Consider the following 61,685-nt stretch of genomic DNA (forward strand, 5'->3'; position numbering starts at 1 on the left):
TAGGAAACGAACCGTGGTGGTACGTACTTCAGGAATTCCCCGAGGCTCTAGCCTGGGGCCAGCACTTTTTATTCTCTTCATTAATGATTCGCCAAGAGTGGCTAACGATATCAATATTTCATTGTTTGCAGATATCTTGAAATTGTACCTTCTAGTCAGGAATGAGAGTGACTGTATAATGCTTCAAGAAAATTTGGATAGAATTCTGGAATGGTCTGACAGAAATAAATTGAAATTTAATATTTCTAAGTCCTGTGTTTTAAGTTTTAATAGGAAAAAGAATTTGACAATCCTAAAATTTTCTCATCTTAATTAAAAAATGCTTGTCCCGAGCATACTTTTCTTATGACGGTCAAATTTTTGCCCAAACTAAAACCAAAATTATGAAAATGCTACGTTGATATTACTTTGGTTATTTGGTCTCATGGTCCAGAATCCTTCCAGGATTTTCCTAGCCATTTAAACTCTGTAATATAAGCAACCATCATAATCTTGACAGCTTCTCAGGTCTTTACCATTCACCATCATGTCTTTAGTTATATAGTTACCTCCCTATCTTCTTCTCATCTTCTTCTAGCTTCATTTTCAGTTTATCCAAGATATGAACAACTTCGCTTCGACAAAGATGACATACTTTCGTTCTTATTAGGTCCTGATCACTATTGTCTATACGGTAAGTTTAAAAATCACTACGTTGATTCATTTGCTTCAATTGTCCACTATTAATAATATCCATTATCGATGATGTTGACGTTTTTGTAAGTAGACAGTATTCTTTTAAAGCATTTTGCTCTACTGATTAAAGTTTCATACTCATATTTCACAACCTGGTTTGCATCAAGCGACAAATATAAAACTACTTGTTCGAAACGCAGAGTAAAAACGATTATTCAACCGATCAGCTCTGGAGAAGCCAACAAATCATCTAAAAAAATATAAAAAACTCTGGAGATAGTAACAGTGACTTGATGTTCCTTCGAAATATTCATGAACAGTGTTTCGAGTTACTTCGCAGTCGTTTGCAACTATCCTGGCGCCTATAGACGAAGATCGACTCGCACATAGGCCAAGACACAATCATTTTCTCTAGTATTTACCGCAGTTTAGAGCCGTATGGTAATAATAATAATAATAATAAATAGCCTTTATTATAACAAAAAAAAACAATATACAATATTAATATTTTTCAAAACAAAGTAAACAGATAGCTCAAAAGCGGCGCAGTCTAGCTTTAAATAGCTACTCTACTGAACCGCTAAAGAACTATTTATATAATTAATAAATTGCACACTATTTATTAAAAGAAAATGGATGAACCACAAATAAAATATGAAAAATACCTGCAAAATCAGAAGATAATGAGTGTTTGATAACTCAATATAATCCCTTGCTAATAACATAATTAACAACACATTATTAGGAAAACTGTATTCGTAACAAATGATCTTTGTACCTTTTTTTAAATGAATATAAATTTAAGTTACTGAATTCCTGTGACAAAGAATTAGAAACGTGAATTGCGTTGAATGTGAAAGATCTACGAAACAAACGATCTGATGTGCCATCGTGCCATATGCCTGAACTTTGCAAAAATTTAAAGATTTTAAAATGTCAGAAGTGTAAATAAAAGAAAAATAACCGCCCCGAAATGGAACCTTGCGGCACCCCAGGGAAAATATATTATCGAATATGTGCCTGTGAAGACCGAGCACCGAGGTTTGCGATACTCTACGCACGTACTGAATCCGTTAAACCATTTTGCCGTCACGCTATCATATTTATATCGTTACGAGTGATCTAGTTGTCGAGCGAGTTTGATAAAAAAAATCTTTGAATTATTCTGTTGCGCTTGTGTATACGTCTCGACCTCACTTTGCCGGGCAGTAGCCGCCCCGTGTTTTATCTTCGTACTTTTCGATTCTGTGCTGTGCGCGGTATTTTTTATGCTGTTTCTTCCGTTAGACTCTCGAACTGAATATGGAACGCTTTGCGAATGTTCGCTTTCAACGGTTCTTGATTATGTCGTGTACCGCGATCGAAAGATGTTTATTGAAGCTTCGTGGAAACGGAGAATTCGGGGTGTTATACGGGGTCCATTTAAAAAAAAAAAATTTCATATGTACGTATGTGCTAAAAGTGAAACTTTTGAGATACACTGTAATATGACTTTAGATATTTTAATGAAATAGATAAAATAATAATTATTCTTACAATCTGCAACCATTACTGAAGAAATTTAATTTCCTGACAGCATGCATGCGAAATACGTAAACTTTGAGGTCTCTTCAAGAATTATTTGAAAACTCCCTATAGCGAAACTCTGTATGGCGTAAAACTCTGTATTACGAACAAAATTGTTGTACTATTATTCATACAAAGCTATGCATTAATCCACTCTGTATGACGGATTTAGTCACTCCCTATACCGAATGAAAAAAGGGCACATTAGGTAACAAAGTAAGGAATGTAATTAATAGAGTCTCTTCCCTTCTCAGAATTCCTTACCCTAATAATCTAATTTATCGGTATGTTTAAAAGCACACCATTGGAAACTTGGAAAGAGGTGGCAGCAGAAACAATTCAATACTCCTATCGTCATGCAGGACTTATAACCGAGACAGAATGAGAACAGGAGTTGGAAGATGATCAGCCACTACGCGAATGGATAAAGCAGTTTCAAACAACAATTACGTTTACAAGTGAGGAGTTGCAAGATTTTATGGCGATAGATCAGGATTTGCCTACAACAGCAGACTTGACAGAGGACGCCATATTACAACAAGCAAGAAAAGGTGAAGAAAAGTCAAGCCAAAGTACGAGAAACGAAAAAAAAGCAGTCCCTTCAATTTCGCTATATAGAGTTTCGACTGTATTTATAAGGTTGTTCGGAAAGTCATTTCGTTTTTTCCCGTCAGAGGACTTAATTACGTTTTTTCGAAACCAACTTCACACTTAAGCCGCATAACCATTATATGTCTTGAGAGCTGATATTGCAAGGCTTGTGTGTGAAAAAGTTCTATTAATTCTACGCAGTAGTTTTTGGTTGGTGCCCTTTTAGATATGGAGAGCAATAAGCAGCATTTTCGTCATATTTTACTTTTTTACTTCAGAAAAGGTAAAAATGCTGTCCAAGCGAGAAAAAAATTGACGGATGTGTATGGAGAAGGCGTGTTAACAGTACGCCAGTGCCAGAACTGGTTTGCACAATTTCGATCCGGCAATTTTGATGTCGAAGATGCACCACGGTCTGGAAGGCCGGTCGAAGCTGACAAAGATGCGATAAAGGCATTAGTTGATGCAAATCGGCGAATAACCACACGAGAGATCGGTGAGAGATTAAATTTGTTGAATTCGACTGTTTATGGCCATTTCAAAGGCATGGGCTTAATCTCGAAGCTCGATGTGTGGGTGCCCCATGTCCTTACGGAGCGAAATTTGTGTCGTCGCGTTGACGTATGTGATTCGCTCCTCAAACGTCAAGAAAATGATCCATTTTTGAAGCGGATTATTACTGGGGACGAAAAATGGGTTGTATACAACAATGTTAAATGCAAGAGGTCATGGAGCAAAAAGATGAACCGGCTCAAAGCGTGTCAAAAGCCAACATTCACCAAAAAAAGGTGATGCTCTCCGTTTGGTGGGATGTCAAAGGAATCGTTTTTTTTTTGAGCTTTTGCCGGACAATACAACGATTAATTCAGAAGTCTATTGTTACCAACTGGACAAATTGAATGATTCACTTAAAGAGAAGAGGCCCGAATTAATCAACAGGAAGGGTGTAGTGTTCCACCAGGATAATGCGAGACCTCACACAAGTTTGGTCACTCGCCAAAAACTTTTACAGCTTGAATGGGACGTACCGCAACATCCACCATATTCTCCAGATCTGGCGCCTTCCGACTACTATTTGTTCCGGTCCCTGCAAAATTTTTTGGATGGCAAAACCTTTACCTCAAATGAAGATGTCAAAAACCACCTGAACCAGTTTTTTGCCAGCAAGGACGAAAACTTTTATGAGAGGGGAATTATGTTACTGCCAGAAAGATGGCAAAAGGTGTTGGACCAGAATGGCCAATATATAATTTAATAAAATATTTATTCATTATACGAAAACTGTCTTTCATGTTCCCCAAAAAAAACGAAATGACTTTCCGAACAACCCAATAATATCAAGGCGGTTGTTTGCTTAATTTCAGTTCTTGGCGTCTTATTCATTTACTGTTTAAGATATTCGAGAATTGTTATTTTAAAAAAGAATGCTCGAATTTGCTAAATATTTTTAATTTTTACTAAGGTAGGCGATTATATCAAGAGAGCTTTCCTAATAGAGTCATACCATACAAATGTGAGTTCAATTTATCTTGATAACATTTTAATTGGCTATAACTTTTTCTAACTGTTTCTAGACATATCAAGGAAAACTAAAAAAGAAGATGTCGATTTTTTCAGATTGACGTATAAAACAAAACACTATCAATTTTCTGACATAAAAGCCTACATCACGTTTTTTCAAATAGAACACCTTGTATACTAAATATAATTTTTATCTTTCACAACATTGTGAGAAGGGGCACTGTCTTGCTGCCATATAATCAGCACTGATATATTTAGGGATCAATCTTCTAAAATATGATTAAATATACAGTGGTAAGGTGGAAGCCTTAAAACTGTATGCCCTTGATTTTTTGCACAATTATCAAAGACGTATTCCGGCTGACTTCCCATAGATCGTTAACAAAAAAAACAGTTATAGGACCGTAGTCATTTGAATAATAGAGAAGGGATACAAGCAGGTGCTGCTCAAGGATATACGGGAGAATGAAATTAGGCACAGAGTTTCTCTTAACACAACTTTTATTTCACCAGTTTCTGCGATAACAGGTACCGTTTACAAAAAAAATGCAAACAATCGATTTTCTTTGACCTTTGACCTTGAATAACTTTTTTAGCAGGTATGGGATCAATGGGGACTTTTGATATATTATTTATAATGATGAACTTAAGCGCTGGACCAATTTTCAGCTCTATGCGAATTATTGCAAACCTAGCCCGATTTTTTGGTCTGTTTCTACCGGACTATAAATATTCCAGTCGCCATTTCCGAATTCTAAAAGATTCCATTAAAACTTGCTTTTTGTTAATTTTTTCAAATCTAAAACCTATGTGTTGAATACACTTCCATAATGTAGTTCTGCCACATTTAACACCCCCTTCGTCTTTTTCCAGCCTCCTAATTAAGATATCTAATGTAGTCACGCTTGATCACTTTTATCTACACTCGAGAAAATGTCAGCATCGCTTCTTTTTTCCTCGCTGAAATGGGAATTCACAATTTTTCATACAGTTGATGTTGGAATTTTCGTCAATGTGGCCGTTTCTTCTAAAGATGCTTGCTTGCTGGCACCACGTTCAATGAGCGTCAAATAAATATTGTTTATAAATTCCTTAGTCTCAATAGAATAGTGTTTTTTACATTTGGGCGGGGACATCTCTTGAGCACATATTTTGCATAATTCGCACACGATTCAACACACGCTGTGTTACACACGAAATAAGAATGATTACTAATAAACTTAAACTAAGTAGTATAATCTTGTTGCATTGTATGGTAATGGATCCCATTCAAGAGCAATTGGTCACTTTCTTATATCTATGAACAGACCATACCACTTTCATTAAGAAATTTTATTATATTCGTCGTTTTTAAACCAAAACCATTTCGAAAATTTCCTTTTTTATTAAAAACATAACCCAGATAAAAATTTAAAGCCCTGTATGTCGGTGGGTATTTTAAAAGAACCTTTCGCCTTACGATGCTCAATATTTCACACTTAGTAGATTACGCCCCGTATATGGACGGGTTTTTCCCATTTTCCGTGATAAACATCGCTCGGTTATTTTTAACGTTAATGATACATAAAAACTTATGAGCGTATGAGCCGGGTCATATATGACTGGTACGAAATTAGCATATGGGGTCACTGATTTTAGCGGTCTAGTGCAAGGTCAGTAACGACGACATCGCCTGCCTCGATCTGCAAGCTGCCAATTGGAAAACGCCGATTTTGCGTTGCAGAACATTTGAATGCTTCTTTTCCGTCACATTTTACATAACTTTTGAAAAGGAGTTCGTTAAGAACACCGAAACTGGAATAGGTAGTAAACCTAGCATCGATTTTCAGGCAAATTTCGTTTATAGAGACAGGGTAGTAATGGATATATATATATATATATCTTTTGATAATACTAATGGCTGATGCGCTTACTTCTCGATTTCCGAACTGTAACAAAACTTCTGAAACCCATTTTAGCATTATACGAGAGCTGACTTTTATAATTCGGGATTTTCTTAAACTAGTCCTTCCATCTAACGTTTTTATCAGGAAGTTTGACATTTTGAGGTTAGGTTTACTCGGTTAAGCGAACGAGTGTATTGTTTGTGTTTTTTGTGATAAATTAAAAGAATTGTGAAGGTTAAAAATGGAACTTAATGGAAACATTTCCGTGCAATATTTTTTTACAACTTCAGGCGTGGACTAACTCAACGATAATGCATCGAGGAACTCAGTTCAGCTTTGGGAATTAAAGCACCATCTAGGACTACTGTTTAACGCTGGTTTTCGGCCTTCGGTAGTGGTCGTAGGTTCCTTAACCCATTTTGTCCCAGTGGTGCGTTAATGCAACACCTATTCTATGCTTTTTTTGCACATCCATTTAGAAATTTTATTATAATCACTACTAAAGGACATAGAACCCTAGAAATCGCTAATTTAGGTGCTTTCTGGATCTTATATATGACTTCGAAAGTTAACAAAAGCGGTACATAAATTTGTATCACATTTTCAAGTAAATCCAAAATATTTTGGATTTGTATTGCCATTTTTGTTAAGTTTATAGCATGTAGATTACATCTCAGAAAACATACATTGGAAAAACTAGATTTATTATACTTCATTTTTTAAAAATATTTACTGGTGCGTGAATGCACCACTGGTTTTATCTGTGAAACAAAACTTTGTTATTGCAAGTCTAGACAAGTCCGCGCGTGTAGAATTAACATCCAACAATTAGCGTGTTACAATGAACGTTACGGTTCGTAAAATATGGCATTTCCGACGTATTTGACTCAAAAGGAATTAGAGGCGGCCATGGAGGAGATCGTGATGGATGAGGACAATTACAATGAAAGTCGTAAGTATTCTTTGGATTTACGTATTCTTATGTATTGTAGCATTCCATTCCCTGTAAATTTATGCTAAAAATAACGTGAAAAAATATTTACAGAACATATTGACGCGGTTTGAGGAACCAACTGATAGAGTTGGAACTTTCGAGTTACATACACCGAATGATATAGCTGTCCTTCATGAATGGGACTCATCAGATGATGAAACTCTGGAAATCAAAAAAAGACTTCTTCTTTCTGCAAATGCCAGGCTTGGTTCTACTGTCACATGGAAGAAAGGTCAGATTGAGTACACTCACACACCTATATCCGATGAATTTAGATCATGTGAGGAATTCAAAAATAGGCTTTCTGGAAATACTCCGCTTAAAATATTTTTTACGTTTTTTGATGACGAAGTGATTGATTTGATTTTAAACCTTATATTGCTTTGCTGCTTTTAAAAACTGATAAAACAATTACTCACAGAAATCTTGAACCTGCCATAGATTAAGTGCGTTATGATAATCAAGGTCACCTCATAATTGTTTATGCTAATAAAGCCCGAAGGAGATGTAGAATCTGCCACAGCCACACAATTAACCTTTGTAATAAGTGTAATGTGCATTTACATACTTCATGCTTTGTACAATGTCACCCAAAATGAAACCGGATGTTACCAGTGGTGGGCTAAGGCACCATAAAATATTATGGGTTTTTTTGTATCAAATCAGGTTCTATTTGGAAAACTTTTAGTTGTTTTCTGTGGAATTTGAACTTTCTTTTGTATATTATATTATTTAATGTTTTTTCCCATTGGTTCGTTTACGCACCAGTATTTTTTTGTATGTTTCGAGTATTTATTTTTTTTGACACATGTAATGCATTCTTAGCTTTTCTTTATTTTTCTTTGTGCTTGGGATAATATGGGTTAAGGATGAATTTCGTGAAACATTGATGCAGTGCGGAAACTAATTTTGCAGGATCGTCAAGTGACTTGCCATGAGATTGAGGTATCTTTGGGCATTAGTGGGACCAGCATACGCCACGTCGCTACTGTTTCTTTGGTGAAAGGTAAAACATTCAATTCTGAATGGTACACAACCATTTGTTTGCCGAAAGTCTTCGTAGACATTAGAAAATCCAACCGCCGAAGACGACAATGTTAGCTCTCTCCGATCAGTGCAAACAAAGAACATTTTGAGCATTAAAAACCTAGATTTGATGAGCAATCCACCATATACTCCTGATTTAGCACCCGACAACTTCTTTTTATTCCCATGCATTAAGAATAAATGACGTGGGCAACGATTTTTGACACCAGAAGAAGCGATTGTTCGTAGCTTATAGTTTTTATTACAAATCCCGAAATATAAAAGGTAGCCCTCGTATAATGTGATGTACTGAATTTTCTCAATTGGTATGTTATTAATTACTTTTTTTTATCAAATTTATAACACTGGGACATAAAGTAGGAGTAACATTTTCTGCTCCGACCTTTGATTTTACTCGCTTCCATAAATGCTCTATATAGTTAAACATGCAATGATATAGAGGAAGACGTAAAACGCAAACTATGGCATACAAATTGTTTTTTAATTACATAAGCATCTAAGAATTTCGAAAGTTGCGCTTTTTTGTAACTGAATTCAAGATAAACCTCATTTTCTCACACACCCAATAACAATTCGTAGTAACATCATTAATTTTTTATTGGGGAGGATCCGTCGAAAGATGAAGATTGAAAGAGACTATTTACACTGTGCTACTATTTTTGTATTAAAAATTGTTTTCAGAACATCTGAATGATTATGTCCTAAATTTCAAAGCCGTCTTTTATATTAATTTGAACGAAATTCTGCGAGACTATTTCCGAATTTCAACCATAGTCCGACAACGTACGTCATTCAAAAAATTATTTTTTCTTGTAAATTTTTGGTTTTTGCAATGGATTGTCTACTCAAGACTGTTGAGTTTCCTTATGTAATCCAATAGTCTCGAACCTGGATCAGAATAATAAAACATTACGTATGTTCTTTGACTTCAAGCGAGCTTTTGATGTGCTTGATGTTATTTTGTTGTTGCGGTATACGGGGAACGTTACGCCTGGATTGAGTCGTTTTTGAAGGGTCGTGACTAAAGAGTTGTGCTTAGAAGTGATACTTCTGTGACTAGATCCTCATCTAAAGAACTCACCAGCGGCGTCCCACAGGGAAGCATACTGGGACCTTTATTATTTATAATATTTATTAATGACACATCTGATTTCTTTCCCAGACAATTATGTTTCCTTATATGCAGTGGCAGCGTCATCTAGGAGTCTGGAAGATCTCACGTTCTTGGCCACTAGGGCAGTAAGTGGTATGACCCGATATTGTGAGCGTAACGGTATTTGTTTGAACGGGGCAGAGGTGTGTTTATACGTATCTGTTTGTATTTTGTATTTTAGCGCTGTAATGTATTTTTTTTTACTTGTTGACATCCGATATTTTTGTTAAAAGTCAATGGAAATGAACATTAATATTATTATTAATAAATTTGCTCATTTTTCAAATCCACCTTAAAATTCGCATCAAAATGAATCACCGCACCACAAAACACGAGTTCGTAAACCCCCGTTTTATTATCCGTTTATTCATGAGATTATTTTCGTGTTTAAAGGCTGTCTATGATTCGTTCGTGTTTTCAAATTAATTACAAGCGAACTGGCAGTGGCTTTGTACGAACGTAGGAGTTATTTATAGACGTAATTTGTGTAAAAGTCGAAAACAACATATCCCTCAATTTAAATTTATTGGATAACAACCTTGCTTTAAAATACCCACAACTAACGAGATTATTTTGCGGTGCCCATACTTAACGTTTTTAATGTAAACCACGAGCTTCATGGAACTTTAAAGTTCGTTTATATCGCTTTTTTTTGTCTATGTTAATTGTTTTTCGCATGAATTGAGAAAATTTTGAAATCTCTTGTGACACAAGAGAAATCGTAAAGGCGTAACCTAATCTTTAAAGGTGCTACATTTTAGAGATGGCACAAACATGAAGGGAAAATGTCGCATGTCGAGGTAGTCGCTATATTAAAAATTTACTTTATTTTTTCTTATGAACACCATATTTAAGTTTTGCAGTTTACATTTGCAAGTACAAGTGGACATTATCAGAATAATGATAAAAAAATTATGGCCTCATAAATTTGCTGATTGTAAATAAGTAAACATGATATATATTTATACTGGGTGACACAAGAAAGTGGGAACCTATATTTTTCGCATTTTTGGATTCAAGGGATCATTCTAAGTTCTTTTTTTTTTTTTTAATTTTTCAAAATTGTGTCTAGGCGGCTATTTACCGGATCAGCTGGTCACGCAAAAAATTGAAAATAAAACTTTTCTTTACTTGTGTAACGACACACACAGCATTTAATGTAATCAACTATCATTTTTTTAAGATGACCTAGTTTTTTTCAAATCGCACCCTAGGAACAAAAACTTTTTAAAACCGGTACTTTTTTTTGCAAGATTTTGACAACAAAATTATTATTCTCGTCATGTTTATCTAACAGCTAATTTTCCTAATTTCTTCGAAGACTTTCGGCTAGCAAAGGGTTCAGAATTGACTGTTTAACTTTCACCAGAGACATCACTGCAATGTGGCCAGTTTTCCCGAAAAAACAGGCTACCACACAGTGGGCTGCTGCTTACTTTGAGATTCATATGCTTAGATCCATGATTCACGACCTGTCACGATATCATAGATGTGTTCGGAAGTACCACGATCGTATTTTTTTAGCACGAGCTGATGTCAATTTGTGCTTTAACTCCAAAAGTTGTAAAAAAATGTTGCACGGAAACGCTCCCGATTAAGTAGCGTTTTTAACAGTCACAATTTTTTTTTAATTTATCACAAAAAACACAAGCAACACTCTTTCCCTTAACTGAGTAAACCTAACCCCAAAATGTCAAACTTCCCGATAAAAACGTCAGTCGCCAGATGGCAGAACTCTTATATTTTTATTACACATTTAAGTTTAAGATTCCGGAAGAAAATTTCACTGCTCGTCGCTAGTTTAAAAAAAATGAATTTATTTATGACAGCGAGCCGCGCTGCCGAGCGTCTCGAACCGCGTTGAAGGTTTTATCAGTGATAATTTAAAATAATAATACAAAATTTTGTTATAAAACAAATTTATTAATTAAATTATTAATAAAATTTTATTTTTTTAACATTGTTATAAAAAATACTACCAATTTTTTTAATTATTTTTACCGAACAGCGTAAATTTAGAAAAAAAAATCAACTTTAAATTTTTGAAACTGTTATGGTCTATATTTATTTTTTCTAGGTAATTTAGTAAATTGTTATTTTTAAATTTACTAGTAAACACTCCATCTCTATTTAACAAAAGAAAAACCGCACCGTTACGGTTTTCATTTGTTTTTCGCGTATCCTAGTAAGTCATTCCTGTCTATTCGTGACATAGGTTTATACGCAAAGCAGGAAACAATTATTAGTGTTGTTGGGTTTTTTTAGTTAATATTTTAGTATTATAATTTTTAATTGTAATTTAAACACAATATTTTTTTAAATAAAAATAAATGACAAATTCACAATTTAATTATTTAAGCTTGTTTGTTCTATTCAGTATGTTATGATTGTTGATATTGTTAAAAAAAATAAAATTTTATTAATAATAATTATAACAAAATAACTTAAATAATAATAAAACTTGTTTTATAATAATATTTTGTATTATTATTTTAAATTATCACTGATAAAATCTTCAATGCAGTTTGCGCTCGGCGCCCGGCGCCCTGTCATAAATAAATTCATTTTGTTTAAACCAATCACGAGCAGTGAAATTTTCTTCCAAAAAATCAGTTAAATTTTCATTTGTTAACTTAAAAGTTAGTTAACAATATATAAAAAAAATGTTAAAATCAAAATTTAAAAAAATCGTTTTGGGGATCAATTTTCCACAATAAGTACTCATAAAAAATATATATAGATTAATTTTTTATGATCAAGTGGTAAACGGGGGGTCCACTTGACGTGATCTTACTCTTATACAAAACGACACACAGAACACAGAACACAGAATTAGATTTAGACATTTCGAATAAAAATATAATTATGTATAGAAATTTATTAAATATTATTTATTAAATATTATTACCTTAAAATTAATATTATCTTTTTAATAATACCCACAATAATTTATGGAGCCACCTTTAAGAACGATGTTTTTTGAGCTTCAACAACAAACATTGTTTATGAATCAGTCTTGACAAGTTATCAATGTCACTACCTTAGGGCTTCCCTATAGTGATACATCTCCCCAACGTGAACTATAATCACAGAGCTGTTGACTTTTAGTTGAATCGATCCCTTACACATTTTCAACAAATAATGCAGCATGGAATAGAACGGATCGGACAGTTTTAACGCGCAAATTATATCTAGGGTATATCCCTGCCGTTCCTTGATCCTTTGGAGCGATTTATTTACGTGCAAAGTGAAACCCTAGGTGGTCCGGCGGAGGTATGCGTGGCGGAATGTGCGCGATTCCTGCTAAATTCATTTAACCGGCAATTTGTATTCCAACAATCGGACACACGCGAAATATGTAACGACGTTAAATGCAGAACAAATACTCCCAACCTTCGAATACCGAGATTCGCAGTCTATAGAAAAGCAAATGTCGCTCAAACGTAAGACGACTCAAAAAAACGAATTTTCTAGAATACCCAAAAAAAAAACTGCTTTCTAATAAATATAACAGTAATATATAAAAATGTTCAGATTTTCACACTTATTTATTAATTTATAAAAGGTGTTTCGACAACACCGTGCCTATATCAAATACAAAAAAATGACCATATTATAATATTATGTACTACTACTTGTATTTGATAAAGGCACGGAGTTGCCGAAACAGCTGTCATATATCATTAAAAACTGTAAAAATCTAAACGTTTTTTGTGCTAATTTACTATAAAATTATTTTACGACATTTCTATCAAAACAATTATAATAACATTTGAAATGATATAAATTAAATATAAATTAAATGAATTATATGCCTGAGCTAACTGAATATCGAAAGTTGATACCAAATTACCCTGGGATCTAATATTTTTTATTTTTATCTGTCTGCGGGCTTGTCACATAAAAGCCGTGCGAATCGGTCTATCATTAATACCCAAGGTTGCTTTAAAATATGATTTACACTACCCAATGCTTTCGTGTGTCACTGACAAAAGCTTTTTTGTTTATAAAATGGTTTATGAAAAAATTAGACAAATTTGAGAAATGTGACGTGACATACAATCACGTGTTATAAATTAGAATAAAAATAAACAAGTTCTACATTAAACAATTAAACATGTAAGTAAAGTTTAACCAATATTTCATCAAAACTGTCGGGACTCCAAATAATGTTTAATTGATTTTCACTGTTTTGACGCATCTCTAAAAGACCATTTCGGCCTGTCTCGCGACATCTAGCGGACAATCCATAAGTTAAGTTATACGGTTTTGTTAAGAATCCAAGCATTTTTTTTCTCTATACGCATCAGCTCACAAACAGGATCTTTTGAGTAGTGTCACTTTTTTTTTTGTTTTACAACGGGATTTTTTAAAAACCTGCTTCTCGTGCTTTTATTACATCAACAGTACATTGATATAAAAAAAAATCTCAAAATGGCCGTCAATTTTTGCAAGTCTTTTTTAGCCCTTTCAGATTTTCAGTTGAATTTGATCTTGTAACATATAATCAAAAAAGTATTTTTAAATCAAAAAGTAACCGTAATCCCAGTTAAAAACTGTTATGCAAATTTCAAATGTCAATTTTATAACAATAACCTCACTTTTCACTCACCTCACTTGTTGTTTTGTTGTTTATTTATTTCCGTTTGAATTAAGTGCGATTTGGCTTATCGCTTATTAAACCCATGCAAATATCCGTTACCTTATAATAAAACCTTAAGCTGCTCAAAAATATTGGTTTAGTTGCGTGCCTAATAAAAAGTTATTTTCAAAATCGTGCGAAGGTGCATTGACGATCGAATAATAAAAAACATTTCCGACCCATTAAATTTCGACGAGGAATATACCGTTACACTTTATTTAAAAATAATTTAAATTTAAAACGAACGTCGGTCGGGAATTATTTATACATTCTAGAGGCTAGCGACGCGTCCAAAGTCGTCCTACTAAATTTCGCAGATTCTTTCTTTCGCAGATTATTTATTGCCTGAGCAGACGCAAACAGTTACTAGAAAAAGTTTGCGGTGGATTATTTCACAGAAACGGGAACCCAAATATTTTATTGCAAGTGTGCCACATCATTTGGCAAGTAAGATAAGGGGGAAAACCTAACTACAGTGCCTGGCCCTGTTTCATTTATCCTTTTGCATCATTAAACTTTCTGGTCATCCCCCAAGAATCGTAAACCTAATAGGATTGCCTAATCACGTGGTCGCTTGTGACGTAAGCGAAGCCCTCTAACGGTTTTTGTGTATTCTGTCAATGCATTTGAAGGCGTAATTAACCGTTGTATTTTGTGTAAGCTCAAAATATTATACATAATATACCTAGGTAAAGGTAAGAAATACATTTCTTTTACCTTTTTCAGTGGGATAACTTACATAAAAAAAATAGTTAGGTATGCCTGGAACGAGATGTGCCATGTATGGGTGCAACAACAACTATTTTCATGAAAAAGCAAGTTCCCGAAAACGTAGTTTTCATCGCCTTCCCAAAGGAACTATTCGGAACAAACTTAATCCAATTCATTTTACTGAAAATGATTACGAAAGAGACTTACAAAATGAGTTATTAGGTATTATTTTGTCTTGAGTAACACATTAAATTCACCATAAAATTTAAATTGTAGGTTTACCTTTAAAAAAGATTCTAAAAAAAAACTGCAGTCCCCACCCTATTATTATTTAACCAGAAGCAACCAACACGCCTGTTTACAATTTACATAATGAGTTCCAAAGCAGCGCATCGTTTTCATCAGTTTTCTCAAGTGGATCTAAGGATCGATTTGATTTTAATCAGGGTGCTAAGGAAACTATTGAAGATGTACATTGCGGGCTACTTAGGCAAAAAAAAAAACAAAACAGGTATCCCCAATGTAGGTAAAATTACCACAGATCGTCATTACAGCATTCCCTCTTGGGTACGACAGAACATTTTTATTTTGAACCCCATTATGGTCATCCGTTTCGAAAAGGGTAAGGGGTGCTAAAAAACTTAGCAAAAAAATATTTAAAACAGAAAGAGAATTACCATTTAGTTTAGTTTGAGATTTTTGTAAGCTGAGAACAATAATTCGTATGAACTTCAGAAATTTAAAAGCAAAATATAATGTTTGAAAATCTTTGCAAGATGATACCCGCAGAAAAAAATTTAGAAAGTATGGTAAAATTGTAAAATAAAGAATTAAGTATATGTAGTAATATGTATTTTTTATGTTATGTACATGCGAGGGTACATATAAATACTTATTATTATTCTTTCTTTCGTTCTTTAATATATCCAAAAATAGGGATTTCTAGTATATAAGTATTTGTTGATTTTTGTATATTTAAAATGGTAGAATGCCGTAAAACACAAAGTTTTACAAGTAAATCGTTTTGTTTGCTAGTTTTATGTATTTATGTGTAACTAGGTTTATCAGAATTCCCTAACCAAAAAAAACAACTCTGTGAATTTCTGGTCCTGTACTTTCTTCACAGCTGCATAGTTATTGTTTCCTAATAAAAAAAATTAAAAACTGTTATGAATAAAAAATGCATGATAAATTTCTACTGTGCTTACATCTATTTAAGTCTGCTAACTGGTTTTTATCTTTAGATGTATTGCTGAAGCATCGCTGAATAATCTAAACATATTAGGAGTTGGCTGATGGGTGTATAAAAATAAAAATAACTTGGAACCCAGAGCTGTGAATGAATATTTTACCCCTTAGTTTTATTTATCTATTTATTTCACGTCACAATTTATAAAGGTACACTAAGAATGTTATGTTCACTTAAATTAATTAATTAAATTAAAAATAAATATAAATAAATTAAATTTAGTTTGATCGAAAAACCAGTGACAAAGCAGAAATATTTATTTGCAAAAAGAAACTGTTATAATTCCTTTGCAAAAGAGATGTTCCCCAGTTGTTTCCTGAAAATATTTAGGCAGATAGAATAAAATACATTTGATAGAAGTCAAGACTTGTTCCATAGGAAACACCGACTAGGTTGCTGTCTGTCTAACTAAAGTTTTTGACGAGGTTTTTTGTCCTAGAGGGACGCATTGTTAAAAAAAAAATGGTAAAACAATAATTTAAAAACTGTCGTTTTATCTAAATAATATCCAATTTTTTATAAATCGAATTTTCCAAGAATGAACTCTTCTTGAATGTCCAACAAACGAGTGTAGTGGCATTCAAATGTCCACAAAAAATTTCCGTGAATGGTCATTCAAAGCTGCATGCCTAATGAATTTAAAAGCTGTTTTGAATCGAAATTGGATGAAAAAATTCTACTACGCAAATACACTATGATATTTATCTTTAGGTATATTTCCACTATAACGCACGTAATTAAAGACTATTTCTCGATTAATTCCTAGACTGTTAAGAAAATTGTACAAAATTGGTGTTAAGGGAACAGCGTATAAATGGCTTTGTTCGTATTTAACAGAAAAAAACAACAACAAAAAACGAAATAGAAAAATTGCATATCTGATTGCATAACTGTAGAACATGGTGTTCCTCAGGGCACAGTTTTGGGACCATTCTGGTTTCTTATGTATATAAACGATATTGTAAATATTTTAGATGATGCTGAAATGGAAAGAAAAATGAATGCTGGTCTGAAGAAGACTTCTGACTGCCTTGTGCAATAATAACATACGAGGTTAGCGCCAAAATTTCCCGGCCTGACATAGATGCAGGTCCAGTATCACAATAAAACTTTGTCTTGTTTTAAGTATATATCTTAGTAGGCTGCGTCAAATAGTTTTTTATTGACAGCATCTTAAACAAGACGTGTCCGAAAAATTGTCGCAAATAACTCAAATTGAGTATAGAGCTGTCATAAAGTTTTTGACAAAAGAAGGGTTAGCACCGAAAATTATTTAAGAAAGACTGGATGGTGTGTACGGCCAAAGTTCTCCTTCGTATTCTGTAGTGAAAGAATGGGCAAAACGTTTTCGAATGGGGTAGGAGTCCCTTGAAGATGATTCAAGGACTGGTCGACCAGTGGCGGTCGTAACGGAAGATATTGTTGCGATTGTGGAAGTGGTGGTATTGAGTGATCGACCTTTAAAGGTCAAGGAAATCTCAGAAACTACTAAGCTTTCTGATATCTTTTGGGATTGTGAAGGAATTCTTTTGATAAATTTTAAAGAAACCAATACCACTGTCAATGGTAAATATTACGCAACATTATTACATAAATTGCGAGACTGCACACGTTTAAAAGGTCGAGGAAAACTGACCATAGGCGTGCGTCTTTTGCACGATAATGCACCTGTCCATACCGCTGGTGTTACACAAGCTGCCATTTTAGAGTGTGGGAATTTGTCAATTGACACCAAAATCTTATTCTATTCTAGCTGCTCCCCATTTAGAATATTGTTCCACACCTTTGTTCAATTTGCCTAATTAAAAATTAGAGCAATTGCAGATCGTTCAAAATAGGGCCATGAGAAATATACTAGTGTAACAGCATGTAAAAGCATATTGAGTGTTTTTCATTTCTTGCCTGTAAAACAAAAAGTAATGTTTAATGTCCATGTATTTATTTTTAAGATTAAACAGCAGTGTGTTCCCAATTATGTTTGTGAAAAAGTTACCTATTTCAGAGATATTCACTCTTACAATACAAGAAATTGTGGTAATTTTATGTTGAGAGAGTGTCATTCTAATCATGTACAAAACTCTATATTACATAAAGGCCTAAACTGCCTAAAAAAAACTGCGATCCTCTTAATAAATTTAAAAGACTTTTAAGACGCCATGTATCGTCCAAATTCGGATTTCTGTGTGCTTAGCTTTTGGTTTCCGCTTATCTGGAATTTTATATTTTATATTTAGAATTTATATTTTAAATTTTTATGTAGCATAATGCTAAATCAAAATTATATTATTATTGAGAAAAATTGACCAGAATTTTCAAAAAAATATCTTTCCACCCCCAGAGCAAAAGAACTTTAAACTTTAACTGATATTTTACCTAATAATGTTTTATATTTTAATGCAATTAACTATTCCATTTACGTGTGTTTACCTATTTTGGAACGACTTGAAGAAATTTATAGTTATATTCTAAATACGTGGGATAGTCAAGATATTATTGGAAGAAATATATCATACTTACAATATGGTGCATGCGCAGGACGAATTTATATAGCAAAACCAATTAACCCTAATTTTTAGGAATTTCGATTTAGTGCTAATAATTATTCCGGAAAAACAAGAATTTTCAGGGTCCACAGATTTTTGCCTATTAATGAAAAACCTTGAATATAATTGAAAAACCGCTTCAAATAAAAGTTGTAGTCGGCTAAATAATTTTCGAGTTTTTTTTTTCTAGAAGCAAAATTACTACAAAAAGTTTTATTTGTTTTTTAATACTCGCGACTTGTCCGAATACCGAACACAAAAGTTTTAGTTATAACCATATGTCTTTAAAAGAAGAACCCATTTTTTAGTTTTTTGCAAATTACTGATACATCCTGTACATTTTTAAAAAACATTATGCCTAATGATCCGAGGCTCTGGTGGGGTTGCCCTCTCTGGCGGATCGGGTGCAGATGGAGGCGGCCAGGACAACTGTGAGGCTGGCGAGCTGCGGGCTCTGGCGGGAGGGAACCTTCAATCGGGGTCCGTACGACATTTTAGAGGGCTGTCGCGGGGATCGCGGGGTCATGGGCATGCCGAGTGACGTCATGATCCCCGAGCTGACCTTCTTTGACAAATTGACCTTTCTCTTTCCATCAAGGAAAGATTGGAGAGAGGGCAGAGTCGGCTCCTGGGATGGACTTGTCTGGTACACGGACGGGTCCAGAATGGGAGATCTGGCCGGAGCTGGAGCGTACTGCGAGACAACGGGATCGAGCTTGTCGGTCCCCCTGGGTTTCGCTTTATTGATGGCGGCCAGAGAGGTGCTTCGGCTCAACCACGGAAGCAGGAGAGTCTTCTGCTCGGATAGTAGGGCTGCACTCATGGCGCTGAAGTCAGTGCGTACGCGCTCCTTGTTGATAAAGGAATGCAAAGGGGTACTGAGGAGGGTGGCTGAGGAGAGAAAGGTCACGTTGGTCTGGATTCCGGGTCACACCGGTATCCGGGGCAATGAGGCAGCGGACATCTTAGCAGAGAGGGCTCCTCGCATAGGCATATAGGGCCAGAGCCCCGCTTGGGGATCGCCCCGTGTGTGAGGCGGGGAGCTCTCGAAGCCTAGGCGAGAGACCGGGCCGTGGGGGGCTGGAGAGTTTCTCCGGGAATGAAGCAGGCGAGGCTTATGATGGATGGGCCCGCCCTTCCTCGGACCAGGGAGCTGCTTAGACTGACCAGAAGGGAGTGTAGAGCACTAACAGGGGCCTACACAGGACATTGAAGGCTTAGGAGGCATCTTTGCTTGCTAGGCATTGGAGACGACCCGGATTGTAGGTGGTGCATGGAAAGGGAGGAGACCCCGTATCATCTGCTCACCGAGTGCCCTGCCTTGACATGGGCCAGATTGGGAGTCTTCGGAACGGCCCTGATCGATCCGGACTCAGTGCACGGTATTGGGCTAGAGGAGTTGCTGACCTTCTATAGGAGGGGCGGCATTCTGGACGCCCTCTAGAGCGGCCTGGGGGCACAACGGGCCCATCTGGTGGCCTAAGTGCTTGGACGCCCGCGAGGGCGCCCCCCTTTAATACCAATACCAATACCAATAATACCTAATAATTCTTTGAAAAATAATTTTTTTGACGGACCGTTGCAAACGCGATTTTTAATATTTTTAAATTACTTCCCGACCACCCAGGTTTCCCATTTTCAACAAGTTGTGTTTGGGTCCTAAATTCTATAACTGTGCCATCCGATCCGGCCATTTTTCATGGGAACATGTGTCCCATGGGCTATTTCAAAGGAGCTAAATATCAGCTCCGTCGCTCAAACAGAGCACAGAACAGAGAACAGAGAACGTAGAACAGACAAAAAATAAGAACGGTTATTTTTCCACGCTGATTCCATCTGTACCAACGGCGACGCTGTATGACTCACCGTTTCCGACCTGAGTAGGCGAAAAAGTCACTTCTCTTGTGTTTTCTGTTCTATCAATAACAATCAGTCAATAACTCGTATTGAATGAAAATTCACCCGATGACTAGTACGCGACATTCTTTGGGGTAATAAAAAATTTAATAACCAAGTCTTTAGGTTTTTATTAATCGCTTAACATGACCTGTATTTCGGCCAGCGATTTTCCTTTGGTTTCCGGCACCACGAAGTAAATAAAAACGGAACCGGCGAGGCAGCAGCAGCTGAATATCCAAAACGCGGCGGCCATCCCCAAATACTCGCTGATAATCGGGTACAAAAACATGACAAGGAAAGACCCGACATAGCAGACGACATTGACGAAAGCCGAAGCTGTCGCCCTCATGTTCGGTGGAAATATTTCCCCAATAATTATCCAGATAACCGGACCGAGGCCGAAGTTGAAACTGACCACGTAGACCATCAGACAAAGCACGGGAAGCCAGGAAACACAATCCATATCGAATCCGCAGGATTTCAAGAAAAAATACAGACCCAAAATACCAGTGGGGACGGTAATGGCCAACGCGGACGAAAACAGAAGCATTCTTCTGCCAACCCTTTCCACCACGTAAGACGTGACGAAGACGATCAGGAATTTCACGCATCCGACAATGATGGTAGCGTATTGGGGGGGGATGTAGCTTCCCGAAGCTATGAAAATGTTCTGCATGTAGCTGGTGACCGCCCCAACTCCGGTACATTGAATAACTATCATCAGACCAACCCCGATCGAGAGACTCCTCCTCAAACCTCTGGTCTTGAAGAGGTCCAAATAGGAGCCGCTCTGTCCCGTATTGGTGTCCAGAAACTCCCTGAAGTGCAGCATTTCCCTTTGGATTTCATGGTCGGATTTATTGCGCAAAACCCTCAGGGCCTTTTCAGCGTCTTCTTTGCGTCCAACTTTCAGATAGTAAAGGGGGGATTCTGGTACGAATATGGTGAAAAAAATGATGAAAATAAGTATTGGGATAAGGCAAGACAGGCAGAACATTCTGACGCTCAGGAACGGTCCCACCGAATACGGATAAAGGATGCCCAGCGAGAGTAGCATGGTGTAGACGCATCCCAGCTTGCCTCTATTGTGCTGCTCGGTGATTTCTCCGATATATACGGAGAGGATCGATGAACAACCTCCGATGCCCATTCCGTACAGTAGTCTGCAAGAAAATGCATTTTGTAATAAAAAACGGTAAGCTACCAAAAAATATTCACCCTGGCGATCAATACAATTGTAATTCGTTCTATCCTAAATTTTATGTAAAATTTTTAATTTTTCACTAAGCTGCGGCGTTTTCCCTTCATATTCGAAAAAATCTTGTGTTACACCCATTTTCAAAGATGGCGACGGGCTAACATAAAAATCTTTTTATACCTAAATTGGTTTCGCAGTAAGATCACTAATCAAAAGCAATCAGTTAAAGTTAAAAATTACATTTCTCGTCTGGTGCCCTACAAGAGGGACATCTATCCACATTCCTTTTCAATGTTTTCATTAATGACTTAAAAAATATTGCCAATTTCTTCGCTTGAGAAACAGAATCTAGTTAAAGATCTTGGAGTTTGGCTCGATTCGGAGCTCACATTTACATATCACATCGATTTTATGACTAACAGAGCTATTCGATTGCTTGGGTTTGTTTTTCGGACTTTGAAGGGTTTGGAGAACATCTTGACGTATAGGGAGCTGTACTGTGCGCTTGTGCGTTCAACTTTAGAGTATGCTAGCTGTGTCTGACAACCATACGATGCAATTCAAAAAGAAAAAATAGATCGTGTGCAGCGTAAGTTCCTTAGAGGGATAAGTTTTAAATTGGGAATGTCTTTGGAGAGTAGGCGCATATTTTTTGACATCTCTACATTGTACAAAATCCTTAATAACTTGATGGACCAGATCTTCTGGCATCTGTTGGTTTTTATATTTCTCCTATTATTGCAATAAATAAGGCTCTTTTAACATCGATTTTCATAGGACCAACTATGGCATTAACTCGCCTATGAATAGTAGTTTTGATTGTAAAGTAAAGAAGACTTTTTTTAATCAACCGACCGCCTCGTAAACTTTGTAGTTTAACAATTATAAGTGTTGTTTGAATAAAGTATTATTACCCAATTGACATGTGTGGGTACTATTTGTTTTATTTTTTTTAGGTTAAACTATATTGTAGATGGTAAATGTGCCAATAATTTTTTTTTTATTTTTTTTTTAAACTTGCATTCGATTAAACCACTTCGATGCGGGCACCTCCAAAACCTGCTTTTGAAGCGCATCAGTCGCTTCTTCTGGTGTGAAAAATCGTTGCCCACGTCATTTATTCTTAATGCATGGGAATAAAAAGAAGTCATTAAGTGCTAAATCATGACCATATGGTGGATAGCTCATCAAATCAACGTTTTTAATGCTCAAAAAGGTCCTTGTTTGCGTTGATTGGTGAGAGCTAGCAGTGTCGTCTTCGGCGGTTGGTTTTCCTAATCTCTTCGAAGAATTTCGGCAAACAAATGGTTGTGTACCATTCAGAATTGACTGTTTTACCTTACGCGCACGAACAACTTTTGTGGGCTTTGTCTCATTCTGAAAGACCCACGCAGTCTACTGCTGCTTACTTTCAGGTTATATGCATAGATCCATGATTCATCACCTGTCACGATATGGAAGCACCGCAATCGTATTTTTTTAGCATTTCCTTCGACCAATCAACAGGAGCCATTTTTTGAGCTGATCTCAAATTGTGTGCAATCCAACTCCTCCCAATTAAGTTCCATTTTTAACCATCACAATTTTTTTAATTTAGCACAAAAAAAAAATTCAAAACCAAAAACCAAATTGAGTAAACCTAACCCCAAAATGTCAAACTTCCCTATAAAAACGTTAGTCGAAATTCCGAAATATAAAAGACAGCCCTCGTACCCACCTGGCCAGGTAATACCATCTGATGTCGGTGGCGAATGCGAAAATTACCATGCCCATCAACATTGGCACGGAAATCGCGATCAAGGTCTTCTTTCTGCCGATCCTATCGGCCAGATGCCCAAATACGAACGGTCCCACGGCCTTCCCGATTGCTAGGAGAGCACCCAGCAAACTTATGTGGAAGACATTGATCGGAGCATTTAGGGGACTCTCCGAACTTTGAAGTTTCGGTATAACTGGGGACGTCCATGATAGGCCGACGCCGCCGGCAAACCCCAAGAGGTCGGCTGCGATAATAATAATAATAATTAATAGGTTATACTTTTATAAGGTCAGATAGATTCACGCGAGGTGATGTGTATTTACAATGTGTTTAAATTAGGATCTTCTCAAAAGGTATATTTGGAACAGTTGTGGATTAAAATCCAATTTAAAACTGTATTATACGGGGTGTGTTAAGGGGGCGATTTTTTCATCTATAAAAGTAAAAAAAAAATTCGTTCACATTTAGATGTCCATATTAGAGCTCCAGAGGGTTCTTGGCAAACTTACTGATTATTATTATCTGGACATATACATTTAAATAAAATACATCTGATTATTTTGGTAGATATGGATGGTATGCCCCTGATTTCTCTTACAATAAATATTATTCCCACAATCTACAATCATTTCAAAAGAAATTTAATTTCTTGATTTTTTTCAATCCGATGTATTATTTTTAGTTAAAAAAATAAAAAGCTCTTCTCTGCCATATCATTAATGTGACAGCATATAAAGAAAATAGTTTTTATTTTTTAGTGAAAACCATACTATCAACTAAAAAAATTAATATATCAAATCTGCTCATAAATGAATAAAGAAATATTTATAACATAAGTTCATATGAGGTTTTCTTGTTTTTTTCTTTCTTCAATTTAAATCTAATACATTTTCAAAATAAGAGTGTTCAAAATTTTTTTTCTTGCATTAATGCGTCCCACTTGCGCCAACTATAGTAACAGATAAAAGTTATAGTTTGATAGACTTCAAGAAAATTATATTTTTTCAATAAAAAATGTTCCCCAAGCTTCAGATCATGTATTAACACACTGACATTAATTTTAATAATCCAGTCAAGAATATCTTTGACGTTTCGACTCCTTTAATGACTTTAAAAATAAATAGAGAAGAACCACCATGGTTATAAGATACTCAAGCGAATCTATAGTTGGAATTAGTTGGTATGTACTATTTTATGGGGACTATCTCTACTTACGAGGGCAGCGTATTTGAGTTTTCAGACCTTTTTGATCTCTCTTGCCGGGTTCTCATACTTTGTAATTTTTTCGACCTCCGTTTTAAAAACGTTCTCACTAAGTGGGCACGCCACATCTATAATAAATGCATGTTCGTTTTGTTTGTCGATGGAAATGATGTCAGGTCGGTTGAAATCCACAGTTCTATCTATCGGTCGTCCCAATAGAGCAGGCGGGTGTTGGATTCCAGTACAGGTTCTGGTGAATATTGATAATAGGGCGGGTGGTTATAGAGGAGGCCATTTTGATAGTTCTATGTAGACAATTTTTGCAACTTGGTTGTGGCGGCCAAGGCATAATTGTTTCTCCAGGCTTACCATACTTTCGGCATATGTCCACCACGCTTTTCTTTAGACATTTTTTTTTCTTATGATCTGGTTTTTATCGTACGTGAGTGAGCCTTTTTTGTCTAGGCGCTCATCCTGTAGAGTCTTCGGGTATTTACCATGATTCAGTCCTACTCGCCCCAGGTTGCCTTTGAGTTTCTGTATGGTTTCTTAGATAAATATTAAGTGCGAAACCAGGAGTCCGCTTAGAATATTAGGTCGATAGCCGATCGGTTCTGAGTTAAGCAGTGTTGGCAATGGGTTAAGGGAGAAGATAAACCAAAGTGGACTGAGGCTGTGCCCCTTGGAAAATGCCTTTGCGAATGTAAATTTCCCCCGATCTGTCGCTGTCTAGGTGTAGTTGGGTCCGCCACCGAGTCATCAAAAAGGTTAGTATATATTTCTAAGGTTTTCTATTATTATTATTATTATTATTAATATTATTGTTATCTTTATTATTACTGTTATTGTTCTTATATTATTATTATTATTATTATTATTATTATTATTATTGGAAGACAATAACACAACGTACCTATAAACACAGCGAAATATAAGAACGCAGAATCCGATTTCTTCCCTTCTTGTTCCGGTTTTAGATATTGGAAATCCTTATCGGCGGGGTCGTTTGTGGTGGGTTTGTAGACGACTTCGTAGCCAGTTTTTTTGCTATTCAACAAAGCGGATTCGGCAAATTGCTTAACCATTTTTATGTGCGTCGAACCCAGTGAGCAAAGTAAACCCAGCAAACAAATGATTTCTACGCCAACCGTTGTATTTACACTTAAAAGTCGCGACACATTGTTCCGAGGCTTAGTGTGGATGTGCTGACGTTGACGCAGATAGAAGTCCTATACAGGGTGATTCGTAAAGAAGGACATCAAAATACAGGAGACACGGGACGGTTAAAGTTGAAATTTTATTCTGAATTGTTTCCACGGTACAATAAAAAAAATTGACAGTTTTAGTTTGTCGCGAAAAAATCTGAAACAATGTTCAGTTTTTCTTAGAAAAGATACTCTTCTTAAGGCCTTCTAAACTCTGTCGGTTTTTGTCTTAAAGCATTTTTTATAATTTTTTTTTTGAGGACAATTTAATACATCGTCGGCGGCCCTAAGTGGTACATGCATTTGTATCACATTTTCAAGTAAATCCAAAATATTTTGGATTTGTATTGCCATTTTTCTTAAGTCTATAGTATGCAGATTACATCGCAGAAAACAATCATTGGAAATATTATATTGATGATATATAAATATTTACTAATTTAATATTTATATGTTGATGCGGTCTATATTCCACCCGACGTGGATACCTTGACTGACGAAGAAGATATGAACGATAACATAAATCTATAAGAGTTTGGGGAACCAACTGATATAGTTTGACCTTTCGAGTTACATACACCGAATGATACAGCTTCAACTACTTCAACAGTGCTGAACCTGAATGGGACTTATCATCTGATGAAACCCTGGAATTCAAAAGAAGACGTATGCTTTCTGCAAACCAGAGGCTTGCTTCTACTACCAAAATGGAAGAAAGGTCAGATTGAGCACACTCACGCACCTATAACTCCGCTTGAAATATTTTTTTATGTTTTTTGATGACGAAGTGATTTGATTTTAAATCTTACATTGCTTTGCGACTTTTAAAAGCTGATAAAACAATTACTAAAAGAATGATAATGATGATAATCAACGTCATCTCATGATTGTTCATGCTAATAAAGCCCGAAGGAGATGTAGAATGTGCCACAGCCACACAATTTATGTTTGTAATAAGTGTAATGTGCATTTACATACTTCATGCTTTGTAAAATATCACCAAAAATGAAGCCGGGTGTTACCAGTGGTGCGCTCACGCACAATAAAATATTATATCAGGTTCTATTTGGAAAACAATGTACTTTTAGTTGTTTTCTGTCTAATTTGATTTTTCATTTGTATATTTCTGTATATGTTGCATCTTATGTGCCCTAAAACATTATTTAATGTTTTTTCCCAGTGGTTCGTTTACGCACCAGTATTTTTTTGTATGTTTCGAGTTTATATATACAACAAAATAAATAATTTCATAGAAAAAAAGTATTTTTTATTTTTTTTATGCTTGGGATAATATGGGTTAAGAATATTAGTGATAACGTTATGGTTATGTGGAACGTAACAAACGAAAACAACATTTATTTAAAAACAGCTAAATAAAACAACGCCAGTAATTTTCCTATTAAATAATTTAATCGAAAAGTTTCAACCTCCAATCATTAGCAAAGTAACTGATGCCGAAGCTTAATGCCGAATTTTATCTACTAAGCAGTTCCTGGATCGCGGGTAACGATTTGCCTTTGGTCTCGGGAATCACGGCGTAAATGAAAACCGCGCCTATCAACGAGCATCCGCCGAAAACGAAGAAAGACTCCGGCACCCCCAAGCGAGGGCTCAGCACCGGATACGAGAAAATTACAACGAAAGACACCAAAGAGCAGGTGGTGGACGCCAGAGCTGTAGCGAAAGATTTCACATTCGTGGGGAAAATCTCGCTCACCACCGTCCAAGAAACCCTGCCCAAACCGATGTTAAAACTCACGTTGAAGAGGAACAAGGAGGAAATCGGGAGCCACCACAGATCGGCCACCACGTCGCACTCGTTCCTCTGAAGCAGGAAATAAACCCCTAGCGAAATTACGGAAACAGCTGATCCGATTGAAGAGCTGAGAAGCAGGAACTTTCTACCCAGCTTTTCGACGGCTGTGGGTGTTAATAGAACCGCGACTACTTGAATGGCACTCACCAAAGTGCTGGAATACTCGGCGGATATCGTACTTTGGGTGGAACGAAATATGGTGTGCAAAAAACTGTAGACCACGTTCACCCCGGACAACTGCTGGATTATCATCAAACCCTGACTGATTGCGAACGCTTTGCCGCTGGCCTTAGTGGCAAACAGTTCCCTAAAACCGCCCTTTCGATCACCGGCGGAATCGATAAAACTTCTAATTTTCGAAACGTCTTGCGTCGCTTCCTGCGCTGATTTCCTGTGCAGTTTCCTGATCGCCTTGCGTGCGGAAGATTCGTCCCCGATTTTTACGAGATAGAACGGAGATTCCGGCATAAACAGGGGGAAAAATATGAGAAATATTTGCAGAGGTAGCAGACACGAGAGACAAAAGGTTCTCACGTTTAAATAGGGACCCGCGGAGTAAGAATAGAAAAAGCCCAAGGCGACGAACACTCCTTGGATGCAGCTGAATTTGCCCCTGTTGTGATCTTGGGTTATTTCGGCCGTGTAGATGATGAGCGCCGTGAAGCATCCAGCGATTCCAACGCCGTGAATGAACCTAAAATAGAGGTTAACTCGTGCTCGAAAGTCTGCGTGGTTCCCATGGCAAACCTGGCGACGTAGTAAAATCTCACATCCCGTGCGAACGCCAAGATGGTAAGCGCCACCGTCATGCAAGCAGCTACCAGTATCAGGGTCTTCTTCCTTCCGATACGATCGCAGAGGTAGCCGAAGGCAAATGGACCCGCAGCACCTCCGATGCTCAGCAGAGCTGTTATTAGACTGACTTGGAGGTCATCGACGGGAGCGTTAAGGGGGTTGTCCGGACCTCGAAGTTTTGGTACCACTGGAGATGTCCACGAGTATCCAACTCCCGAGACGAACGCTATCAAGTTGACTGAAAATAAAAATTATATATATATTAAGCGCCAAAATTTCCCAACCTGACATAGATGCAGCTCCTTTATCTTCTTAGTAGGCTGCGCAAAAAAAATTGAAGTCTTGCGTCAAATAGATTTGTATTGACAGCATTTTAAACAAGACGTGTCCGAAAAAATATCGCAAATAACGCAAATTGAGTATAGAGCATATCCGTTTGCAGATAAGTGGCGAAGCCTGTGATGTCGCCAGAAACGTCACTAACGATTGGCTGGAGAAGACGTTGCCAAAACTAGCAGAAAGGTACCCTGCTGACGACGTTTTTAATGTTGACGAGACTGGTATTTTTTACAAAATGACGCCAGATAAAACTCTTAAATTTCGAAGCGGAAAGTGTGTGGGTGGAAAACTTTCAAAAGAACGTAAGAAGAAGAAGATGAAGAAGTTGATCTGGGACCACCATCAACCATTCAGTTAAGCTACTAGAGAAATTTTTTATGTATCGGGGGAAGATGCCCCTCTCGAAGAAATGGTGAAAATACAATCCAAAGAACGAGATGCGTATTGGCATACTAAAAAAATTCAAAAGAAAATGACCGATTATTTGAAAAATTAAATGTAGTTCTTAAAGTAAAGTTCCTAAGTAGATGTTAAAATATGTATATATAAAATATATACTTATTGTCAAATATTTTTTGTATTTATAAAATTTAGATTAAGTCGGCGGCCAATGTCGGCTATGATGACGTCAGTGCTGTGTCATAGCGTCAGTTGGTTTGTGATTTATAATGTATTTATTTATAAAAGATTTGTGCTTATAGCAGACTTACCTGTAAATGCGGACAAATATAGAAAACTCGAGTCCTTTTCACCGGCGCTGTTCTTCTCTGGCCACTTTCCCGAATTCCTAAAACTCGCGGAAAGTGGCCTGTAAACAATGACGTTCTTGTCATTGGTGTCGTTCGTACCCTTAAAATGTCTCACTTCGACAGACTCATCGATACCAGTTGCCATATCGCATCGCGATACTTTGATTAGATAGTTAAATAATCCATGTAATCCATACGCGCGGATCGTGGGACCTACTGAACCAAAACGTTTATTTTTCTGTACCAGATAAGGTTCGACGCGTCATTTCTTATCTCTCCGTATTAAATCCCGTATACCTATATTTGCTTAATAAGAGTTTATCTAAATCTTTCGTCAAGCTTCGTAGTGAAACATTATGCGGTTTTCTTTTGACATCTTCCGCGGTCCGTTTAAAAAATTGGACTTTACAAAATTGCACGCGTTCCAAAATCAAAGTTGATGGCAAACGCTTCAAGCGTTTTATTTTTATATTTTTTGTGTTCGCCAAAAGCCTTCTAAGCAAATCAAATTAGTAGATAAACAAAGGGGGTTCTGCAACAACATAACTTCAAAAACTTACAGTCGCCAAACGTGGGGCCGCGATGCTTGTAGCGGGTACTACGCCCCCAGCGGGGCCCCATGTGAAATGTTCAAAAAACCGAGATAACGCACATAACTAAGGTCTAACCGATTTTTCAAATAAGTAGTTCGAACTAACTAAAATTCACAAGGATTGCCCCCAGAGACGCCATAATTTTGCGGAAAAGAGTTAAACGTGAATACACCGGAATTAGCCCGAGTGTAATAGCTAAAGGCTACCAAACGACTATTAGAAACCTAAAGCAAAGTTCTCAAAAGTAATGTAAATTACACGCCTAACCCCGTTTTACAGAAACTTCGACCTAGGTGAACCATGACTAAACTCAGCCATATATTCGAGGATGTTTACCAGGTGGATTCTATTTCTATCAATGCCACTTATACGTAGCCTACGAAGGCTGCCTTTTATATTTCGGGATTTTCTGAAACTAGTCCTGTCATTTGGCGACTAACGTTTTCATAGGGAAATTTGACATTTTAAGGTTAGGTTTACTCAGTTAGGTTTTGGCGAAAGAGTGTTGTTTGTGTTTTTTTGTGAAAAATTAAAAAAAATTTAACTGTTACAACTTTAGACGTAGACTAATTCAACAGTAATGCATCGGTGAACTTAATTCGACTTTTGGAGTTAAAGCACCAACTAGGACTACTGTTTATCGCTGGTGAAGGTCGTCCAAAATCGGTAATTGCCCAAGAAAACATTGATGTACGATCGTCAATGACTTACCATGAGATTGAGATATCTTTGGGCTTAGTGGGACCAGCATACATACAATTTTGCATGAACATTTGGCAGCAAAAAAAAAATTGTTTGCGATGGATTCCACATCAGCTCAAAAAAAGGCTCGTTTTGATTCGTCGAAGGAAATGCTAAAACAATATGATCGCCGTGCTTCCAAACACGTTGTAACTGTTTCTTTGGTGAAAGGTAAAACAGTAAATTCTGAATGGTACACAACCATTTGAAAGTCTTCGAAGAATTTAGAAAAACCAACCGCCGAAGACGAATCATTCTTCACGACGACAATGCTAGCTCTCACCGATCAGTACAAACAAAGAACTTTTTGAGCATTGCAAATCTTTATTTGATGAGCCATCCACCATATAGTCCTGATTTAGCACCTAATGACTTTAAGATTCCCATTAAGATTAAGATTAAGGAGAGCTAGCAGTCAGCCTGTGCGTCACTGCGACCCAGTGGATCTATTGTGACTCGCTCCATAGCTATAGAGCTTTATCCAGGTTCGTCTCTCTAACCAGACTCCACAACTTCGATAATAACTCCCTCGTATAGCTCTCTGCCTCTGGTTTGGTATCGCCCAGCAGATGGAAATGCACTCTCGCTAGGCCTTCGCAGTCGCACAGTACGTGTGCGGCTGTTTCCTCCTCCTCCTTTCCTCCTTTCTTCCACTACCATCAGGCTTAGATGTTTCTTAAGCCTGCAGACCTATCATTATTCTTACGGCTTTCCTATTGTAGCTTAGTAGGTCGGCTGTAAGATTGGCCGATGGGACCCTTAGGAATTCCTTGGCCTGTCTTTGTCCCGGCATGTCCCTCCTCGGTCCATCCCATCCCTGATGGCTGTTTTTGCAACAGATTTGGCCACCCCACAAAAGGGTTCGACGACCCTTCGCGGGCTGCGTCGTCTGCGCCTTCATTACCTTTATGCCCTCCGTGCCCCGGTACCCATGATAGAGTAACTTTGTTCTGGCTTGCTATCTCGTTTAATGCCTTATGGCAGTCCAGAACTAACTTGGATGTTATTTTATTAGATTGCAGGGCCTTTATAGCCGCTTGACTATTGGTGTAAATTGCAATTGATTTGTTACGGATCTTCCTCGCTTTTATTTCTCTTGCGCAGTGTTCTAGTGCAGTGATCTCTGCTTGGAATACTGTTGCTAGCTTACCCATTGGAATAAAGATTTTCCTTTTCGTCCTGGGTTCATATATTCCGGATCCTACCGCTTCTTGAGTTTTTGAGCCATCAGCATACCAGGTTATTTCTGCCTTGATTGGTGGCCCGTTTTCTTCAGCAAGTGGGAATCTCGTTGAAAAACATTAAAGTCCTATTTGTTGGTAGCTTATAGTTTTTTATTACAAATCCCGAAATATAAAAGGGAGAAGTCGTAAGTTGTACGGAGGATGTTTCTCGATACTCTCCATATATATTGGAGAAATTACCGAGCAGCACAATCGAGACAAGCTGGGGATTTAATTAAAAGTTCATGTTAGTCCAAACTATCCAAACCTCCACAATACTCGAGAATATACGATTAATCCAAGTGAAGGTTGGAACACGAAGACCAATGCGCACGGCAGTTAACATTGGGGTTACTTAGGAAATAATGTGGACTATTTAATATTTTATATACATTTTATTTGGATAATTATTACTTTTTCATTGTTTTGGACATTTTTTCCCTATATTGTATTGTTATTTTTCCCCTACACTCTTGAAATAAAGTTGACAATCAGGAATACTGTTTAATTCGAACTGTAATAAATAAAATATGTACAACTAACGGATTCCAACGTTTTAGTCGTTACAAATACTAAAATGTATTCACCAAGGTTAATGTTGACACGAGGTATGTCTAATGGAAATTAGTACTGAAACAGTCAAACGTAGCTCTTATGAAAACCCAAAATGGCCGATTACCATTGCAACTACAATATATTTATTTACAATTGTTATACGTTACTAAACGCGATTTAATTAAAGCTAAATATGCGTTATTCAATTGAAGAAAATGTAACCATAATTAAGTGGTATTATGCAGAGAAGTGTCCGATATGTTTTCATTTTATTTTCCTGCTAAAACTATGCCTTCGATTTCAAGAATTAACTCCAAAGGCATCGCAATAAATAACTGCAAATGTGCAGCTGAAAATGAGAGAGGTTTGAACATTTGAATTTTAATTTGTAAATCTTAACTAGTTACAGAACGCTATTTTCTGAGTACAAACCAATGCGCGACTATTTACTCAGTATTTCTTGAATTTCGGTCAAAGTTCTGCCTTTCGTTTCCGGCACCACGAGGTACGTAAAGGCGAATCCCGCCAGACAACACGCCCCTAACAACCAGAACGTTTCGGCCATACCGATGGCTTCGCTTATGATCGGAAAGCCGATGGTGATGACGAAGGAAGTTCCGAAGGTGATAGCTGACGCTAACGCGGATGCAAACGATTTTATATTAGACGGAAACACTTCGCTCAAAACCGTCCAGGAAACCGGACCCAGTCCCAAATTGAAGCTTATGATGTAAACTACGAGGCACACGATAGGCAGCCACCAAAAGTAGGGTAGCAGTGAGAACTGCATCCGCTGAAGGAAAAAGTAAAGCCCCAGAAGTATGATGGACACTCCACAGCCAAGATCGGACATTAGAAGGAGGAGTTTCCTACCTAACCTTTCGATAACGGACGAGGTGATACCCATGGTGGCCACTTGAATCAGCCCGACTAGAACCGCACCATATTCGGGAGGTATCGCACCTCCAGCTGCACTGAAAATATTCTGGAGGTAACCTGTTACCGCGTTGATGCCCGACAGCTGCTGTATCACCAAAAGTCCAGCGGAAACGACGAAACCCTTCCTGAATCCCCTGGTTTTAAACAGTAACCCGCAGCCCCCTTGCTCGTTGCCCGAGATCTCGATGGTTTTCTGGATCTGCAGGTATTCTTTTTCCACGCCCTCTCGCGGCCTGCTGCGCAGTTTCATCAGGGCTTCCTCGGCCGCGTTTCTGTCTCCTATTTTGGTCAGGTAGACCGGAGATTCGGGATTGTAAAATGTGAAAAGCACCAGGAATAGAGCCAGGGGCGCGAGACACGAGAGGCACAGCGTTTTTATGCTCATGTAAGGGCCGACGATGAACGGATAGAGGACGCCACTGGCTATGAACAGGCCCAGAAGGCAGCTGAATTTGCCGCGGTTGCTGTCGTTGGAAATCTCCGCGATGTACATGGTGAGCACCGCGAAGCAGCCTCCTATGGCAAAGCCGTTAATTAACCTGAAACAGTAAATAACTAAATGCCCTTGAAATACAGGGTGATCAAGTTTTCAAAAATAAAACATACTTTTTTAATATCTCATTTGGCACACATAAAAAATAAAAATTACTTCTACAATTTGCGATTATTTCTAAAGACATTTGATTTCTTGTAAACTACTGCGCTGCTAAAAATGACGAATTTACTTTTCATAAAATGCATTATTGTTCAACAGTTAATCCATTCTGGATACGGGAAATGCAAAACCAAAACCACGGGTCACTTAATGTGTGAAAGTCGAAGGAAACACTTCAAAGTTATGTTTCTTAACGGGCCTTGATATTAAAACTTTTTGCCGAATGCTCTATTATAAAGGTGATAGAAGTATGACAGTTCGATGGTGTTCTTCTATATATAATATATCCGCCAACTATACTAAAGCTAAACTAAATCAAGAAAAATAAAATAATTTTTAAGTTCATCACATGCGTAAACCCAAACATTTTTTTTACGATTGCCTGAGAAAACAGTCGCAACTCTATATAGCGAAATTGGAGGGACTGCTTTTTCTTCGTTATGAAGAGTTATAGGCACTTGAAAAATAACAATAGGCATATGTGTTCTTTAATATTTAGTTATTTTATATATATATTTAACATCTACCTAGGAACATTTTATATAAATATTTAAGAACTACATTTAATGTTTCAAATAATCGGTCATTTTCTTTTGAATTTTTTTTGTATGCCAATACGCATCTCGTACTTCGGCTTGTATTTTCGCCATTTCTTGACAAGGGTATCTTCCCCATGATACATAAATAAAATTCTCCAGCAACTTAACTGAATATAGGGCTTGTTGAATGGTTGGTGGTGGTCCCAGATCAACTTCTTCATCTTGGTGCTCTTCCTCACCCTTTCTTGCTTGTTGTAATATGGCTTCCTCTGTCAAGTCTGCTGTTGTAGACAAATCCTGAACTATCACCATAAAATGTTGCAATTCCTCACTTGCAAACGTAATTGTACGTAACTGCTTTATCTATTCCCTTAGTGGCTGATCATCTTCCAAGTTCTGTTCGCATTCTGTCTCGGTAATAAGTCCTGCATGACAATAGGAGAATTGTTTCTGCTGTTACCTCTTTCCAAGCTTTACTAATAAAGTTGACTGCTTCTAGCATATTAATGGAAAATTTGTCTTCGGACTGGATCATTTCCATTAAAATCTGTTTCCTGTATCGACTCTTACGACTTTTTATTACGCTGTGGTCCATCGGCTGTAATACACTTGTTGTTTTGGCTGGAAAAATGCCAAATCAATAATTCGTACATTTGGAATATTATCTAAGGGAAGTAATATTTTCCTCCCCTTTCATTCTGCATCCATTTCCGTATCTCCTCTTCAAAAATTTGCGCTGTCATCCGTGCAGACTTGTTTGCCTTGTAAGTGACCGGCAAACGCTTGATGCTCTTAAAACATCGTGGGTTAGTTGATTTTCCAATCACGACTAGCTTTCTTGTCTCTCTCCCACTCATATTGTCAGCTACTAACACTGTTATACGTTCTTTAGAAAGTTTTCCAGTCGCATCATTTGGTAAAAAATACCAGTTTCGTCGGCATTAAAAATATCGTCAGCAGGTTACATTTCTGCTAGTCTTGGCCACGTCTTCTGTGAACATCACAGGCTTCGCCACTAATCTGTCCATAATTTATACCATGTCTCTGTTTGAACTTCCCCAACTTCCCTTGAAATCGATAATGCCAAGCTGTTCAGCAAACTTTTCTGCCTTCAGTTTTACGATAGGTCCAGAGAGTGGTACAGTTTTAAGACGTTGCTGTTGCAACCACTGCAACATTGCCCCATCTGCCTGCCTGCCGCTTCAGCATAATTTTCAGTTGATCGCTCATAATCGAAAAACCCTGTGTATTTTTAAGTCCACCGTATTTTTGGCTTATTGCCCCGAATGGAATTGCCCCGCGTCTTCCGACTTAAGATTTTTTTCGACGGGACGTACCGTTTTTGAGAAAACAGATAACAGATTTTTTTTTTTACGCTGGATGACCAACCCGTATGACCAACAGCTACCAACATCTCGAGTTTAGTGTTGAGCGCAGATACTTTCGTGGAACTCGATTTCATCGGTTTTTGAAAGTGATAATAGTCTTTATTGAGATATTTACAAGATTTAGGCAAAATAACTTAATACTAATACAAACATAAACGGCGAAGTCTACTTTAAGATCTTGATCGCAGCGACTCAATATTAACCGAATATTACAATAATAATCAACAAGCAATAATAATAAGTGTCAAAAAAAAATTAGAGGCTTGAAGACAATTTTGCTTTGATCGGTTTGTATGTAAAGCTTTTTACTGCGAGTCCCTGTAATACTGCAACGCATGCATAATACACTTTGCATAATTATTCGGCCATCTTGTGCGGGGTATAAGCTATGCTAAAATGGTATTTTAATATACGTATGTAATGTAATTTAATATAATTTATATAAAAAAGTTGACAATTTTGAAATTTAAAAATAGGATTTTCCATTTAAAATATATGTTTTATTCGCCGCGTTTTTTTGAACCACCCTATATAACTAACAATCGTTTTAAATGGTGCGTCCTAACAATATTGACAACGTCGATATTCACCGTTTTGTCATAACTTTTTAAACCAACGAGAAAACGAATTTTAATCACTTTACCGACTCTCCCTGTACAGACCCGTAAAAACAACTACAAAATTCAAAAAATTTAACCCACCTTGCCAAATAATACAGCCTTATGTCAGTCGCAAATGCTAATATCGCGAAAGCTATCGCTATAGGAATCGCCACCATGATAACCGTCAGCTTTCTACCCTTTCTGTCCGACATGCTGCCGTAAGGGAACGGTCCTATCGCGGCGCCCAAGCATAAAATGGCGGCTATAATGCTTTCCTGGGACGCATTGATTGGAGCGCCCAAGGGACTGTCCGCTTCGTGGAGCTTTGGCAACACCGGAGACGTCCACGAGAAGCCTATACCGGCGCAAAACGCTACCAAATCGGCTGAAATGTACAATATACAGGATGTTTTCTAATATGTTTTTAATATCCGTAATATCACCTTACATATTTTATGACAGCATGCAGAGAATGAGATCGTTTTTTAAGGAAATCAGCCACTGATTAAATCTTTTTTTGTGAAAAATAAAATATCTATCTAAAACATAACGGCTTGCTTTCAGTTAAAGTATGTTCATAGATATAAGAAAGTGACTAACTGATACGAATTAAGGAAAGACCCGGGAAGCTGTTAGAATGAAATATGGCCGAACAGGTCCTTACTTTGCTTAGAATTTAATTATTTGAGGTTTGGTTACGAAAGATACTAAACAATATATATTTATTTATGTATGTATTTGTGTTTGAATCTAAAATAAAATTACAAATTATTTTTCTTACTACTTTTTAAAGTTTTAATGAAATAACATAATATCCTATCAACAAGATAAATAATAAACGATTCTTATTTCAATAATTTACACTATTTACTATTAATATTTTTTAACAAAATCCTCTGTTAATAATTTGATAACAATCTAGAAGCATAGATACTAGATAATTTGTTGAACGTGTCCTTCACCTTGAAGGGTCAAATGTCAAATGTCAAACAACCTCTTTGACAACAAAATTAATAATTCTTTCAAACACAGCCTACTACAATGATAAGACATAATTATAGAGATCTCAAAAATACACGTCAAAGTTTACGTATTTTAGGTTCGTACTTCGATTTTTTGAATTGTTTTAATAAAACAGGTAGACGATTATTTAATTTAATTTAATTGTCTAAATATTTGCTTCTAAATGTTTTTTTAAATGATCAAAAACACTCTTAGTGCATATCTGTTGTTTTCGGTTTATGACTTTTATTCTCATACAAGCGATAAGTAAGGTTGTGGGAGATATGATGGTGGGTCTTGAGACTGGAAATCGGGTGGGGTTGACAATGTGTGACCTTAGCAAGGCCTTCGACTGTATCTCGCACGATCTTCTTAAACAGAAGCTGTTTAGGTTTGGATTTCGCGGCGGAGCCCTTAAGCTAACAGAATCTTATTTATTAGACAGGGAACAGTTTGTGGGCGATGACAGACGTAAATCATCTTCGGTGAAGGTCTCCAGTGGTCCTATAAACGTAAGTTTGTCGATCTTCCACAACAGGTTCCAGTCTCCCCGGGTATATTCTCCATAATCTTTTAGAAATTCACAACTAATATATTTGAAGGTGTGTCTAGTTATCCAACACGAGCAAAAAAACTTATATGAGTTCCAAAGCACAGACTTGTTACATCAGACAAAAATTCTTTATACATTAACTTGTACAAATATGCTGCTAGATAGGTACGGACATATGGCTTTTGGGGAGTTCAACGCAAATATTAAAGTGTTGGTTATCGAAAATTGCTTCTATAGTGTGGACGAGTATTCCATTAAAATAAAAAATCTAAATTGAAATCCTTGGCTTACTGAAATGTGTGAAGATCATAGCATACTATCTTGCATCCGTATTAGTGTTGTTGACCTTTACATTTGTTATAGTTCACTGTGTTATTTATAAAATACGTTTTTTTACGCCTTTATACTTTTTGCATTTTAGTTTTGTATTTTACCTTATATTGTATTATTATTGTGATCAATAAAAAAAACTCTTCTTCTTCTTCTTAAATTCTGTATCCGTTTTTGTTTTTTTTTCTAAAATCTAAAATGTCGTTATCTCTAATCTTTCTTTTACTTTGTCTTGTCGTTGAAATTTGAATACGGTCTCTGTTATTTTCGATTACTTTTTTTTTCAGAGGTAAAATGTAATGGCCTGCGCGTATCGAGATATTGCTGGAGAATTATCGAGATATCATTGTCTAAGGTATTAACAGATCAACCTACTACAATCTCGTGTACACGTTACAAACACCAATTTTTGCTTAAAATGCACGTAATGCACGCAGAGATGTTATGTTGTGGATATATTTATAATCAAACACACTCGGGTATAAGGGATTTGCGAATATGTATAGGGGTCTAGATCTTACCAGTGAAAGCCGCTAGGTACATAGAAAGGGTATCGGTGGTCTTTTCAGGTACGTCTGGTTCAAAACATTGAAACTTCTGACCCCATCCCAGGGGATCGTTGAGTTGCGTGTTCGCCGGTTTGTACACAACTTCGTTCAGGTTATGAGCTAATTCGGTATCTTTTTTATCGACATTAATGCTCCCATTATCGGATCTAGGGAGAATATCGACACCGTCATTTTGGTGAGCCATTTTGTTGCTTTCAGATTGACCGATCTAGGCTAATGTGCGACTGAAACGATGTCAAGTATGACGGCAGTTTTTAAATGAGCGATGCGTTATTTTCTAAAATCCTCGAGTCTTTGACAAACATTGGTCTTTCTTATCGTGTTTGCTTATAATTCTTCACAATAGGCTGACTAGTTAAATAACACTGGCGATTCCAACCAGAGAGGTAAAACTGTGGGAGAATCTAGTTGCACACGTAACGCTGATCTACTAACGCAATTCACATGATCAACAGAAGTCGGGCAAGTGAATCCTCTGGTTTCGTAAATTGCAAAAGATCGTTAATCACTGTGATACTCAAGTTAATCACTAACGAAACTCGGTAATATCTTTGGGAACTTTTTTAATATCAATTTTCATGTTGTTGGTGGTTTACTTTATATAATAATAATGATAGTCCTTGTTGCAAAATAAATAAGAACTAAAAGTTCAGATTTTCACGAAATATATATTCACGTGATAATTGTTTGGACATCACCGTGTCTTTTTCAAATGTAATATTTACAAACTACCTTAATGTTTTGGTGAGAATTTAAGTTTAATAATGGAGAGGTATTTAAATCTAATTGATCGTTAAGCAATACATTTCAATGTCTCATTTTGTTAATCTCTATGGCTTCCAATACATTTAATTTTCTACTTTTTGTGGCTGTATGTAAAATATCAAAAATGTCGTCAAAAATGTGTTTTTCTGTGTTCAAGTGTGTAGCATAATTAAAAAAGGTTCTCCTATGTATGTAATTGTGTTAAACTGTTCGTGTTCTGTATTAGGTTTCGGATAAATACAGTTTACTGTTGTCTGGGTTAGTTTTTTATTTATAATTTTATCGATAATGGACGGATTTTAGCCGTTGTAATTTTCTGTTCAGAGTGGCTTATTAAGAAGTCTGCGTAAAAAAGAGTGTGGTTTGTAAATATTACATTTGATAAAGACACGGTGTTGTGGAAACAATTGTCATGTGAATATAAATAATTTCGTAAAAATCTGAAGTTTTAGTTCTTATTTAATTTGTTGATTTTCATTAAGTAAAAGCCACATCAGTTCAAGCCCTCATTGGATACTCTCCAGTGAAGCGTAACACTAGCTGTCTCTCCATACTTTTTTAAATTATCTCCGACTGTTGATTTTGTAATACTCAAGTCATTTGAAATTTTTTGCATTGATTTACTTCTGCAGTACTGAGATATGATAATTTCTCGCACTTTTTTGTTTGTTGCAACACCACGCGTCATTTTCTTATCAACTATAATACAAACTTGAAAGATACAACCCGAACTGACATCTCATTTATCTCAGCACACTACATTTTACCATCAATGCCTGGGTAGTATTGATTTCTTCCGTGCTATCGTAATGTGCCTAAATTGATTATTCAATCGACAAAGCAAAAAAAAAAAATAGATATAAAAACGTCTTTTTTATCATTTTTTACATCGTCCGAACATTTAGTTGTTAGTGCTTGTACTAACAAGAAATGGGTTATAGAGGACTAAACCATAGTTCATAATCGAAAGGACAAGTGATTGAGCTAAAAGTTCCCGTAAACTGACATTAAGGACAGTTCTATGTCTGTATTAACGACGCAAAACTAAATAAAACTTTTTCACCAACAAAGATTCATGTTTCACGAATCTAAGTCTACAATCATATGTAACACCGAGGTTTTCAATAAAATTCACAATTTTCCAACTTTCACCGTTAATTAATAAGTTAAATAATAATAATAAATTGATAAATACATTTGGGATAGGTTTAGGAGAAAAGAACATTACGTTGAAGATTATGACAATGACTTCCTTCCGCATTCTAAATATATCAACAGAACCTTATTTATTATACTGACAGTCCTCCGCCACTCTCAACAGATGATCAGGGTTATAACAAAATTCATATTACCTTTTTCGTTTTTGTTTTATGGTCATCTACTTATGGTGCTAATAAAAGTAACAACAAACGTCGTATCATATCCTTTGCATAAATAATCCGATATTAAGAAACCCTACGCATATCCGATTTCCGTAATAAGAAACAGGTGAGTCAATCGAAGATCTTCCGAGCTCAAATTAACTTCTCGTTTATAAAGACTAGTGGATCAATTCGCTGATTGTTATTTTTTATTAATATTTTTTTATTTAAAAAAAACGGAGCTTCTTATCGACAGGTACTTTTCGACCACCATATATTTTCTGTTTACCACAAAAGATACAAGATTTTGTATTGATATAAATCCTTCCTTAGATCCAGGCTGAACCACAATATATCGATGACAAAGGTCATCTATAACGAACCGCACAAAACTCAGCCGTAGTTCAGGCTCACTGCAATTGCGATATACTTAGCTTAAAAGTCACAAAAAAAGTTTACTCATTTCATATGTTTTCTGATATCAGTGTTCGAAGTGTTTTCGGAGCGCGAGCATTGAAGATGCCAAGTGAGATTTTGGCGAAACGTCTGCAGGATTCCAGTCGGAGTTCAACAAGCGAACGGATGATATCCCGGAATATAGTGTCATCACATTTTTCCATCCGCGAATCAATACGTGAAAAAAAAAAAAATATATATATATATATATATATATATATATATATATATATATATATATATATATATATATATATATATATATATATATATATATATATATATATATATATAATGATGACACTATATTCCGGGATATCATCCGTTCGCTCGTTGAACTCCGACTGGAATCCTGCAAATCCTGCATCCGACTGTTTTCGGAGCGCGAGCATTGAAGATGCCAAGTGAGATTTTGGCGAAACGTCTGCAGGATTCCAGTCGGATGCAGGATTTGCAGGATTCCAGTCGGATGCAGGATTCCAGTCGGAGTTCAACGAGCGAACGGATGATATCCCGGAGTATAGTGTCATCACATTTTTCCATCCGTGAATCAATACGTGAGAATAAATATATATATATATATATATATATATATATATATATATATATATATATATATATATATATATATATATATATATATATATATATATATATATATATATATATATATATATATATATATATATATATATATATATATATATATATATATATATATATATATATATATATATATATATATAATATATATATATAATGTAATTTAATTAGATTATATTCTGAATTGCTTTTTTTCATGTGGCTATCCGCCTTAACTTTTTTTTTAGATTCGTTTTTTGGAAAAAGCGTAAAATTTCCTTTCCAGTGCCGTCCAACAAGTGCACAAAAATTTTGTCTCACTTCGTAAAGTTGGAGCTTAATTATTTTATAAGTAGCTGATGATTTATTTGTCACTGCTACTGCGCCTTTGAAGTTAAACAATTCGAAGTATCGAAGTTGTATTTTAACAGGTAGTTTAATAATGTCGAGCCAAGAACCCCTTAAAGGAGCAGTTTGACGAAAGAATTATTCCATTAAATGGTCCCATATCTTGGACTCCCAGATCCCCTGACCTTTCGCCATTGGATTTCCTCCTGCGAGATCACGCAAAAATTGAGGTCCATGATTTTTTTATTTTTATTATGGTATTGGAAAACCCGCGAAAAAATGAACGCAAAACTAAACCGTACACAAAGCGCCTGCAATCTACATAAACATTATCGGCTGGGAATTTCGAATGCCAATGCTTAGTCGCTTCATAGAAAAGCCGGGGGCAGTCTTGGTGTAATAAAGATACCAGTAGTCGTTATAAATAGGTATCACTAACCGTGCGAGACTTCACAATGTTCTAATTCGCCGCTCGGTTTGTTCGTTGACGTCTCATATTGCAAGACTTTTGTAAGTAAACAACACGTTATCATTTTGCCGTAAAAATAACGATAATGTTGCTTTTAGCGTTATGATTAAAGTAGCGTTTGCAATGTTCGTTATTGTGGAGGGTTGTCTCGCTTATAAGGGACACCACCATGCCCATCGCGATAGAGATAGGAATAGTCCTGCGGTAAGGGCTCCTGCTGGACTTTTTCAAGGGGCCATACTAAAATCCAGACTCGGGCGAGATATCTATTCGTTCAGGGGTATCAGATACGCCAAAGCCCCTATAGGTGAACTCAGATTCAAGGTAATCGGAGATAGATGACATTTTAGGAAACTAAAAATTATAATAATGACATTAGTTCTTCAAACTCCTCAACCGACAGAACATTTTCATTGCGTAATATAAGGTCATATCAATTTTTTTTAAATGTTTGAAAATACAAAATAGCGCCAGAACGTTCTTCCTTCCTAGACTAGAGACCTATTTGAATAAATTTAAATGCAACAAGAAATTGGTAATAGTAGTTGTATATTCATAAATTCACTTGAGTGGCAAATTGCAAAACACAAAATGAAAAACATAAAAATCTATAATATTATTCGCGGTTATATGAAAAAATTAAAATACAATGCACAACATACAATTGATAACTAATTGTTTTTCAATAGTTCCCAAAAGAAAATTGTGTGTTTTATCTGTAAACACATGTATAAAAGGGCAGAAAACGTTCTCCTTGCTTTCCTGTTTTTAAATTTATCTAGATGAGCATGTACTTTTAAAAGTAACTAACTAAAACAAACCAAAACTCCAGCTTTAACCTTTACATTGGACAAAACTTTTTCGCTGACGCAAAAGCTCCTCCTAACTCCTCCTCTTCCTCCGGACTCAGTGCACGGTATTGGGCTAAAGGAGTTGCTGACCTTCTACAGGAGGGGCGGCATTCTGGACGCCCTCTAGAGCGGCCTGGGGGCACAACGGGCCCATCTGGTGGCCTAAGTGCTTCGACGCCCGCGAGGGCGCCCCCCTTTAATACCAATAATAATACCAGCTTCTCCTAACTTAGTGCTATTCGGGTTTGTGCTTTTACATCACATCAGGTAAAATTTTCAATATACATCTCTATGCATTGTACAAAAGTACTGTTCGGTAATACCCAATGCTTCTAATTTTTCTGAAGCCACGTTGGTTATCTACAAATGACCTTAATCTATCCAACAAAGCATGCTCAACCGCTACTTGAATACGAATTATATTATTAATCTTTTGTTTTCATTTAACTAAATGGAAATCGGACACAAACTGTAGTTCGTTACTTTTTTGTGAGTGAATTTATTAGTGCCTACACAACAAATATATATAAAATCACCATGAAAGTATTTTACTAAAGAAATGTATGTAACAATAATACTCTTGTTTGATCATTAGCGGATCCTCATTGCTAAGAGTCAATTAAGGACCTCTTTGATAAGTTATCAGATATCAAAATCCCTTCTAACGCAACCCTATTGTCTTTTGTTGTACAAAACTTATTTCCCAGCATTCCACCTATGGATGTGATAGATTTAGTAGATTTCACCCTCACTCGGAAACAGGTTAACCCATTGGTCAAACAAGATTTATTAGATTGCTTAGCGGTATCTTTAGACCAAAATTATTTTGAATTTAATGGACAGATTTACATCTCTAAGGAAGGTTTGATTATGGGAAACCCACTTACTCCTTTGTTAGTCGAGATTTTTATGGATAATTTGGGAAATATCATACTAGAACATCCTCACACAACACACAATACAATAGGAAAATTTTTAAAAAGCAATAAAACGAAATGTCCAAAATCTCAAAGATCAGGTGTCTACAGGTTGAAATGCGGATCTTGTCCAAAAAATTATATTGGACAAACAGGTAGATCCTTCAAGAAACTCATTAACGAACATAAAAGGGCGTTTAAAAACAATAGTTATTGTGCTACGCACTTAAACACAGAAAAACACATTTTTGACGACATTTTTGATATTTTACATACAGCCACAAAAAGTAGAAGGTTAAATTTATTGGAAGCCACGGAGATTAGCAAAATGAAACATTCAAATGTATTGCTTAACGATCAATTAGATTTAAATACCTCGCCATTAAACTTAAATTCTCACATTAACATTAATTAAGGTTTTATTTCGTGAAAATCTGAGCTATTAGTTCCTATTTATTTTGTATTGAACTTGAAAACTGAACGGCTACGTTTACACTGCTGCCACGTTTTGTCACTATTTCATCACAATAATAAATTTAGCGTATGAAGCAGATGAAGAACTGCACTCACCCCAAGCAGGAAACGAGAGAGTTTCCTAATGACTTGGCACATCTTGGCATCTAAATTTGGGATAAATTAATCGATACAAAGATTGTGAATAGGAAATCATTTGTTTAGAAATCCGTATAAATACTAACTGAAACGCATATTTCAGCCTCCCGTGCCCATCGAAACGTTTGAAGGCACTTACAACGCCACACAGTACGGTGCCATATGCCCGCAACCCGCTACAGGAGATCCCATGTCCGAAGATTGTTTACTACTCAACGTTTTTACTACCAAAGTAAGCATGGTTCACCCATAAAGCTCTATAAAGCTTAACTATTCCGTAGTTGCCCGGAGGACGTCGCAAAAGTGTAAAAAGGCCCGTTATCGTCTACATCCACTCCGGAGGTTTCTACTTTATGAGCTCGTCTTGGTTCGGCCCTCAATATTTCATGGACCAGGATATCGTTTTGGTCACCATCAACTACAGGCTTCAAACCTTAGGTGAGGTACCATAAATTTCGAAATTTCCCGGTGTCCCCAAAACAAAAAATCCATTAAAGTTAAGTCGATGCCGTTGGCTGGCCAATCCATGGTTCCGCCGTTCCCTATTCAATCCCCGGGATATTTCAGCTTCAGTCATATAATCAGCGCTGTTATATTTAGGGGTAAATCTTCTATATATTGCTCTATTTGGTGCTCTAAAAGTTGCAAATAATGATCTCCAGTTAACTTTTCATCTATAAATAGCGGACCCAAAATATGCCCATGTATGACACCACACCATACATTAATTGTCTAGGATTATTTTGTCTATAACAACCTTTTCTTGAATTGAACGAACTTTCCATAAAATGTTTTTCGAAAAATTGTTATTCTCATTACGTCTATTTAAAAGATGCAAACAAAACTGCATCCTCCATTGGGTTTTACGAAATGTAAATGCGGTCTTTCAAACTGAGTCGATTGATCACCGAGAAATACCTGTCTCTTCAAATACTCTAGTAATAGAGGTAGCGTCATAGAATTAAAACATTATGATTCCGGCATACTTGTTTAGCATTGAATACGTTATCGTTTTGATAGTGCTTTGTTTTACCGCACGGTTTGTTTATTTCTTAACCTTGGTTTCTCTAAAACCAGCCAATTGAAATGTTATCGAGATAAATTGAACGCACAGGATTCCTCGCCACCGGCGACGAACTGTCCCCGGGCAACAACGGATTGAAAGATCAAGTCTTGGCCCTGAAGTGGATACAAAGCAACATAGAATCGTTCGGAGGTGATCCGAATGCCGTCACCCTGTTGGGCTGCAGTGCGGGAGCAATTAGCGTGGTATCCCACATGATTTCGCCCATGTCCAAAGGTCTATTTCACCGCGGCATTGCCCTGAGCGATTCGGTGCTGGCCCAATGGGACGTACCTCACGACCAAATGGATCTGGCCAAGAGGCAAGCGAGGTTCGTAGGATGTCCGGACACTTCTTCGTCGGAAATTATCGATTGCTTGAAGACCAAGTCGGCTAAGGAGTTGGGACAATCGCTGCTTCAATTCGGGGTATTCCTTGGGTACTCAAATTCAATGGTTTCCTTAAAAGGTTAAGTTTCCAGGAGTACGACGGTGATCCGTTGCTTATTTGGAAACCCGTGGTGGAAAGGGACTTCGGTCAGGAGAGGTTTTTCCTGGAACATCCGGTCTTGTCGGTTCAAAAGGGCGACTTCTACAAGGTACCCTTCATTACTGGAATAACTGCTGAGGAATTTTCGTACAAAGCCATGTGTAAGGTGCAAGACGGTGGTACTGATAATACCGCTAATAAGTTGAATCCGTTTACAGATATCGTCAACAACGAGACTCTGTTGAACGAAATGAATGGAGATTGGGATAGGGTGGCACCTATATCGTTCCTTTACGAGAGGAACACCAGCCGGTCTAAATCAATAAGCGCGGCTTTAAAAAAGTTTTATTTCAATGACAGACCCATCGACAAATCCTCGGAAGGCAGGCTGGGTGAGGTATGCAACGCAAACAGTTTTTTCTTTCAAAGAAACTTCCACAGGCTACTGTAACACTATTCCTCTGCTCAAATCAAAGCAATCTTGTGTATCTAGCGTACTGCTTTTTAATTGTTCAATGAAGTGAAAGGAATTAAGTACGAAACTATGAGTTTTTCCCGTAAAGGGTTTTGCACACTGACCTTTTTGTTACGTTGAAGGGACCATAATGTTATCCTCAAAGCTCTGAAGAAGCCAACAGAATGAATGATTGGCAGAAGTTTTGTGAATAGTAACGCACACGCTGTTGGTGATTTAAACTATTTTCTACTTCTTCAGCTTTACGCTGATTCTACAGTGGGATTCAGCGGCAACAGGGCCATCAAACTCATTAGCGACAAGAGCCCGGAGTTGTGTTTTTACTATCGCTTCAGCTATCCAGGAAGATACAGCTTTTTCTACCTTCCCAACACCAACAACAAAACCTACGGTAACTCGCTTGACTGTGGTACGAGGGCACCGCCAAAATTTCCCGGCCTGAATATGAAAGAAACAAAGTAGAATAACAATTTTTTATTATTTTTCAATATAATCCCCCTTAACTTCAATACACTTATTACATCTCTTTATTAACAACTCAATCCCTTTAAAAAATATAAATATGTTTAAAATGCTGTCAATAAAAAACAATTTGACGCAAGACTTCAATTTTTTTTTCGCAGCCTACTAAGATATATATTAAAAAGAAGACAAAGTTTTATCGTGATACTGGAGCTGCGTCTATGTCAGGCCGGGAAATTTTGGCGGCAACCTCGTATACACGCAACCGGTAAACCTCGAGGTGTTTGATTAGGTGTCGTCCACCATGATGATTTGATATACCTCTTCTACTACCCCAAATTGTTTCCCTTGTTCGGGGAGAGCACCCCCAAAGAGGTGGAAATGGTAAAGACGTTGACGGGATTGTACGCCACATTTGCCAAATACGGGTGAGCTGCTTTTGTGTGTGCGATTTTTGGAAAGCTGCAATCTTTGCTTTCAGAAACCCGACCCCGCCGGGTCGCAGTCCTACGAATGTGGTATGGGAGCCGTACGACAAAACCACGCAAAAATATTTGGACATCGGCTCAACGTTAGAGATGAAGACTCAATTATACGAAGACAGATACGCGATTTGGGAGAAACTTTTCCCATTAAATGAAATATAAGGTTTTTTAATACAAATGTTTATATAAAATATTATTTGGCCGGGATTAAGGATTAAGAATAATCGGTCACATAAAAAACATGTTTTTTTTTCATCCCAATCGATGTAGAATTTTCGGATATTTTTTATATTTATCTTCATAAACCTGATTTATCATTTTTATGATTTTAAAATTCGACAATAATTGACCAACTTCGATTAATATTACAGAATATGATTAGTTTACCAAAGTTCCTGAAACTCGCGACATTATGTCAAATAATTTAAAATTCCATGTTCTACTTACTTTTCAAAATTTTGTCGAAATTTATTAATAGTAAGTAACGTTTTTTTTTTTAAATAAGAATCGTTTATAATTTATCTTGTTAGGATGTTATGTTATTTCATTAAAAATGTAAAAATGAAAAAAATTCTTCTAATTCTTTTTTCCACTCCCGTCTGTAAAATACCTAATTACACAATGATCTAGAGTGCGGGAAGCGTCACTTTACCACGTCAGTTTCGTTTCCCACGAATCCGAACCACTTCGAACATTTCCGGGACTTTACCGCACGGGTTTGGCAGCACTCGGATGTTTTCGGAGATATTACCGCACGGCTTGAATTTTGACGTTTGTCACTGAATATATTCGTGTTGTTTTGCGAAAATGTACCTAAAAACTAACTGTCGTAGAAAAAATACAGCATGCAACACGTTCGGTAATCTTTTTGACTCACTCGTCAAATATACTCATGAGTCAAATGCCATTTACCGCACTTATTGCATAATATACTAATTTTCAGAAGGACACTAGTTGGTAACTAATATTTTCTTTTAGAGAGATATTTTATTTTTCACAAAAAAATCTGATTCCCCTAAAAATTAATGACATTTGCATTCATTTATGAGCAGATTTGATATATCAATCTAATTTCTCTGTATGCTGTCTGATATAGTGTATCCCAAAGTATAGAGTGTTGTTTTTTGGTCTAACGAACCATTATAGCTAATAGAAATACGCAGATAAAACAGGACCCTATAAAGCAACTTTTAACCAATGACCAGCCCGCATTGAAGAACCAAAGCCGCTTCCCAATAAGATTAGATGATGCGTTTTTACGGCATTATATAGTGAAACGTTCTATGCAAACCTGAATCCGAGACTTTAGGTATAATATTATGAATCACACAAATTACATTTAGAGGTTATCAAATTCAGAACAAAAACAGCCTAACGTTATCAACAGCAATTATTATTTTGCCAACTTTTTTTGCAAATACGATTAATTGCTGTAGAGATAAGAGTAAATAAAACACAATTAACATTAAGTGACTACCATGGAGTCTCGACGTATGTTTGTAATATCGCTTTTTGTTGTTCTTTACGAAATTTCCATCGGCAAAGGCGATGGAAACTTTCCCGTTGTCACAACCCCGTTGGGGAAAATTCAAGGCTCGCTACTAAAAAGTCGATTGGGGAAAACAATATATTCCTTTAGAGGAATTAGATATGCCCAGCCTCCCATTGGTGAGTTAAGATTCCAGGTAAGTTTTGTTTTCGACAATTCAACGATACTTAAACTTAACTGTTATGCTTGGACCAGAAATATAGTGCTTTTGCAACCGACTACTTAATTAATATTGACTAATTTTTATTAATTGAACTGAGGTGGCTTTTACTTGATGGAAATCCATTTATCAAAATAAATAAGAACTAAAAGTTCAGATTTTCACGAAATAATATATTTTTACATGACAATTGTTTCTACAACACCGTGCCTTTATCAAATGTAATATTTACAATTTACCTGATACTATATATACCGAAAAATGACCATAAAAGCATAATTAATGTTGTTGTGAGAATTTAAGTTCAATAAAAGAGAGGTATTTAAATCTAATTGATCGTTACGTAATACATTTGAATTTTCTCATTTTGTTAATTTCCATGGCTTCCAATAAATTTAATTTTCCACTTTTTGTGGCTGTATGTAATATATCAAAATTGTCGTCGAAAATGTGTTTTCCTGTGTAGCAAAATTAGAATCAAGACTATTGTTTTTAAACGCCCTTTTATGTGCGTTAATGCGTTTCTTGAACGATCTACCTGTTCAAAAAATGTTTAATTGTAAGATTCTAATAAATATTTATCTGTATTCTGATGACGTCCTTTATCTAACACACACACACACACACACACACACACGTTCGATGCACTTACTACATTTTTCACAAGTTGCATATAGCATCCAGGATTGCTTGGATAGCAGTAAAACCCCTCTTTTCCACAGTGCGAGAATAGCACCTCGCGCCTGTGGATTTTTCAAGTACATTTTCCAACATACTTTGTATCCATTTTTTCGCTTATTCTCCCTATCAGATTATTGAGTGCCAGTTCTGTTGACTTGCCTGGCATTCTATGAGTTTTCGTCTTGAAATGTCTTCTTCCGAATAGAATAGTACTTTACTCACCAATCAGTTAAGTGAACAACAACAAAGTGTACATCGAACTTAAAACACATACAAAACAAATATATTATAGACAAATCCAATAATAGTTAATACCCAAAATACGAGAGTTCATATAGTGTTGTACGACTAAGTAGCTCCAAGTGTTGATTAAAAAGTCTCTCATTTTCACTGTAAATTGCTTATTGGACTGCCAAGACATCAGTCTGGAGTCACCAGGTGTGATAATATCAACTTGCCAGGTACTGTAGTGGCGCCTATTAGTAGTTACTCTGCAGATAAGAGCATTTTCACGTATATATAAAATAGATCGATACACGGGGTCTTCATTGAAAATCAAAATATTCAATATAAGTAATAATACAAGAGCGGCGATATTCGCAATTTGCGCTCTTCCATGTAACCACAAGAAAAACAGCACCAACATCCAAATATCTGGACTATAGGGAGGATGATTTATCTGTTGGAACCCACACTCTGAAATGGCAACTGGTGCAACACCAGCAGTATGAGCAGGTGCATTATCGTGCAAAAGACGCACGCCTCTGGTCAGTTTTCCTAGACGTTATATACGTATGGAGTCTCTCAATTTATGTAATAATTATGTAATAATTTCTTTAAAATCTATCAAAAGGATTCCTTCACAATCACAATCCCAAAAGATCGTGGCCATCACCTTTTTTCTTGACTGGCAGACTCTAAATTTTCTTGGAGGTGCTTCGCCCTTACGACGCCAATCCATTGATTCTTTTTTCGATAGAGAGTCATAATAGAGAACCATAGTTTCATCTCCCGTCACAATAGTTTCTATCACAGGCTTCGGTTCCGACCCACAGAATTCCAAAAAAGACCGCGCACACTCGACACGGCGTTGTTTTTGAATAGCCGAAAGGTTTTTAGGAACCCATCTTGCATACCTAAATGATCATGCAGGATTCGACGAACACTTGTATCAGAAAGCTTAGTAATTTCTGAGATTTCCTTGACCTTTAAACGTTGATCACTCAATACCACCTCTTCCACAATCGCAACAATATCTTCCACTGGTCGACCAGTTCTTGAATCATCTTCAAGGGACTCCTGTCCCATTCGAAAACATTTTGCCCATTCTTTCACTACAGAATACGAAGGAGAACTTTGGCCGTACACACCATCCAGCCTTTCTTTAATAATTTTAGGTGCTAACCTTTCCTTTCATTTCTTTTCTATTCAATTTGCGTTATTTGCGACATTTTGCATACACGTCTTGTTTAAAATGATGGCAAGACTTCAATTTTTTTTTAGTAGCGGCATTTAAAGCTTCACTAGCAACATAAGATAACTGAGTATCATCGGCGTATTGATGAGATTTACAAAATTTAAGAAAAAAGTAGAGAAGTCGACTCAGAACGGGATAGGTCCCTGTGGAACACCCCTCTACGAAACAATGACATCTGAAAGAGTATTTCCTATAACTACCCTTTTGGTACCTCTGACCAAGAGAATTTATCCCGAAGAATTCCAGATTAGCTAGGAGAAGGCAATGATCCAGGGTGTCGAACGCTTTGCTATAGCCCAAGAGTATGAGAGAAGAGAATCCGCTGCTCTCAATAAATCGTCAGAACCATGAAGCAACGCTGAAGTAGTGCTGTGAAGAGGCCGAAAACCAGATTGAGTGTCTGGGAGGATTTTGTTATCGCATAGGAACTGACGAAATTGTTCAGCTGCAATTTTTTCAATAACCTTTGAGATGATTGGCAGCAAACTGATTGGTCTAAAATCGTTAATGCCACTTAGACACTCTTTCTTTGGAGCGGGTATAACGTCAGCTTGCTTCTATGAGTCCGGAAAAACCCCGGTCAGCAACTAAATGTGGAGTAGCCAAAAGAATCATTTTATATCAATATTGTCTGTCTTCAAAGTAATCTCCCTCAGATAATACTAATACTATACTATTCAGCTTTTACATCACCGTATCGTATGTTTATGAAACTATATATCTACGTGACACATAGGTATAGGCACCATAGATAGATAACATTTCTAGCCTCCAGTGCCCATAACAAGCTATGAAGGCGTCTACAACGCAACTGTCGACGGATACCTTTGCCCACAGCCTTCGGACGATCCTACATCGGAGGATTGTTTAATCCTCAACGTATACACCACCAAGGTACAGCAGAGTGATCAAAACGGCCGACACTGATAATTTAATTTCAGCTACCGAATATCAAACTCGACGTTAAACACCCCGTCAGACCCGTAATGGTATATTTACATGCAGGTGGTTGGTACAGCGTGGGATCAACTAGCAAGTGGGCCGGACCGCAGTACTTTATGGATCAAAAAATTGTTTTGGTGACCTTGAACTACAGATTGGCCACATTAGGTAATAATAAATTCCAACGGATGATGTCTTATGGAGTGTACTAGCAACCGAAACAGCTACTAGCTGACGTTAGAAGGTAGCCAACATTTCAGAAGACATTTAAATGAGGCTGGTTTATACAAATTCGATAGCTTATACTTGAAAAAATCTTCATAAATCAGTGTACCTCCTTTAATAACAAAGATAATGAAGTAAACCAAAAAAGCAAATGTCAACTCCTTCTAATATCAACTGCTATATATTGCTATGCGAATTTTAGGAAAAACACATATCATTTATCATTATCAGCGGAAACTGTGACATCGTCAAACTTGCAACGCAAAAGAAAATCATTCAAATCGGATCATAAATTTTTGCATTAGGATTCTTGGCGACTGGCGAACGAGAGGCCCCCGGCAACAACGGAATGAAAGATCAAATCCAGGCACTGAAATGGATTCAACAGAACATTAGAGCTTTCGGAGGTGATCCCGACTCAGTCACCTTAATGGGTTACAGCGCTGGAGGGATGAGTGTTATCTTCCACATGGTGTCACCAATGTCTAAAGGTTCAGGGCGCATTTTCACAACATACATAATTAAAAAAAAAACACCTTCCCAGGTTTGTTTCACAGGGGCATAGCAATGAGCGGTTCCCCAACGGCCCAATGGCCGATAAAGCGGGACCAATTGGAGCTTGCTCGCAAACAAGCGAGACTAGTGGGTTGTCCCGATGATAGTCCGGCAGATATCGTCGAATGTCTGAAAACTAAGTCCGCAGACGAATTGGGAAATTCTTTGCCTAGTTTTGCAGTAGGTAAAGTCCAGTCAGAGCAATTGGGCAGTCATAGCGTGACATCTTTATCCCATTTATCAAATTCTTTTTTCAAACAGGTCTAATGCTTCTCTCACAAAAAAAGTGTGCCAACATAACATGTTAGAAAGTTACGTGTAGAACAATAAAAACCAAACCCTGGCTCTTAGAGGTTATACAACAAAATTTCTATTAAGGCGGCGCCCAGAAAAATAGATCTCCGACAGGATTTACTAACACTTTGAAATATATGGAATCTTGGAGAAAAAAAATGGACGTCGTCGTATTTTGAATGATAACGAACGACCTAATATTTTGTTGCATTTGGCAGGGACCCCTGAAGAATCAACCCGAAATACGTCTTTAGAGGTAGATGTCAAAAGAACAACGCTTCGAACTTGCCTTCAAATAAATAACTGGAAGTCCTATAAATTCTGTTCAGTGCAGGTCCATCAGAGAGACACTTTTCAGAAAATATGTTTGCTAATATTGCTGATATAACCTGAACTAATATTTTTAACAGGAAAATTACCCATTACTGGAGCAACCAGAATAATAAAAAACATGTGAAAGTTACATGAACAGATACAACTTCTGTCAAAGTATGGTGCGCCATTTGGGGAATCGGAATAACGCATCAATAACAACGCTACTTAGAGCATTTGAGCAATGAAAAATGAGGTACCTGAAAGGGAACGACCACATTTTATTTGGCAGCAGGATGGAGCTCCTCATCACAGAAGTCAAGAAATTGGCATTGGGGGGAATGGCAGTTTCATCTGGCCTCATTGCTGAATATATGCAATCCTACACTTGCCACTGTGGTCCTTCCTTACATTCAAAACATCACTGACCACATATCAAAAGTTCTAAAGGAGTACAACTTCAAAACAAGATTTACCCCTTGTCCAAAAATCTCTCAATATCTTCGGTCCGTCAAAGACAAAATTCCATTTGCAATGTTTGGTATCTGTACCCTTGGGACACAAGTAGCATTAGCCTTACAACAGGACCTTCTCGTCTAAGCTGATCATCACGAGTACTTTCAGATCCTAATGCTCTCGAGATTTTTGAGCGAAGTTCTCTGGACAAATGGGGCATAGCAAATCTAATTTTCAAATGCTCATTGATAAAACTCATTCCTAGCTCAGAGCGATTTTTTTATTCCAGGATTAGCTGGATTATAGCGTACCAAATCACCAAAGGCCATCGACCACATCTTCGACTTGAACGATAAAGGGCACATCAACGCCTCCTTTCGTCTCATTGTAAAAATTATAATCTCAGTTTCTTAGTTTCCTGATCCACAGAGTTGTCGTGGTGCATGGTGGACAACATGGAATTTCCCTCTTGTTTTTACGCATGTGTAAGTCCAAGTTTCTTTAGTTCACTAACCGGCTCTAATGAAGTGAACCAGTTATCACCAGTGACATTCCTGTTACTATTAATAATTGGATTCACTAACGTGAGTACTGATCTGGTAGGTATGGACAGCTTCAGAGGATTTGGTTGATTGGTTTTGCCGGTATTCATGAAAGCATTTAACAAATAATGTGTCTTGGAATCACCGTCTGCCAGGTAATCACAGAAGTTTAAGTGCTGGGGGCAGATTTGATCCCACGATAGAAGTTCAGTGTTATGGTCAGTTGTGAAATGGTAAATCATAGTGGCTGCTCTTTAGCACTTGTTTTGTTGCCGTCATAGCCACCTTACACTAACTGAACTTAAATGGCAACAGCATATTATTTGTGATAGATAAAGGTTTAAAAGGAGATATATCAAAAAGTAAAAATATTAGGCATATTCAACCTTACATAAAACTGCCTTAATTTTTAATGCTAAATAAGACAAGATTAAAAAACTAGATAGTTTCCATTGAAAAAAAAGTTTTTTGGTAGTTTTTTTAATCTTATTTTTCGCGTATCCTGTATTAGTAAGGATCGAAATTTCTTATGAAATCCGTTATTGGAGACCTTTGTCTCCAACAAAAACTTAACCAAGTGAAATAATAAATGCTTCCGAATGAAGAAATTGGCTTACATTTTACATCTTGCAAACTTCGTTTTTTGCATAAAAAAATAAAAATTTCAAAAACGGTTAGACTTAGGTGCAGGACATTATACAGAAAATATGTCTAGAATTTTTATATAGAATTCAAAAATGAAGTAATATACCAGGTGTTCTATTTAAAATAAGAAAGTTGATATTCGCCTGTATACACATAATTAATTAAATTAACTTTTGGCTCCATCCCTTATAATTTCTGTAGGTAGTGTCCAAAGGTAAACTACTTGGGCTACGACATATGGATCATTTTTCATTAAGTCCCTGTATGTGACGTCACTAACTGCTCTGACCGGAGTATACGAGCCATCGCATCACCCCAAATAAATTTCAGATACGCGGATATATTTCAGGAATTCAATTACGATCCCGTTCTGATTTGGACCCCAGTAATCGAGAAAGATTTTGGCCAGGAACGATTCTTAACAGATCACCCAATCGAACTGATCTTGGCTGATAAGTTCTACAAAATTCCTTTCATCGCTGGGGTGACCACCCACGAATTTTCTTACAGGGCTTACAGTACCGTCGAACGATCGTATAAAATGCGACCAGAATAACGTAAAGTTTTTAGATGTTTTTGAGAATAGCACATCGCTGAGACTGCTCAACGAAGAATGGGAGAGGATTGCACCGACCGCGTTCATTTACGAGAGAGACACGCGATTCTCCAATGAAGTCAGTGCGGGCTTGAAAAGCTTCTACTTTCGTAATAAGACTATCGATCGATCTCTGTTTGACTCACTAGGATTGGTACTTTGAGTTAAATTTTACCAGTAGCGATTCTATTCGTTGCGATTCTAGGTGTACGCCGACTCAGTTATCGGTTTCGGAGTCAATAGAGCCATTAAACTGATAAGCTCTAAGAACGATAAGGGAAGTTATTACTACAAATTCAGCTACAAAGGAAGGTACAGTCACTTTACCGATCCTGACACCAACAAAACAATTGGTAGGTAAATTACCGTGGTATTACCATATAGTTAGCAATTGTTAGTTACCTGGTAGCTCCCAGATACTTGTTAAAATTAATATGGATCTAGGGGACCGCCATTGTTTTTCTTTTTTCAATTTTCGACGAAATTCTGGACGAAATCGAATTGAAATTTCGCGTATGCACAGAGCCGGGCCCTCTATTTAAAAAAAAAAACGAAACCATTTCGAAAAGGAAATGACTACGCCACTGGACTCTACGTAAAAGTCTATATCGATATCATGGTGGAAAAGCCAAATGTCAATGTCAAAAAGTTAAAATTTTCAGGATTTGTGTAAAAAAAAAAATGGGCCTACTATGTTGCGTACGGCCGAAGTCACGTTCCTTTTTATGTTCCTCATATCGGTTTCTACATTTTCAAAATGCTTTTCGACAGTTTATGTTTGGTCGGCAAAAATCAGGAGAACTAACAAAAACAAGACTTCAGGCTTTGATAATGCTAGTCAGTTTTAAAAGTCATCTAAATAATGAGTGGATAAGAAAGGAGTCGATAAAATGGAAGAGAGAGGTCAGTAAAATTTTCGTACACGCCTTTAAAAGTACTTAAAAAATTATTCTCGGACGTTTGCAAAATCAAGCAATTTTATATCTGAGGATCTCGGAGGCCATCTGACTGTTGGAAAATTCTGCTTTTAAAAAGTTCGTTCTTGTTAGAATATCCTTCGTAGTGGAAGGTTCGTAATATCTCGTTCGTTTGCGCAAAGTTTAAATTTCTCTCGAAATTTAAATTATTTAAGAAAAACAAAAGTTGACTTCGGCCGCAAGCATCATAGTGGGCCGATTTTTTCCACGCCATTTTTAGCATCGACGTATCCTTTTCTCATATCGTGAAAATTTTCAACTTTTTAGCTCTTGTAGGGATAACGATTTAAAATAAAACAAAATTATATTATTATTTGCCATATATCTTCTTTTCTTCTATTTAGGCGACGCTGTACGTCTTACAGTTTCCAATATCCCCATAGATGTCATACTGGTCACAAAACCTAAAACACCACATAAATTGTTCCCATGCAATCCAAAAACTTAAACTCAGCCACAGCTTACAAAATTATATTACATTTCAGCAGTTTTGAATATCAAATGAAACTCAAAATTATGATATATCAAACGACAGCCAAATTGTCCATTAAATTTATTTCAAGTTTAAATTAAAGTATTTATTCACTATTCATCATTCTAGGTCCTGTTCATCACGACGACTTGATATACCTACTCTATATAGAGAAATTATTTCCGTTCTTTAATGAAAGTTTTCCCGAGATCGAGATGGTCGATAATTTAACCAGTCTGTATTCAAGTTTTGCGAAATTTGGGTTTGTACGCGGTACATGGATGTCTGCTCCCGTTAACAGCATTTCCCGTTTAAGGGTTCCCGGTGCTGCATGGGAATCGTTCTCCTTAGACACTCAGAAATACATGGATATTGGCGATCGCCTAACTATGCGTCGGAGGTTGTACGACGAAAGATATCTGGAATGGGAGAAACTGTTTCCTCTGAGTTTATATAAAGAAAATTAAATATATAATTCATGCGATATTTACCAGGAACGAGTGAAATCTAGTAAATAAAAATGTGAAAATCCAAACGATTTGGATCGGGCAATGTTGTAGTGGTTCCAACAGCAACGTCTTAAAAATGTACCACTCTCTGGAGCTATCGTAAAACTAAAAACAGAAAAGTTTGCTCAACGGCTTGGCATTATCGATTTCAAGGCTTCGGAAGGATGGTTGTGACGTTGAAACAGAGACATGTCGACAGAAAAGTCACAAAAAAAGCAGTCCCTTCAATTTTGCTATATAGAGTTTCGACGGTATTTATATTTAGATTGTGTGGTTTGTTTAACCTGTTTGTGTCTCAAAGTGCAAGTAATGAATATAAAGTAAATATTGGACGAGTTTGTAAAAGCGATACGCACATATATCTCTGTTGCCGTTTCAGAGCTATAAATAAAGCGTGCTTCTATCTTTGAATTGGTGAAACATAATCACACGGTACCATGGGTAACAGTATGATAACACTACGATACGATTTGCGCATATTTGTTGCATTATTTTGCATAGGGTTACGAGACAAAAAGTTACGATCGTTATAATTACCAGAAATACGCGGAATCTACCATTCTTTTGTTTTACAAGCACTTTAGACACCTTGATTACAAAACAGTTTGTCTTGCTGCCGTGTAGAGCGACAAATGCCGTAAAATTACTTTCAGTCTTTGGGATAATGGAAAATTTTAATAACACATAATAATCCCATCCAATTATACCATTATAGCGTTTTTATGACAATTATTGACTGAACTCGCAATTATATACAAATGTGTTTACTTTTTTTGCTAACTTATTGAATCGCACGTGCAGAACGCCTATTGTCGTATTTTTTTCATCTAATTAGACTAATCCCAGAACTATGTTCGCAACAATTTAAACATATGACTATCTACTTCAAAATGACAATGACTTAAATTACTAAAGTAGTCCAAACCAGACGTACCCAATTTTGCATAATACAGAAAAAGTATACAGGGTGGACCAGCCAATATAAAATAGAAGATTGCATCTCTGCAGGCCACTGTATAAAAAAAAATTTAACGCTTGCAAACTAAATAGAAACTACTAACAATATTAATAATAATCATAGTAACAATAATAACAATAATAATAATAATAATAGTAATAATAATATTAATTATAACAATCTCCCTCCTGAAATTATAAAGACAATTGCGAAGGATTATATTGAGGAGTGCACAGACCTCATGAACAAAATACTGCTGAAGGGAGAATTTCCTAGAATATGGAAATTGGCGCGACTTATCCTTATAGAGAAACCAGGTCAGGATAAGAAGTATAGACCCATATGCTTAATCAATATAACTGGTAAGCTACTGGAACATTTGCTGGTAAAACGTCTCAAGGAAGAAATTGAAAGGACTGGCGGACTGGCAGAAGAACAGCATGGGTTTCGGGAAAAGAGATCAACTATCAGTGCTTTGAGAAGGATACGAGAAAAGATAGACGAAGTAAAACAGACACCGTGGGGAAGGAGGAAGTTATGTGCTCTTGTCACGGTAGACGTCGAAAATGCCTTCAACACGGCACCATGGTGTGGTTTATTGGAAGAGCTTCGAAATCGTAACATAGCCCCTTATCTGTATAACATCATAGCAAGCTACTTCGAAGATAGGCGTTTAAGCATAGGTGAGGCAGCGCAAATGGACGTCACATGCGGGGTCCCGCAGGGATCAGTAATAGGTCCAACCTTATGGAATGTGTATTACAACGGTGTATTCCGAATTCCTGTTCCAAATGGTATTACCCTTGTCGGATATGCTGACGATCTGGCTATCTTAGCAGAAGTAAAAGAAGCCGAGATGATGGAAACAGTGGCCAACCATGCCCTTTACAATGTCACGGAATGGATGAAATCTAAAAACCTGAAATTAGCCCCCCAAAAAACGGAGGCAGTCCTACTTGTTGTTGGAAGGAAAGTTAAAAACATTTCAGTCACAGTGGAAAACACAACAGTTCAGAGTCAGGAAGTAGTCAGATATTTAGGTATAAAACTAGATAGAAACATGTCCATGGGGGCCCACATTAGAACCGTAACAGAAAAGGCCAACAAGGCCTTGAACAACATCAGTCGCCTTCTACCAAAAGTGAATGGGCCTCGTGAAAGCACCAGGAGGATATTATGCTCAGTAGTGACTTCAATACTACTATATGGCGCCTCAATATGGGAGCAAGTAGTTGAGAAGAAAGTCTATAAAAGGATTCTGAGAAGTGTTCAAAGGAGGGTAGCCATAAGAGTCTCCGAAGCATACAGAACAACTTCCAATAAGGCACTTATGGTGATAGCTAGGATCCCACCTATTAATCTCCCAGTTAAGTGTAGAGCCCGTATAGAGAAAGATGGACCAGACGCTAAAACGGAAGCACAAAACGCGGTGATTTTGTGCTGGCAAGAGGAATGGGACATAGATGATGGTACAGCGGAATGGAGTAAAAAGCTAATTCCAAATATAAGACCCTGGTTTGAGAGACGACACGGTGAAGTAGATTTCTTTCTTACACAAATACTCACCGGGCACGGGTGCTTTGAAGCCTACTTCAAACGTTTCAATCTGGCCGAAACCGAGGAGTGCCTTTATTGCATAAACGTGGATACGGTTGAACACACTCTATTTTTCTGCCCAAGATGGAACATGCAGCGGAATATAGCAAAGCAAATACTCGGTCACATAAGCCCAGACAACCTAGTAGAAAAAATGTTAGTCACCGACAAATTG

General features: G+C 36.8%; 4 protein-coding genes across 4 annotated transcripts; 1 reads left to right on the forward strand and 3 right to left on the reverse strand.

Annotated features, from left to right (window-relative positions):
* Window positions 1-20,594: 20,594 nt before the first annotated feature.
* LOC132699537 (facilitated trehalose transporter Tret1-like) lies at window positions 20,595-25,752 on the reverse strand. Its single transcript, XM_060666314.1, has 3 exons — window positions 25,551-25,752; window positions 23,393-23,678; window positions 20,595-21,640 (listed from the first exon to the last, which is right to left on the reverse strand). The coding sequence occupies exons 1-3, from the start codon at window positions 25,720-25,722 to the stop codon at window positions 20,608-20,610; spliced, it is 1,491 nt and encodes a 496-aa protein (XP_060522297.1). The 5' UTR covers window positions 25,723-25,752; the 3' UTR covers window positions 20,595-20,607.
* Window positions 25,753-27,230: 1,478 nt separating this feature from the next.
* Window positions 27,231-29,744, reverse strand: LOC132699439 (facilitated trehalose transporter Tret1-like). Its single transcript, XM_060666145.1, has 3 exons — window positions 29,503-29,744; window positions 28,406-28,691; window positions 27,231-28,352 (listed from the first exon to the last, which is right to left on the reverse strand). Exons 1-3 carry the CDS (start codon window positions 29,684-29,686, stop codon window positions 27,317-27,319), a joined length of 1,506 nt encoding a protein of 501 aa, XP_060522128.1. The 5' UTR covers window positions 29,687-29,744; the 3' UTR covers window positions 27,231-27,316.
* Window positions 29,745-32,309: 2,565 nt separating this feature from the next.
* On the reverse strand, window positions 32,310-39,464 carry LOC132698944 (facilitated trehalose transporter Tret1-like). Its single transcript, XM_060665284.1, has 3 exons — window positions 39,183-39,464; window positions 36,876-37,161; window positions 32,310-34,131 (listed from the first exon to the last, which is right to left on the reverse strand). The coding sequence occupies exons 1-3, from the start codon at window positions 39,412-39,414 to the stop codon at window positions 33,096-33,098; spliced, it is 1,554 nt and encodes a 517-aa protein (XP_060521267.1). The 5' UTR covers window positions 39,415-39,464; the 3' UTR covers window positions 32,310-33,095.
* A 3,483-nt stretch (window positions 39,465-42,947) lies between these two features.
* On the forward strand, window positions 42,948-59,430 carry LOC132700111 (uncharacterized). Its single transcript, XM_060667231.1, has 19 exons — window positions 42,948-43,252; window positions 43,310-43,535; window positions 45,695-45,823; window positions 45,873-46,029; window positions 46,706-47,082; window positions 47,136-47,304; window positions 47,362-47,540; window positions 47,859-48,009; window positions 48,373-48,508; window positions 48,562-48,716; window positions 50,036-50,250; window positions 53,201-53,326; window positions 53,374-53,542; window positions 53,905-54,090; window positions 54,144-54,334; window positions 56,753-56,921; window positions 56,974-57,152; window positions 57,204-57,351; window positions 58,577-59,430. The coding sequence occupies exons 2-19, from the start codon at window positions 43,314-43,316 to the stop codon at window positions 58,912-58,914; spliced, it is 3,396 nt and encodes a 1,131-aa protein (XP_060523214.1). The 5' UTR covers window positions 42,948-43,252; window positions 43,310-43,313; the 3' UTR covers window positions 58,915-59,430.
* The last annotated feature ends 2,255 nt before the right edge of the window (window positions 59,431-61,685 follow it).

The sequence above is a fragment of the Cylas formicarius genome, unplaced genomic scaffold (genome assembly GCF_029955315.1).
Source record: "Cylas formicarius isolate icCylForm1 unplaced genomic scaffold, icCylForm1.1 PGA_scaffold_3__17_contigs__length_32017465, whole genome shotgun sequence".
Classification (NCBI taxonomy): Eukaryota; Metazoa; Arthropoda; class Insecta; order Coleoptera; family Brentidae; genus Cylas; species Cylas formicarius.

Excerpts from the sequence above, each read along its gene's own strand:
- LOC132700111 (XM_060667231.1), top strand. The coding sequence starts at position 43,314 with ATGATTAAAGTAGCGTTTGCAATGTTCGTTATTGTGGAGGGTTGTCTC. Across the intron at positions 47,083-47,135 it reads AATCGCTGCTTCAATTCGGG|GAGTACGACGGTGATCCGTT; the intron begins GTATTCCTTGGG and ends TTAAGTTTCCAG. Across the intron at positions 56,922-56,973 it reads ATTTTCTTACAGGGCTTACA|ATGTTTTTGAGAATAGCACA; the intron begins GTACCGTCGAAC and ends TAAAGTTTTTAG.
- LOC132699537 (XM_060666314.1), bottom strand. The coding sequence starts at position 25,722 with ATGGTTAAGCAATTTGCCGAATCCGCTTTGTTGAATAGCAAAAAAACT. Across the intron at positions 23,679-25,550 it reads ATATTTCGCTGTGTTTATAG|CCGACCTCTTGGGGTTTGCC; the intron begins GTACGTTGTGTT and ends TTATTATCGCAG. Across the intron at positions 21,641-23,392 it reads AGATGGTATTACCTGGCCAG|ACTACTGTACGGAATGGGCA; the intron begins GTGGGTACGAGG and ends ATTTTCTTGCAG.
- LOC132698944 (XM_060665284.1), bottom strand. The coding sequence starts at position 39,414 with ATGGCTCACCAAAATGACGGTGTCGATATTCTCCCTAGATCCGATAAT. Across the intron at positions 37,162-39,182 it reads GTACCTAGCGGCTTTCACTG|CCGATTTGGTAGCGTTTTGC; the intron begins GTAAGATCTAGA and ends TGTACATTTCAG. Across the intron at positions 34,132-36,875 it reads AGGCTGTATTATTTGGCAAG|GTTAATTAACGGCTTTGCCA; the intron begins GTGGGTTAAATT and ends TTACTGTTTCAG.
- LOC132699439 (XM_060666145.1), bottom strand. The coding sequence starts at position 29,686 with ATGGCAACTGGTATCGATGAGTCTGTCGAAGTGAGACATTTTAAGGGT. Across the intron at positions 28,692-29,502 it reads ATATTTGTCCGCATTTACAG|TCAACTTGATAGCGTTCGTC; the intron begins GTAAGTCTGCTA and ends TTTTATTTTCAG. Across the intron at positions 28,353-28,405 it reads AGATTTTACTACGTCGCCAG|GTTCATTCACGGCGTTGGAA; the intron begins GTTTGCCATGGG and ends CCTCTATTTTAG.